Raw genomic sequence first — 72,089 nt, 5'->3', positions numbered from 1 at the left:
CAAGCTTCATTCAGAGCAGAGTAAACCTCTGGTTGATGCCATGTTTCTGTGAGGCACATGAAGTCAACCTGTTTGTCAATTATGCCATCTTGAATGAAAGAGGATTTGTTATTGAGAGATTGTGCATTCAAAAGTTCAATTTTGACTTTTGTTGAGGCGCCGCGACTGATGCACACATCTGTTTATCATTTCACCTGTCTAGTGTGAAGGTGCACTGGGATAGGCTCCAGTAGATTTATGCTGCTTTAACATCTGCTGACTGAAGCCTTGCTTTTAAAGAATCCTCCATCAAGTCTTTTATTGGGCGCCAAACAATCATCCACTTCAAGTCCACTACTATCATTCTGCAGGGGCCGGAGCAGGCTGTAATCCACTCCACATTTTCTGTCCTGCTTGGTGTGTGGAGGTCTTGCGGCGCTCCCCGTGCTGTCATGCAGTGGTCTTGTGACGTTTCCAGTGCTACTAATGACAGGAGTGACAGCGCTCTGATGACGTGTCAGATGTGCGACAGGGGTCCAGATGGATGGAATACACTGATCAAGCTGTTGGTGGTAGACAAACTTTTTCCAACAACTTCTGTTGATGTATCGGGGCCGACGCAGAAGTCCCAGTTCATTGATGATGGGGATTTTATATCCAGGAGTGATTGTGGAGTTGAGTCGGAGGAGTTTGGAGATGGAATATCTGAACGTCATGCTGTCCAAGGGAGGATATTGCCTAGCCCAGCTAGCCGCTAGCCAAACAGCGTTAGCCAAAAAGTTCAATGAGAAGGCAGCGGTCCCAGCAGCAAGGGCTAACCGCAAAATACCTCTCAGGGCAATGTCTATGTCCAAAATCAGTGAGGATCGGCTTGCAGCGGTGGAAGGGGAATAGTTCTCCGTCAACGGTGGTTTGATGGACAAACAGGATCCCCGGAGAGGCGAAGTTGACAGCTGGAGGTAGCGGGTAGCAGGTAAGTGCCGATATAAAAAGTGGCTGATCGCAAGATCAGAAAAATTAAAAGTTAGTGCTGTTTGAATGAGTATGAAAAAGTAGCGCAGAAAAAACTATAAATCGTGAGTGGAGAAGCGGCGAACAAACAGCGCCAGCGTCCTCTCCCAAGCGCAGCTAAACAATATTAGCCGGGTTAGAACCGGGTTGCAATGATTTTAATCGGTTGACAACTTCGAAAGTACAGTAGATATTACAAAGTAAGAACGAGAAAAGCTCTTGGAGAACGCAAACCTCCGCTGGGCTCTATTTGCAAATTGCAATAGCAATATAACGTATTTTCCAGACCATAGGGCGCACAGGATTATAAGGTGCACTGCCAATGAGCGGGTCTAGTCAGGTCTATTTTTATACAAAAGGCGCACTAGATTACAGGGCGCATTAAAGGGGTCAAATATTTATTTAATTTTCTACATTTTAAACACTTCCTTGTGGTTTACATAATGTGTAATGGTGGTACTTTGGTCAAAATGTTGCATGGATTATGTTTTACAGATTATCTTCAAGCCACTTTCTGACAGTCGCTTCAGGACGCGCCGTTTTGTAGGCGATCTTATTCACGTGGCTCACCTTCGGCAGCGTCTTCTCCCCGTCATCTTTGTTGTAGCGGTGTAGCGTGCAAGGACGGGAATTGAAGAAGTGTCAAAAGATGGAGCTAACTGTTTTAATGACATTCAGACTTTACTTCAATCAATAACAGAGCAGCATCTCTTCATCTGTGGCTCACTAGTGCAACAACAACGCCGGAAATGTGTCCCGTGAAAAACCGTCCGACCGGAACTCTCTAATAACTAAAGTTCCTTGGGTGAATAAACTCACTACACCGGTATGTTTTAGCGCTTTCATGGCGAGTTTACTGACAGATGTAAGTAAGATCTTTACACTACTTTAAATTAGAAATAGCAACAGTGGAGGATGAATGTCCCGTAGGATAGAGGAAAAAGAAGAAGCTTATCGACTACAGTGTCAGCACCTACCAAAGTCGTACTAAAAGATTTTGATAGATTTTTTAGTGGTGTGTGTAATGTTCTATATTTTTAATGGAACATATAACATTTTGGTGTTGTTTACTTGAGTCATATTGCAGTCTACACGTATCTCTTATGTGTGACTGCCATCTACTAGTCACACTTATCATTTCACCATGGACCAAATAAAATAGCTTTGAGGTCGGTGAGCACCGCCAAAATTCTTATGTACATAAGGCGCACTTTGAGTTTTGAGAAAATAAAAGGATTTTAAGTGTGCCTTATAGTCCAAAAAATCCGGTATGTTGCTAACAGGTTGCAAACAAACCTCGATTAAATTGTCTAGTTCCCGTGCGTTTGTTTTGTTCGTCTGCCACTTCCAAACAGGTTGCATGAGCATTCACTTTTTGCACCTGGGCATGTTTGTTCTACAACAATAGGAAATACATCTATTTTCTCTCTGTGTGAAGGCCGGGCCACTACCGCACACACACAAACACACACACACACACTCACACACACACACACACACACACACACAGCTTAAATGTAAGGTAGTGTCATAGAAATGAAGTGAATCACAAGCAAAATCAAACCACTTACCAAAGTTTCATCAAAATACATCCATAACTTTTGAAGTGATGTTGCTCATAAACTAACAGACAAACAAACCCACGCCTAAGAAAACATAACTTTCTGGCAGAGGTAATTACTATAAATACAGTAGAATAATTGTTGGTGCAGCATTCACACAAGTGGAGGTAGACTCACACATGGCACACCTGACATCAGATAATAAATGCACAAATGCTTTGATTCTACAATTAAATTCTGTCTTTGTGTCTCTCACTTTCTCCCCATGTGGAGTTTGTCTCCTCTTCTTTTCTGAGGTCGATATTTAGCAGGTGACAGATGGCAACACCCACTTCTTTGTAAACATCCAATCAAAAAGCTGATGACTCCCAGCATACCTCTGACCCTTCTATCCTGAACAATATAATACGTATGTTTGTGCCTCTCTAGGTGTAATTACGATGTCAATATGTGTGATGGCGGAGCGGACCAGATTTGAAAAGGTGCTTTGAAGCATTTTGTTGCGAGGCGGCGGAGTAACAAAAGCTGTCATCAGATCGTTGTCTGAGGTACAATACAGTCTAAATAATCACAAGGTAAAAAGCCCAAAACACACATTCAATAAAACCAACAAGAGAGATGACGGTCCTGCCAATGATGACATATACAGGCAGTATAAACATTATTGCAGTGTGTTTTATCATGTATAATAGTACCTCCATTTACAATATTAGTTAGTTCTCAAAACACTTGTATCTTAAATCAATGTCTCCTGTTGAAATGAACCTAAATCACTTTCATTGGTGCCACCACAAGGCAAAATGACAATAACCTGGCCAAAGGAACAAACTATTTGTCTCACAAAAGAGACATTAATGGGGAATTGCACTTTTTTGGAATTATGAAAGACATGACGACTATTTTTTTTTATGCATTCTAACTTGTAAATAAACATAAAAAAAAGTCAGTTTACAGCGGAGCCAATGGGAGGTCCTTTATTCCGCCCAGAAAACCCAATAAATAACCATTCAAAAAGCGTTAACAATACTCTATTTACATTTGGTGACTTGAATATTAACCAAGTATTAGTGATATTGTTATTATAAGTGCTAATTATAACGCACACAAACTATTTATAGCGGCAACGTGATCACCAGTTTATGCTGCTATGTTTACATCATGGAGTGGTCTGCTGTTTCCTCCCTTCCCTGCTCCTTGGAACTTTATTGTAGATTATAAATCATGCATTTCACCTGTATAGAAGAAGGCTGAGGCAAATTCCAACTAGTTGGTTCATTTAGACCCGGTAATGCCAAGAACGACACAGAACACACTTACCTCCACTTTCCTTTTCCTTGTGTGGATTAGGAGTCATTCTTTATCTAAACAGCAATATAACAAGTTTCTATCAGTCGGCATCCTAATGACAAAAGACCTGGTACAGTAAATTATGTTTTATTATGTTTGTTGGTTCTCATGAAGTCTGCAGTAAGCAGCAATCAATTAAGCTGTTGGAAAAGAAAAAAAAAATAATAGCTAATTTCATGAGGAGTTTTTGAAATTAATGCACTGCGTATGCTTAAAATGATCAAAATATGTAAATATTACATCATATTATACATGTGCCTGTTACATATATACTTACATCATGTGTATAGAACTTCAATGGAGGTGTTTTGATGTTCTTTAAGGGCTTTATAGGCAGAATAGAGCGGCTGCCTTGAGCTCCTTTGTAAGTGGACTTTTGATCGCATTTTTTTAAGAATACATTAAAAAAAATACATCCGTTGTCATAATGATTGTGAACGATAGGTAAAGTTCCAAAAAAAGTGCACTTCCCCTTTAACAAACTCCATCTTTACATGAATGGAAATAAATAAAACTGAACATATTTAAAGTAAACATATTTTCCTGAGTCAAACGAGATTAAATTATTCCCCAACTTTTACATTTGAAGTTGTTAAATAGGTAATAATGTTAATGTAACTGAGAGTGTACTTATGGAACCAAATGGCCCCAATAAGGGTCCATTACTATTAACGGTCATTTAGCACACCTTACAACTCCCTCTGGGGGGTCCTCAAACCCCACTCTATGTATTTATTTAAGTGTGCCTTTTCTGAGGCCCAATCCTATAATGTTAATAATGTTCTCTACCTACAGTAAATAAAAACAGCGTATATCTATAGCTTGACATCAAAAACAATGACTTGTGTGTTGTTTGGGAACAGTTGATAATAGTTATGTGCAGTAAAACTTTGAAGTCAACTCACCTTAACGTGTGTTCTTAAATGTGTGTTCCACGTCTTCCATGTCCACAGCAGTTTTGGTAAACAACTCAAATGAATGTTTTGGGCATTGTTTTATCCAAATGCATACATTTGTCCAAATGTGGCCAAGTAGACACATTGTGGGCTTCCTGGACGTCGTCTACATCGCTAAAAGAAAAATCTAAAGAAGAGAATCACTCTGCCATCTTCCACTCCGTTTTTTTCCTTTAAATCGGCCATTTAAATCATTTCAAAAGTAGCGAAGCTACTGGGAAACGTACCGTATTTTGCACTTAAAATCCTTTCATTTTCTCAAAACTCGACAGGTTTTGGTGAAAATGAAAAAGTGGTTTTGCTTAGCGACCTCAAAGCAATTTCATTTGGTACATAGTGAAATGATAAGTGTGACCAGTAGATGGCAATCACACACACGAGATACGTGTAGACTGCAATATGACTCAAGTAAACAACACCAACATTGTATATGTTCCATTGAAAATATACAACATTACACCAGGTGCTCAAAAAACTATCAAAATGTTTTAGTATGACTTTGGAAAGCTATGAAGTTGCACCGTTTGAGAAACATACAAGTATTATTATGGTGTGTGTATAAGGTAAAACATATTATCTGGCGTTTTGTTTCGTAATATTATGCAAAAGATACTTTTCTTAGCTTTTGGTACCTGCTGATCTGTATTTGGGATCTGCATAAATCTTGAAAAATTGCACCTTTGTTGTCCGTGCCGTAGTTGATAAGCTATCAGTTCCCTTCCGTTGTCGTCACCCTTAGTCTGGGCACAACTTAAAGTAGTTCTGCAGGCGCAGCTATACCCTGCTCGAATGACGACGCCACTGCTTGCCATTTTGGGCAAGTCACATCCTGTCACATGACTGTCACATCTTGTCACATGACTGTCATGTCTTTCCTACAGTCACTTCAGGGACCTCATGAGTTAAAGCCAAGCATTTCATGACATTTAAATTATGGATCCCAGGTGCCATGGATATGAATTTAGGGAAACTACTTGGCTGCCATCGTGTGGCTTTTGATGTTACTGCACCAAAGACAATCCAGGGCCTATTTAGAATTGCAGACGGGGAGATGAAATGTCTTGTGCGCATATAAACATGGAGCAGGTCTAGAATGACTTAATTACGCTATTTATGCTAATCAAACTTTTAGACCAGGGGTCCCCAAACTACGGCCCGTGGGCCAGATACAGCGCGCCAGCATCCAGAAGACGGCCCGCGGGTAGTCCCAAGTTAAAATATATATATATATATATATATATTTATATTTATTTGATTTTTTTTATTTTTTTTAATCTGTCCTTTCTAGCCCATCCATCAATCCATTTTCTACTGCTTGTTACTTTCGGGATCTCCTAGCTGCTCAGGCAAATCATATTGTCTAAAAATGCGTTTTTCCACCCTTCAGAGTGTAGAGTTTTTAAACATAAGTGGACATATGACTTTTTTTGTTCAGTGTAAGGAAAAGGCAATTAGTCTAATCTGCAATGAGACAGATTATATACATATATAATGTGTGCTATATGATATCTGCTCAGTGGCCTTGAGGTTAGAGTGTCCGCCCTGAGATCGACATTCATTGTATTACTAGACTGCTGATGTAGCTTAAGTTGTCCTACCTTTTGCAAGTGCTTTGGTAAATTGAACAGTGAGGGGATTACTCCAGTTTGCAACCTATTTATCTTTCCTGTGGTGTCAAAATCTGCAGGCAAAAAATGCTCACTGCAGACCCCATCTCATGACTTGGGTAGCAATCTTTCATGGCGATGCATGAGAACTACCCACTGCCTGTTCAAGTCGTCTTTACCAGCTCCTTTGGGAAATATTTGGAAAGAAAAGTAAATATGATTTCAATAATTATACTGCAAACTGCAAAGCCAGACAAATGAACCCCACCTTAATTAGGTTCTACAGTACATCAATTCTACATAATTGATCATATGTTACAAAAATATAATTTTACCATATTAATTAACTGGTTATTTATTTATGTTGGTCTAATTATGAACAGAAAGATCGTTTTTATCCACATCCTGTTATAATCTTGTTGTACGCCAAGATACATTGTATGGGCAATTAACCGTTGAGTTCAATTATACCGTATACAATGTTCTTATATGACTGGAAGTAGCATGTGTTTGTATTTGGTCACAGAATCTTTTCCATGATTATTCTACTAAGGTCAAAAGTGCACATGTCCATCACAAGCGCTCCAGAGAGTGGTGGCTTTTGCCCCCAGGAAATTGGGATCCTACAGGAATGCAAGTTTGGAGTTTAGGAGGAAGTGTAGAGACATTAGCAACATCTAGTAGGAAACCCCCACACATAGAAGTAGAGGATAGCAGTCGCAGGTCACCCGACTCAAACCGATCTCAGGAAATAGGTTAACTGGCCAAACAACAAGCTGGGCTTTTATCCAGACTGACCAGCTCCAAGGCTAGAGTTACGAAGAGTGGGGGTCTTTGGTTAAAAGGTGTTTAAGGACATTTGTCTGAGAGGATATCAGAAGAGAGTAATCAGGCCCACTCTTTCTCCTGGAAGCTGAAGTTCCTGTCTGAGGCTCGCTGAAACAAATAAAGCTTTTTGTTCGATGATGCCTTGTTCGCGTGTTCTTTGCTCATCACGCATCACACAGTCACTCTTCCTGGGAGAGTGACACGACCATCAAGTATACAACACCGTTAAATTACTCATTTCAACCTTTTTAAAATCTATTCATCTCACTCATGGAAGGTCAGTCCGTTGCCCTTAACCTGTTTATTTCTACAGGTGGCATTTGCACACTGCTTTGGCCTCTTTTTTTGGGGATTCACTTTCAAAACGAACTGACGTGTTTGCTGTGTGTTCGTGAGAAAAGTCTCAGGTAACATGGCCGCCGAAAATTGCTGTCAAGTGACCTAATTCCGGTCAAGGTTACTTATGATGTTAATGATCTGTACCGGAAGATACGATCGGACCACGCATGTGCGAAGATAACGTTAGTTCCTGGACTGGCTTTTTTTTTTAAGACAGAGCCTTGTGGCGTCATGTTCTGTGATATTTGAATGTTTAATAATCTGTTTACTTAGGAGTAAAAGGGAACAAGAATACAAACATGAACAAGAATTAAAAACAGGAAGTATTATCGCCACATTTTCAACAACTTTCACTCTTCTGTCATTGCAATTAATGACGCACGGGGACATCACTGACTCTGATCGTTAAAGGTTTGTCTGATGTACTTTGAATTTATTTTTTTAAATGTTCTTTTTTTAAAACAAGGCACTCACTGTAACTTAAATCTATATATGTGGCCTGACAAAAAGTAGACTTTTAAATGATCAGCATAGCTGGGTTGCATCTGACGTCATATCCGTTTTTCTTCTTCACGGCTTAATTCACTCAATGGTCAAGCAGCTTGAGCGTAGCATTAAAACAAGTTAAAGCAAGTGTAGATTTTGAGCAGGAAATTACGTATTTCTGTTCTGTTCTTGAGTGTTCCAATTGTTCAAATAGAGAGATAAGAAATACCTTTCATAAAGTCCCGAAAGGAGTGGTTAATAAAGGTAGTGATGGTCAGATGAAGCCTCATGAGGCATTGAACCACTTGAGCCAATGGTTCAAGAATTTCTCAAAGCTTCAATACATGTTCAGGCACCAGATACTACATGCTGGCTTACTTGCCAACCCTCCCGTTTTTAGCGGGAGAATCCCGGTATTCAGCGCCTCTCCCGACAACCTCCCGGCAGAGATTTTCTCCCGACAAACTCCCGGTATTCAGCCGGAGCTGGAGGCCACGCCCCCTCCAGCTCAATGCGGACTGAGTGGGGACAGCCGTTCTCACGTCCGCTTTCCCAGCAGCTTGCCTGCCCAATGACGTCATAACATCTACGGCTTTTAGAGAGTAGAGTTCTTGGTTTCTTATGTGGGTTTATTGTTAGGCAGTTTCATTAACGTCCTCCCAGCGCGGTAACAACACACAACAACAGCAGTCACGTTTAGTCTACCGTAAAGCAGTTCGTCTGCTGTAAACAGCAATGTTGTGACACTCTTAAACAGGACAATACTGCCACCTACTGGATATCCTGCAGAACACTGAAATTCAAGTATGTCTTTTATTTATATGTATAATAAAATAAAAAATAAAATAAATATATATATATAGCTAGAATTCACTGAAATTCAAGTATTTCATACATATATATATATATATATATATATATATATATATATATATATATATATATATATATATATATATATATATATATGAAATATTTATGAAATACTCGAGTTGGTGAATTCTAGCTGTAAATATACTCCTCCCCTCTTAACCACACCCCCAACGCCCCCATATATATATATATATATATATATATATATATATATATATATATATATATATATATATATATATATATATATATATATATATATACCAGTGGCGTGCAGTCACTAGAGGCAGGGGAGGCACGGCCTCACCTGCCATCATGGAAAGAAAAAAAAAAGTAAAAAGAAAAAATAATTAATTAAATTGTTATATGTATCCAGTGTTTATACTAAAGTTATTTTCCATTTAACTTCACCAGTTTTAGATTATTTTTATTTTTATTTTCACATTTGCCGTTCAAATAGTGAGAAGAGACGGTGCGGTGATCAGCAGCCAGTTGAGGCACGTCACTGCGTTGTGCCTCAACATGGATTGTGGGCAATGACTCGGCTAACTGCTGGCCTGCTGTGCAGTGAGACCGTATTGCTATATGAATTATATTATACATTTCCATAGTTTAGTTAGCTGAGGTATATAATGTACAGTGTATTTTGTTAACAACTTTATGTGTGTAACGTATTTCTTGTGCTGAGCGATCATAAAACTGCTGCGAAGACGCACTGTGAGAGGCTTGTCTCATAACCCCGCCTCCTGGTGCCAAGCACTTCCACCGCAGAATGCACCGCCCGACGGGAGCGCCACACCAACTAAAGCCCACACCCAAACCCTCCACGTGCAAGACCGAATCCACCCAAAATAAGTCACTTAACAAGAAGCCAAAAAGTGCAAAAACAACAATGCTCGCGAGTCGCGCTGGAGGAGCCGCGAACGACCGCAGGGACACAACATTAGGTACACCTGCAGACTGCAGCACGGATTTAATATTTCATTCATTCACAACTCTTCCAACACGAACACCACTGCTCCCGCACTTATAAGTAAAAGTAAGACCATAATAACGTTTTTTTTATTAAATGTGCTTTTTTGTGTGCTACAGTTTGTAAGTGTAAAGTTAAAGTTAAGTTAAAGTACCAATGATTGTCACACACACACTAGGTGTGGTGAAATTTGTCCTCTGCATTTGACCCATCCCCTTGTTCACCCCCTGGGAGGTGAGGGGAGCAGTGGGCAGCAGCGGCGCCGTGCCTGGGAATAATTTTTGGTGATTTAACCCCCAATTCCAACCCTTGATGCTGAGTGCCAAGCAGGGAAGAATGCTGGTATGAGCTTTTAAACATAACCCGTTAACTGCTGCCAATCAAATGGTGAATAAGATACTCTTTTGGGTTCATATGTTTGTAAATCTGACTGTGATGAAGTCAGTGCCTCACCTGACATGAACCTCATTGCATGCCACTGATTATATATATATAATATATATATATAGCTAAAATTCACTGAAAGTCAAGTATTTCTTATATATATATATATATATATATATATATATATATATATATATATATATATATATATATATATATATATATATATATATATATATATATATATATATATATATATATATATATATATATATATATATATATATATTAGGGGTGTGGGGAAAAATCGATTCGAATTCGAATCGCTATTCTCACGTGCGATTCAGAATCGATTCTCATTTTTAAAAAATCGATTTTTTTTAATTATTTTTTTTATTAATCAATCCAACAGAACAATACACAGCAATACCATAACAATGCAATCCAATTCCAAAACCAAACCCGACCCAGCAACACTCAGAAGTGCAATAAACAGAGCAATTGAGAGGAGACACAAACACGACACAGAACAAACCAAAAGTAGTAAAACAAAAATGAATATTATCAACAACAGTATCAATATTAGTTACAATTTCAACATAGCAGTGATTAAAAATCCCTCATTGACATTATGATTAGACATTTGTAATAAAAAATAAAAAAGAACAATAGTGTCACAGTGGCTTACACTTGCATCACATCTCATAAGCTTGACAACACACTGCCCACACAGCAAAAACACTCCGCGGCGGATCCCCCGCGCAGGTATCGCGCTTTCCGGAACGGAACCGCGAAACGGACAAGCATCGGCTTCCATTTGCACTCAGGAACGTATCCGCCACGGCGGCAGGTAGCGGATCCGCCGTGACGGCGCGCTGAATGCGCTCCGCACCCAAGATCATAGCCTTATTTCCACGGCGCGCTGCATCCACTCCGCACCCAAGATCAAAGCCTAACCTCCCGCCGCGGACCAGCAAGGGACTCATAAAAACCCTGGCTCATCTGGCCGTTTTGGACCCCTTTATCTTATTTTCAAAATCCCTTCTGTTCTTGCTGTAGGATAAAATAGGAAACTAAAAACTTCACTAGGCCCTACTACAGCAATATAGGCCATTGCCTTGTATTTTTAAACTAACAATATTGTCAATAGGCAGAAACAGAAAATGGTCAATTCACTCTATAAAGTAAATATATATAATATATATTTAAAAAGTAAATATACATATTTAATCTATTAGGCTACAACTTCAAGGAAACGCTGCTCCATGCACAGCTAACATCAGAAAATGAATAACTGGTGAATGACAAGAAGTCCAATAAAAGGTTGTTTATTTATACATATACATCTCTATTCCTCCTGAGGAGGTGGAAGCGGGACTCGTCTCCTCGTTGCCCGATCCCCCGCCAAGTTGAACCACGTGTTTGGTGACCTCAGCGTCCGTGGCTGACCTTGTCAACACATTTTTACTCACAGCACCTGTAATCAAACAAGATTACAAGACAGATACGTTTATGTTTATGGTATGTAGCATCCAAAGCCAAGTATGCTTACACAATACAAAATATGTGATAGGTATTAAGGAGATTACATTTGAAAAAAAAACATGACTTAAAGTTACTGGAGGTGGTTAAAATAAGGTGCGTAAACTATGAATTTGTGATCAGGGTATAGGTGTGCAAGACATCCAAAATGTTCGTTATTTGGTTCCTTGATCACAGTACTTGTTTGGCTCTGTTGGATGACGGCGGCGGGGGGTTGGGGGTGGGGGGCATAAATAAATATCCATAACCCAACTTTGGGAGGTTGACATTGTTTTCTTATTATATTTGTACTACCATTCTATGTTTGTATTGGTGTAGGCCAGGGGTGTCCAAAGTGCGGCCCGGGGGCCATTTGCGGCCTGCAGGTCATTTTTTAACGGCCCCAGGGCACATTTTTTAAAAATAGGATCGAAATAAATAAAAAACATTAAAAGTGGTATTTAAAGAGCAAACAGGTGAAATGTAACAAGAAAATGTAGCAATGTTTACTCTAATCACACAAAGCTGCCATGTAGGCTTTTCTTTCTTTAAAAAATAATAATGAATCAAAATCAATGTCATTATGAAATATTGACCTATTCAAGGCTTAAGAAGTTTACCTTCGCAATCAGCTGGTCTTGGTTGTGCTTAATAGTTTCCAGCAGGCTAAGGATGTGGATGACCTCAGGCGCTGTTGACAAACAGCAGTATAAAATGAACATCTTTCAGTGTTTATCCTCATTACTCATAATCCTGACATTAGCTATTGACTTTAGTTAATGACAAAAGTTATTGACAAAGTTTGAAGAAAATATGTGATTGCTTGTGAATTTGAATTTTTTCCAAAATTTGTGGCACAGAATGACCATCCGGTATTTGTCAGTTATTGCTCACCAGAGCAGGAAATGTTGTCGGCCATTCTTCCCCCTCGCCATGTTGGCCTGTAGGCCAGGCTGGATCCAGGCTCCTCTGTCCCCCTCGCCATGTTGGCCTGTAGGCCAGGCTGGATCCAGGCTCCTCTGTCTGCCACATGTTGAGGGCTGCTGGTGAGGGAGTCGAGGAGGGACTGCCGTTCCTAGTGAGGTGGGCATTGTGAGAGAGCCATCAGTTAACCATGACTGGTAATACCCAAGGGGCCTATCTATACACTAATATTTCAGAGATCAGTCCCTACCTTGGGTAACTCTCTGCATGTTTAATGCAGGTGCTGGTGAAGGCATATGAATACATCCTTCCCCATGGTGAGGTGCTAAGGGAGATAAATTGGTATTAAATGGTTGTGATCTGTTAACCATGGTTACTGGATGCTGAGATATTATTTCAGAGATCAATCTTTACCTAGAAAGTTATTTCCAGTTGAGGAGTCGAGTTGACAAGTACTCATGACTCTTGCTGGCACTCGGTGAGACGGTGGAGCTGGGAGAAGGGATACAAGGAGAGGGGAATATCTTTAGCACTAAGAATGTTAACCATATCTTTTGGTGGTTTTGTTGTTTTCGATGTTAAGTTAAAGTTAAAGTACCAATGATTGTCACACACACTAGGTGTGGTGAAATTTGTCCTCTGCATTTGACCCATCCCCTTGTTCACCCCTTGGTAGGTGAGGGGAGCAGTGGGGAGCAGTGGGCAGCAGCGGTGCCGCGCCCGGGAATCATTTTGGTGATTTAACCCCCAATTCCAACCCTTGATGCTGAGTGCCAAGCAGGGAGGTAAGAGATTATTCTTTACTCTGCCTGTGCAATTGGCTTGCCAACCCCAGAGATGTGAGGTCACTATTTCCCGGGTCTTCTTCGCTATCATCTGAGTCCCCGAGACGATGGCTGTTGGGTAACCATATCATTAGGATTATTGCAATACCAAAATTGCCAAATATACATATAGTACAAGCATCTCTGGTCTATATTTGAATGCTACCGGAAATAACCTTCCTATTACTGTAGAAACATGACAAAAACAAGACGGAACACACTTACACTGGCTTCCTGTTCCTTTTTTCTGGCAGCTCCTCGTTCTCTGCCTCAGATTGCAGGTCTGAGGTGTCGCAGCCCTTTCCATATTGTTGCATTATTTTTAATGCGTCTTTGTAGTTGTCTAAAATTGAATATGTTAAAATGAACATGAGTTTCAAATTAGCTGTAGAGCTGAGCAGAATATTATTATTATTGATGATGATAAATCAGGTCTCTCTCTTACAAGAGACCTGGTCAGAACATAGACACAATAGGTTATTCCAAGCATAAAGAGAAGCAACTATGACGTTATTTTTAAACAAGATGATTATGAATTTGCATACCACAAGTTCGGACAACAGAAACGTCAAATCTTGGCCAGTTTGGCTCATGCTGCTCCTCATTTAAAGCTGCCCTTTCAATTCTGTCGGTGTTTCTATAGCTGGGCCAGAAAACCATCCTATCATCATACCATCCACTTGGGACAACCGCAATGTCCCTGTTCATTATAAATTTAATCAGATGAAAAGGCACCCTTAATGTAGAAAGAAATAAAAGGGGTATTTATTCATCGTCAAAGGAACAACGTGGACAAAAGCATGCACAGGTGTTAGTGTATACAAATAAGCAAGTAAGATGAGCTGAGATTTTACCTGAATGGTGCCCCAATGTGGTAAGAACTATAAGAAAGGTAAAAGTACGGGTCATAATAGTCAGAACTTCAGCTCAATCGTAAAGTAGGGTTTGAAATTATGGGTGTAGTGTATACAGAGATCAGTCCCTACCTTGTGTAACTCTGTGCATGTTTAATGCAGGTGCTGGTGAAGGCATATGAATACATCCTTCCCCATGGTGAGGTGCTAAGGGAGATAAATTGGTATTAAATGGTTGTGATCTGTTAACCATGGTTACTGGATGCTGAGATATTATTTTGGAGATCAGTCTTTACCTAGAAAGTTATCTCCAGTTGAGGAGTCGAGTTGACAAGTACTCATGACTCTTGCTGGCACTCGGCGAGACGGTGGAGCTGGGAGAAGGGATACAAGGAGAGGGGAATATCTTTAGCACTAAGAATGTTAACCATATCTTTAATATTAATGTGGTGGTTTCGTCTACAACGCTAAATATATCCTGTGGTGTACCTCAGGGATCAATATAGGACCTAAATTATTCAATGTCTAGATAAATGACATTTGTAAAGTTAAAAAAGATTTAAAGTTAGTATTATTTGCGGATGATACAACAGTGTTTTGTTCAGGAGAGAACACACAGAAGATAATACAAATAATAACAGAAGAAATTAACAAATTAAAAAGATGGTTCAACAAAAACAGACTATCTTTGAATCTCAGTAAAACTAAAAAAAATGCTATTTGGTAACAGTAGAAGAGAAAGTCAAACACAAATACAAATAGACGGAATAGAAATTGAAAGAGTAAATGAAACCAAATTTCAAGGTATAATGATTGATGATAAATTGAACTGGAAATCTCAAGTAAAAAATATACAACATAAAGTAGCAAGAAACACATCAATAATGAATAAAGCAAAACATGTTCTAGACCAAAAATCACTTCATATTCTCTACTGCTCACTAGTGTTACATATCTGAGTTATTGTGTAGAAATATGGGGAAATAATTACAAAAGTACACTTCATTCATTAACGGTGTTACAAAAAAGATCAGTTAGAATAATATATAATGTTGGATATAGAGAACACACAAATCCTTTATTTATTGTATCAAAGATACTGAAATTCCACGACATAGTGAATTTGCAAACAGCTAAAATTATAAACAAAGCAAACTATAACCTGCTACCCAAGAATATACAACAATTCTTCTCAAAAAAAGAGGAGAAAAATCATCTTAGAGAGAAATGTAATTTAAAACATTTGTACGCACGTACAACACTTAAGACCTTCAGTATATCAGTATGTGGAATTAAATTATGGAATGCATTAAGCAAAGCAATCAAACAATGTACTAGTATGATCAATTATTTATGCTTACATGTGGAAATAATAATAATAATAATAGTAAATAAAATAATAATAAAAAAAAAGGTAAATAAAGCATAAAATAGTCTCTAATAAATTAATTAAATAAAAAACAGCATATAAAATATATACATCAGCAAATAACAAAAATATAGATCAAGAAAAAGGATCCTTAATATGTGCAGCAATTTTTCCCACTCACATCACCTCATTTTATATTTTTTTCTACAATTAACTATGCCAAAAAACACAGACGTACCTTTTTTTTTGTAATGGAAACAAAAACAACATGGCGTCACACACAGCTAGTCCACAGTAAACAGGATCTCGAGCTCCACTAAAGAACAAAGAAAGAAATAATACACACTCATATTAATAGCAAAGAACGGCTGTTTCCACTCTGTTAACGTTACGCTGTTATAACGAAGTAATAGCGACCTGGGCCTAAACAACACTGACAATAAAGTAATACGCTTTCGTTTCAACCAGTTGGAAATATGTGGAATATCGTAGCATGTAACCTACACACATTCACAGCGTCTAAAAAAAGATAGCCTAAGTTAACTGTATTGAACGTTACTCACCGGCTTCACAAAACACAATTTTACAATAGCACGGCAAAAAATGACCGTCGTTGTGTGGGTTTTTTGACGAATAACACTCTTTTCCACTTTTCTTCGCTCGGGCCTCACCTCCCGCGTGCAGCCATTTCGAATTTTCTGAATACGTGACGTCAGACGCACGTCCCCATGCAAAGCATTCTGGGAGGCGGCGCTGGAAATAAAAGCCTTTTTTACAGAATATAAAGTTTTACTGCTAGTCCTAATATCAAACAACGTCATTACAATCATACATAAATGATGATGGAAACACAAAGGCCGATCTTTACTGCGAATGTAGCAATAAATCAATAAATCTATACTTACGTTCGTGTTCCAGCAAAGAAAGTCCAGAGATCTTGGCTCATGTGCGTACACGCTAGTAGGCGCGTCCACGTCTGCGGGTGCAGACATAGGTCGGCTCTGCGCGCGTAGGCGGAGCCTATAACTCTAGGCGGCGCGCGCCGGTTTAGTTTGTCGCGTCCGCGTATGCGAATCAGACACGAGTCCGCTCAGGATCAGCTGTCTGACCGTACAATTTTCAGAGGCGGAGCTGTATCCTCTAGGCGGAGCCAAAACGAATGTGACAGTAACGCGGGTTGGGCGACTTGAAGGCGGATCCGTATAGCAGTCTTCTGCTGTGTGGGTGTGTCCAATATTTTCACAAAGATAAAATAAGTCATATTTTTGGTTCATTTAATAGTTAAAACAAATGTACATTATTGCAATCAGTTGATAAAACATTGTCCTTTACAATTATAAAAGCTTTTTACAAAAAATCTACTACTCTGCTTGCATGTCAGCAGACTGGGGTAGATCCTGCTGAAGTCTATGTATTGAATGACTAGAGAATCCTTTTGAATTGGGAAAAAATCTTAGCCACACGATTATCAAATGTAATAGGAAAATTAATTCATACTGACCAAACTGGCTGCATGGAAGGTCGACAATCTTCAGACAATACAAGGAAATTGTTTAATGTTATTTACTATGCTAGAAGTCTCCCTTATCCCACAGCAGTATGTACTGTTGATGCGGAGAAGGCATTCGACCGCATAAACTGGTCATTTATGTTTTGCACATTACGTAAATTTGGATTTGGAGATAATTTTATTCAATGGATTAAGATGCTTTATACTATGCCCATGGCATCAGTCAAAACCAATAATCATATTTCAGAACCTTTTTCGTTAAAAAGAGGAGTAAAACAGGGATGTCCTTCATCTGGATTATTATTTAATGTGGTTATTGAACCCTTAGCTGCAAAAATAAGAAGTGAAAATAATATTCATGGTATAAAAACTGGCTCTCAGTATAATAAGCTATCGATGTATTGTGACGACATAATTCTCTACCTGTCACATGTTAACTCCTCTCTACACTATATCAATAATGTCATCACTGAATATGGCTGTTTATCAGGGTATAAAGCCAATTGGGACAAATGTGAAATATTACCACTTAATAAACACTGCAAGAAATCACAAGTTCAGAACTCCAAAATTAAATGCAAAGAGGCAGAAATCATATATCTAGGACTACACATTACACCAAACCTTTATACAAGCAGAGATGTAAATCTTAAACATTTGAAAAATAAGATAGAATCCAAAATGGAACGCTGGTCACGTCTCCAAATATCACTTTGGGGTCGGGTGAACATAGTAAAAATTAGTATACTGCTAGCAGATAATTATATACTGAAAATGATGCCTGTCCTAATGAATAAAAGTTGGTTTAAGAAAATACATACAATGATATCACATTTTATATGGTGTGGAAAGAAGGCCAGATGTCCATACCTAAGGTTGTCTTGTACACAAGATAAAGGAGGACTACAATTACCAAACTTCTTACATTATTATATCTCCTTCGGTTGTGAACAAGCAAGCCACTTATTTCATTCTTCTGCAGATAAGGACTGGATTAACATAGAAAAAAATATGTTAATGAATTTGGACACTGATGTGGGGAGTTTATATTATGTTAAAAAAATACCTAATTAATTGAGACAGAGCCCAATAGAAGCCACCTTTAACATTCTAAAACTGTGCCAGAAAATACTATGAATCAACCCAATGACATCTCCATGAACTGGAAGATGCACTTTTTAATCAAGATACATTTAAGAAATTAATTAAACTATTTTATGGAATAATAAATGAACACCACACTAGAAATGCAAATAATGCATGTGTTCGGAAATGGATGATGGACTTAAACATTTTAGATGAAAGAGACATATCATGGAATGATATTTGGCAAAATGCCAATAAGCCCTTTAGAAGCATTAAAGATAAACTGACTCAATTTAAGATATTGAATAGATTGTATTTTATATCTTCTCAGCTGTTTAAAATTGGTGTAGTAGATAGCAAGTTATGTATGAAGTGTCGGGCAGCTGAGGCAACTCTTGTTCATTTATTGTGGGAATGTCAGAGAATAAAAGAGTTATGGTTGAAAACAACAAAAGAAGCATTCACAGTCCTTAATATAAATATCCCAATGACACTGCAAACTTGTATTCTTGGGGATCTCCATAAATTTAGTAACATGTCATCAAAGAATAAAAATGCATTTCTTTCAATATGCATAATAACAAAAAGGGTAATATTAAAAAAATGGATAGCTGTTGATAGTCAAACTCATACTGACTGGTACACACAAGCTATGGAGATGATATCAGTAGAACAAACTGCATTTAGTTTAGATAATAATGAGTCATATATTGGAATATGGGATCCATTATTTAAATTTGTTTTAACTATTAAATGAACCAAAATATGACTTATTATATCATTGTGGAAAATATTGGACAAAGTGTGTTGTCAAGTTTATGAGATGTGATACAAGTGTAAGCCACTGTGACACTATTGTTCTTTTTTTTTTTTTTTTTTTTCATTAATGTTTGTAATGATAATATCAATGAGGGATTTTTAATCACTGCTATGTTGAAATTGTTACTAATACTGATACTGTTGTTGATAATATTCATTTTTGTCCCACTACTTTTAGATTGTTCCGTGTCATGTTTGTGTGTCCTCAATTGCTCTCAATTGCTCTGTTTATTGCTATTCTGAATGTTGCTGGGTCTGGTTTGGTTTTGAAATTGTATTGCATTATTATGGTATTGTTGTGTATTGTTTTCATTAAAAATAAAAAAAATTAAAATTAAAAAATTAAAAATCGTTTTTGAATCGAGAATCGTGTTGAATTGAAAAAAAATCGATTTTGAATCGAATCGTGGGACAGCCAAAGATTCACAGCCCTAATGTACACCAGTCCGGCATCTTTGTTTTCTACCTGTCAACTGTCAGTTTAGGCTGCTCGCCGGCTCCTCATCACCACTTCAAGTTGGCGGCCGAATTTCTCGCGTCACAGCAGCCAATGCTGCTGCGTCTACTTATAAGATGTCTATGGTTATTATGTCATTGCAAACACGGCAATCTGTTGCGTCCACTACAGTTCGCTACCTTATTCATACTTTTTGTCAAGTGATTTTTTTTAAGCAGGGTTGCATGAGGTACCTATACATAACGTTGCGTTAGTCAATGTATCACACACAGTAACATAACGTTAAACGGCGGTCAGCAGCACCGCGTATTTTAGCCACCTACAAAAAAAAAAACATAGTCAAATAAAGGTCAGTTAAAATGTATATTATATTAAGAATATGTGTACATATTGCATAGGACCCTGACATCTAAAAAGTACAACTCTGTTCATTGTTATGTTCATGTATTTGTTATGTTTTTCATGTGTACACACACATCAACACACATACAGTATGAGATGAGATCGATGAGATAGGGACGGCGTGGCGAAGTTGGTAGAGTGGCTGTGCCAGCAATCGGAGGGTTGCTGGTTACTGGGGTTCAATCCCCACCTTCTACCATCATAGTCACGTCCGTTGTGTCCTTGGGCAAGACACTTCACCCTTGCTCCTGATGGCTGCTGGTTAGCGCCTTGCATGGCAGCTCCCGCTATCAGTGTGTGAATGTGTGTGTGAATGGGTGAATGTGGAAATACTGTCAAAGCGCTTTGAGTCCCTTGAAGGTAGAAAAGCGCTATACAAGTATAACCCATTTATTATTTATTTATAAGGTAAGAACAGGATAGAAACAGTTGTGGAACTAGTTACAATGCAATATGCCATGGAAATGCAATGTTAACACTTTTGTACAAATAAGTACAGTTGCACTTGTTTTTTCAAATGTGTTTATTCTGTAAAGGAATGAGTTAAATGTTTAAAATGACTGATTAATAGTGCTATTATGAAGTGCAATGTCAGCACTATTTTCTTTCCTGCAATTTCAAATGCAGTTGTTTTAATAAATAAATACAGCATTTTAAAAGCATACACAATCTGTGTAAATATATTAGTCTGTGGTTAAAAGGACTTGAAAGGACTCGAAACTCAAAATGCAGGACTTGTGACTTGACTTGAGACTTTCCAGTCTTGACTTTGGACTTGACCCGAAACTTGCCTGTCTTGACTCGGGACTTGACTCGGGACTTGAGGGCAAAGACTTGCAAAACAATGACTGTTGCTGAAAAACAGGGACATCTATAACTAATTAATGAGACAAAATATGAACTTCACTGCATAAAAACAACTGCAAACATGAATTGTAGATGACTAATATTTATAGCAGGAAATCAACTGAAAACAAACTTATCCTTTTACTCATTAGCGTCACGATCACAGCAGCACGGCACTCGTTAGGTCAATCAAGTACGGTACTTAGTCCAACTTTGTCTTTTATGCTTAATTTGTTGACTCCTCCAGGTGTACAAAAAATGATGAGGTCTTAACCAGCAGTAACTTTTTGGTGATGATAAATGGTTTAAAACTTTAAAAAAAAAAAAAAATTCTTAAGAGTGTAAAAATGCAATCCATTCCATTTAAATATTTTTTTCATGATCGCTTTTATATTTGCCTCTAAACCTTTCAAAATACGCCCAAATCTTCAACAGGTAAATAAACAGTAGCCTAATGGGGCTCTGTCTAGACTCGTGGGCCGCATTCGGTTAAAACAATTTGGCCGGCAGCCGGGCTATATATATATATATATATATATATATATATATATATATATATATATATATATATATATATATATATATATGTATTCCTCGCGCACTAATTGACTGAAAGAGCGCGCACTTTGCCGATGATGTCACGTTATCGATGGGAAAATGCATTTTTAGACAATATGATTTGCCTGAGCGGCTAGGAGACACCGATAGTAACAAGTGGTAGAAAATGGATTAGAAAGGGCAGATTTTTAAAAATAATAATAAAAAAATAAATAATAAAAAAATTAAAATGTTTTTTTTTTTATACTTGAGACTTCCCGTCGGGCGGATTTTGAAAGCTGGCGGGCTGGATTCGGCCCCTGGTCTAGACCATCGCCTGAAACCCAGAAGTGCCCGGATGTGCCATTAGGTAAAGTGATTGCAACCCAGATATTGTAAATTAATGCATTTGATGTATATCAAATGTTTAAAAAAAGATACCGGTAGATTTCTCTCCCGTTCAAGGCTGCTGAGCACATTGTTCAGGTTTCTGTTCCCTTTCAGAATAAATACTATATTTTTAAGCAACATTTGTTTTGTTTTGCATGTAATCTTTTATATGATGTTGTTATTCAAATAAAGATTTCAAACAAGAAAACAATTGTAATAGTGACGGAGTGCACAAAAATAACTGCCGTAAAACAGTTGACGGAAGTGACGCAGTTTTCGCACATGCGTGGACCGATTGCGTCTTGCGTTCCCGATTGAGTAGTCACAGGGCCACTTTCCCCATTCAGGGCAGTGCAATGCGTTTGTTTATTGAAAATCATAACTTGCTTATTTCTTAATGTATTTTTATGCAGTTTATCATAATAACAACGTAAACAACAGTAGTGTTATTATTATTACTATTATATGTCTATATAGTACTGCGTAACCTGCCGTTTTACACAAGTGCCCCTGGCTGCAGCCCGCAGATCGAGGAGGGGCTTATTTTCCCTCAATGTGGGCGGGTCTCAACGTTGAGCCCGCGGGCTCCATCTGGTGGCGGAGATCCGGCAGCACACATTCTCAAACGTCAATAAAGCTACTTTTAACTTGTCAAATGTATTTTTTTTACCATGAAAAAACAATAAAAAAAATATATATATATAAACCATAGTATGAAAAAAGGTTCATGTATTTGATAGACTTAGACATTCCTACTTTTAACTTGTCAAATGTATCTGCCATCTTTTTTGTAGTTTTATTCCTTTTTTATTATCTTCATTATTTTCTGTATTGATCCTACACTATTATTGTGTTTTTTTGTTACTTCTGATATGGCCTTGCCACGGTTTACTTGCTTATTTATTTATTTATTTTTTGTGTCTTTTTATTTTGTATTGTTTTACATCTGATCAACTTCTGTGACTTTCCTTTTCTTTTTTAAGTGTGAACGGTGGAGAGGTCCTCGAGAGGTGATCTTGGGATCACTTCCTGAGGATCCTTGATGCCGAGGAATGTTCATCCACTATGGTCTGGATAGCCTGTAGCTGATCCTGAGCCAGAGCGGGATGGATATATATATATATACAAAATCTGGGTATCTTTTCTAATACTGTTTATACTGTAAACCTTGAATTGTTAAAGTTTAAGTGCACCTCTCTCCTCAAGTGTGCATGTGAGTGGGTATGAGTGGATGTGCGATTGTATGAAGGTTTTGCGTGACCAAAGTATGACTGTTAAATGTGATTTTAATTGTAAAATTCAATACAAATATTTGCAAAAAAAAACAAAAAAAAAACTTGTCAAATGTATTTTTTTTACCATGAAAAAACAATTTTAAAAAAAATATGTATAAACCATAGTATGGAAAAAGGTTCATGTATTTGATAGACTTAGACATTCCTACTTTTAACTTGTCAAATGTATTTTTTTTACCATGAAAAATCAATTTAAAAAAAAATATATATATAAACCATAGCATTTCCATAAGAGTATAGACACATATTATTTTGCACACTCAATTATATTAGCTAAGTCAAATAAACCAAAGACAGAAGACTTTGCATCATTGATTTTATTTTTCACCCCAGGTTAAAAATGTTTGATCTGTAAAAAAAAAAAAAATGTTGTAGCCTAGCCAAATACATTCCTTAAGCTCCCATAAATGTTTAACAATGGCAAGTATCAAGGTATTTTTCTGGCCCATAACAAGCAACCCTGTTCCCTGTTTCCAGTTCTGTTCATTTTCCACTGTCTAGAAAGGAAACAGATTGCGGTTCTTATAGGCACAATAACAATGCAAGATGTAAAACTAAGGTCATTGAAATAAGTGGAGGAATTACGCTTTAGTCTAGCAATAGTTGACTACAAGACTAATTAATCACATGACCTCTCACCTGTAGCCCTCCTTGCTCTCGTCGCCGTTTTCTGTCCTGCAATCGGTCTTCTTCAGACCTTAGTGATTTAATGACAACATACATTCACTATGAAAACATTCATGTTGGTCTGTTGACCGTGAGTAAAACATTTTTTTTGTGATTTGTGATATTCAAAGCACTTACGGCATGGGGAAGTTCTGCAGGAGAGCGAGACACCACCATCTCCTCATTTGCAGCATGTTTTCCTTTGAAGAAGGAAATGCAGGAAGATGTTAATATCCATCCATCCATCCATTTTATACCGCTTATTCCTTTCGGGGTCGCGAGGGGCGCTGGAGTCTATCTCAGCTACAATCGGGCGGAAGGCGGGGTACACCCTGGACAAGTCGCCACCTCATCGCAGAGATGTTAATATGTTGTAAAAAAAAATAACACCTTGTACACTAAGCATAATATGTCACGATGTACACATACCTCTCTGAAATCACAATTGGCCCCCGTTACAATGTACAGAGTGTACTGTAAGTCAAGAGGTACTGCTTAATATAATGTCAGGCGTAGTCCCAAGGATACATTTTTTTCAATACAAATGAATGTGGTTTTAATGTAGCAAGCAAACATTTTGACAGACAACAGCAATGCTATAACATGCTGATTTGGTCTTAGCATCAAAACAAACACGCCACAGTTGTTGGAGCACCCTTGCTTTGTTAGGCCCTGAGGTGTGAACAATGTATTTTAATAAAAGTATGGCAAGAAAATAGTAAAAAGTTAGCAAATGCTATTATGTAATGTCTCACCTGGACATCATTCACACCAAGTTCTCTCCAGGGGCCAGAAGAGAGGCTGTGAGCAACGTGTCTGTACAAATAATAAGCCAAATAAAAGTCACTCAACTTCAATCAACTTTTGATTGAAAAGCACGCATAAACGCTTGGAACAAAGCCTGAACTGAATAAGGAAGAGGTTGGAACTTCAAATCAAAAAGTTTTCATAACAGGCTTAAACAGAACTGCCCGTCTCAAAAAAGATAAATAGTTCTGTTTCCATCTGTTTAAGGAATCAAAATAGTTGGAATATGGAATGGAATATTTTACATCAAATAAAAACAGAACCATTAATTAAAACAAACAAAGGACAAGTGGTTTAAAACAGAACTACCACTGTCCAGGAGGTGCCCTAAAAACCTGAATAGACTGGTTCTACTCTCATCTCTCCAAGACATGAGACAGCTAGTGGAAGAAAACAAAGTCTTAATACGTGTATGATTATATGAGTGACATTCATAGATAACCACAGTGGCACAATAGTTAACTTTACCAGTTGTTCCTGGCTGTCTTGGAGTTTCTGTCCCCAGTATGCTCTGTTTGCTGAAAACTTGTGGAGACTAGGGAAGTCTCCATGAGGTCTCTGCTCACTGTCATCATTTACTAGTGTAGAAAGCAACAACCGAAAAATAAAATCAAGTGTGAAATGTCACATTTCTCATTTGAATGATGTGCAAAATAGAGCCAAAACTTTTTGATTTGAAGTTCCAACCTCTTCCTTATTCAGTTCAAGCTTTGTTCCAAGCGTTTATGCGTGCTTTTCAATCAAAAGTTGATTGAAGTTGAGTGACTTTTATTTGGCTTATTATTTGTACAGACACGTTGCTCACAGCCTCTCTTCTGGCCCCTGGAGAGAACTTGGTGTGAATGATGTCCAGGTGAGACATGACATAATAGCATTTGCTAACTTTTTACTATTTTCTTGCCATACTTTTATTAAAATACATTGTTCACACCTCAGGGCCTAACAAAGCAAGGGTGCTCCAACAACTGTGGCGTGTTTGTTTTGATGCTAAGACCAAATCAGCATGTTATAGCATTGCTGTTGTCTGTCAAAATGTTTGCTTGCTACATTAAAACCACATTCATTTGTATTGAAAAAAATGTATCCTTGGGACTACGCCTGACATTATATTAAGCAGTACCTCTTGACTTACAGTACACTCTGTACATTGTAACGGGGGCCAATTGTGATTTCAGAGAGGTATGTGTACATCGTGACATATTATGCTTAGTGTACAAGGTGTTATTTTTTTTACAACATATTAACATCTCTGCGATGAGGTGGCGACTTGTCCAGGGTGTACCCCGCCTTCCGCCCGATTGTAGCTGAGATAGACTCCAGCGCCCCTCGCGACCCCGAAGGGAATAAACGGTAGAAAATGGATGGATGGATGGATATTAACATCTTCCTGCATTTCCTTCTTCAAAGGAAAACATGCTGCAAATGAGGAGATGGTGGTGTCTCGCTCTCCTGCAGAACTTCCCCATGCTGTAAGTGCTTTGAATATCACAAATCACAAAAAAAATGTTTTACTCACGGTCAACAGACCAACATGAATGTTTTCATAGTGAATGTATGTTGTCATTAAATCACTAAGGTCTGAAGAAGACCGATTGCAGGACAGAAAACGGCGACGAGAGCAAGGAGGGCTACAGGTGAGAGGTCATGTGATTAATTAGTCTTGTAGTCAACTATTGCTAGACTAAAGCGTAATTCCTCCACTTATTTCAATGACCTTAGTTTTACATCTTGCATTGTTATTGTGCCTATAAGAACCGCAATCTGTTTCCTTTCTAGAGAGTGGAAAATGAACAGAACTGGAAACAGGGAACAGGGTTGCTTGTTATGGGCCAGAAAAATACCTTGATACTTGCCATTGTTAAACATTTATGGGAGCTTAAGGAATGTATTTGGCTAGGCTACAACATTTATTTATTTTTTACAGATCAAACATTTTTAACCTGGGGTGAAAAATAAAATCAATGATGCAAAGTCTTCTGTCTTTGGTTTATTTGACTTAGCTAATATAATTGAGTGTGCAAAATAATATGTGTCTATACTCTTATGGAAATGCTATGGTTTATATATAATTATTTTTATTTTTTTTTCATGGTAAATGCTATGGTTATATATATATATATATATATATATATATATATATATATATATATATATATATATATATATATATATATATATATATATATATATATATATATATATATATATATATATATATATATATATATATATATATATATATATATATATATATATATATATATATATATATATATATATATATATATATATATATATATATATATATATATATATATATATATATATATATATATATATATATATATATATATATTCATGGTAAAAAAAACACATTTGACAAGTTAAAAGTAGGAATGTCTAAGTCTATCAAATACATGAACCTTTTTCCATATTAAGTCATTGTGCTGTGCCGGATCTCCGCCACCAGATGGAGCCCGCGGGCTCAACGTTGAGACCCGCCCACATTGAGGGAAAATAAGCCCCTCCTCGATCTGCGGGCTGCAGCCAGGGGTTACTCGTTTTACACCCTCGTCCAGCTGGTGGCGGTAATGCACCAAATAGCGAGGTTGCCAGCCAATTACTAAGAGGACGAATAAGAAAAAGAAGACGAAGAAGAACTTAAACCGGGAGAATCCGATTTGAACGACGCAGCAGAAAACTTAACTTGAAGTAAGGACGTTGAACTGTTTTATTTTTGCTTTATACCCGACCAAAACTTTTAAGGTCCATTTGATCCATTCCACAGTCGGGTACTGTTTTTTTTCATGACGACGTAAGTAACTTTTGCCAATGTTGTCACACTGAACATTCACTTTTAGGACGTTTTGTTGAATTCACACAATTACGGAATACATTACGAACAATGTGCTACCTTTTCGCTACGAAATAGTGCAAACATCAACTTTCAGTTCAGTAAACATCGTTATTTCTATTTTGTTAGAAAAATGAGTGAAATGGAGAGTATCAACCACCACATTAACGGCAGGATTTCGTCCATCCAACGCGTGTTGGATCTGTCAGTTGCAGGTAAGAATGTCAGTTGCAGGTACTGTCAGTTGCAGGTAAGAATGTATTTGCTATCAGTATTGTACAGTAGAGCTGAAAATCTATAGACTACGATATGCCATAAATGGCTCACTGTCATAATATCTCGATACGGCAGGGGTGTAAAACTCATTTTCGATCGGGGGCCATATGGAGAAAAATCTACTCCCAAGTGGGCCGGACTGGTAAAATCACGGCACGATAACTTAAAAATAAAGACAACTTCAGATTGTTTTCTTTGTTTTAAAATAGAACAAGCACGTTCTGAAAATGTACAAATTATGTTTTGTTTTTTGTTTTTTACACTTACATGTGGTTGCGGTTAATAGTATTCTATCTTTTATTTGTAGTTATTTATACTTACTAAATAAATTATGTGATAATGTTTATCTATCTGTCAAGATAAAAAAATAATATCAAAATCAAATTACAGGATGTTATTTATGTAGTTTGCTCATTTTCCTCAACTGGTGCACTAACATCATGTGGTTGTTGTTGTTTTTTACATATGTTGCATAATATACAAAAAAATAAATAAATGCTATTGCGAAATATAGTGGACACATTTAGAACATCAGTTTCTTTCATTCAAAAATTTCGGCTAATTTTTATACTTAGCAAACTCATCCCGCGGGCCGGATAAAACCTGTTTGAGGGCCTGATCCGGCCCACGGGCCGTACACTTGACACCCCTGCTGTATGACAATGATCACTATATTGCTCTTAATAAGGTATCTATATAGAGGTGAAACAAAAACAAAATATACATTTCATAGTCTATACTTTGCAGCATAACTTAAACAGTACAAACAGCAGTCTTGCAAAAACTATGACACAGTTTTAGTAACAACTGTAAATAGGATTTTTTTATGTGTCTGACAGACACTGACATCATTTTAAACATATCTCTTAAGTTGATCAAATCTGAAGCATTGTATATGCCTTTAGCCAGGTTTAGGTGGCCTTTAAAATAAAATTGTTATTAATAACATGCACATCAATGATCTTAAGACTTCGTGGCCCTCGAAATCCAATGCATAGCCCCTTTTTCTTTGGATTTGGGTGCACTGCACTCTCCAGTGGTTTATACGTTTAATGTATACAGGCTATATTTACATAATGATACCAAAAAACAACACTGAAAAAGCGAATTGATAATTCAACGTAAGGTCAATTACTGCGATATTTTGCCATATCAATATTTTGTCGCACTCCCATTTTTCAGTAAAGATATACAATATAAATACTTATTTACAGTACTTGTCTAGTAAGTTGTTTTTAATATATTTTACATAACTATTTATTTTAGTGCCCACAAACAGTTTCGACTACATGTCTTTCAAAACCATTGATTTAGTTATTTTTTTCAATGAGCTTAATCGACTAAATTAATTCCAAACATGTTTTGTTCCAAACAGGCTTAAAGGGGAACTGCAGTTTTTTTTTTTAGAATTTTACTTATCGTTCACAATCATGAGAGACAAGAAGACAAAAGTTATTTTTTGTTGCTTTCTAACATAAAAATCGGCTCGTTCTAGGTTGCTAACAATGCAGCTAATGGGAGCAATCCCTTCTGCCTCTAAATCACTTTAAAATGCATTTAAAAACAGTCAACAATACTTAATTTATGTTTGGTAACCTGTTTAATAACCAAGCTGTAGCAACTGAACTCTTTTTCTATCGTAAGAACACATCGGCGTGCTACGGAATAAGGCGCAGAAGCTAACTAAGACAAGAGATAAGATAGCTTTACAACAATACTAAACGCGTTTGAGTTTGTAATACACAGTCTGTACTTACTGAAATACATGAACAATCATATTACAGTATTTGCCCACATTTTATGTTTTGTTTGTACACAGCTAGCCAGACAGCGTGTGTACTGTAGTTGTACTAACACGCATGGCGTGCTGTGTGTATCGTGATCTATATTAAAGTGACTCACTCGATGGATAAGTTGTCAGTCTAGTCCAGTGTTTCTCAAAGTGTGGGGCACGCCCCACTGGTGGGGAATAGAGACATGCCAGATGGGGCGCGAGCAGGGGTCACCAACCTTTTTGAAACCAAGGGCTACTTCTTGGGTACTGATTAATGCGAAGGGCTACCAGTTAGATACACACTTAAATAAATTGCCAGAAGTAGCCAATTTGCTCAATTTACCTTTAACTCTGTTATTATTAATAATTAATGATATTTATCTTTGTGGAAACACTGATCATCTTAATGATTTCTCACAATATATATATATATATAGAAACAGATAAATATCAATATGCAACACTTTATTTTTATATTTTCTCTAAGTGCACATTTTTCAAATTGAACATTTTCAAATGATCACTTCTAAGACAGTCTTGTGAAATCACAATATCCCATTTTAACTAGCTAGCCACTAACATTTTTTTTTAACAAATCATGAATTACTTTGCACCATGTTTGTACAAATAATAACTCATGTAAAATACAAAAGTAAACTCTCAATTTTTTAAATCATGTCACACTTTGAACTGGACACCAAATCTGTTATCTGTTTCTTTGTCAGTTAGTGGGAAGCCTGGCATTGCATGCTGTTAACTAGTGTGTTGTACTCTGGTGTGTAACTTGACACTACAACTCTGAGTGAGTCTTGCAGATGTGCATCAGTGAGGCATGTTCTGTGTTTGTTCTTGATGAAGTTCATGTCAGAAAAGGCTGATTCACAAAGATGAGATTTTTCCTCATTGTTTGCGGAACCTTCTTAATCTTTTGGACATATTTTCACAGCAATCTGGCCTTAAGCTTAATTATGATAAATGTAAAATGTTAAGGATCGGAAATCTAAAGGGAACGTCCTTTCGAATGGAATGCAAAGTGCCTGTTTTGTGGACAGATGGACCAGTTAACATACTTGGTGTTGTTGTCCCAGAAAATCTGGAAGATCTAGGCTCAGTAAATTATGATAATCGACTAAGAAAGCTGGACAAAATTATGCAATTATGGAAAGGGAAATCCCTAACCTTGTATGGTAAAATGTCTATTGCCAACTCGTTAATTATTCCTCAATTTATTTATTTGTTTTTGTCATTACCAGCTCCATCACAAAACTTTAAGATTTATGAGCGGAGGGTCTTCGATTTTGTCTGGAACGGCAAACCAGAAAAGATTAAAAGAAAGGTTTTGTACAAAGAGTATGAATATGGGGGCCTGAAACTTCTCAACCTTGAAGCTATGAGTCTGTCTTTAAAAGCATCAATTGTTCCAAAGATGTATTTAAACATTGAGTGGTACACAAATGTCCTGTTGGACAAAAAACATGTACTGTATCAAAAGAAATGGTATCCTTTTTTACAAGTGATCCCCTCCCAGAGAGTCTGCTGGGAAACATGGCGGGGTTCATAAAGGAAACAATCCACTCATAGTGGTGTTTTCAATTTTATGTGCCAGAAAAAAGAGACGGTATTTTGCAGCAGTTAATGTGGATGAACTCTAATATTGTAATAGATGGAAAGCCTTTCTTTTGGAAAAATATGTTTGAAAGAGGAATCATTTTTGTCAATGATATTATCAATGAGAATGGTAAAATGATGAAGTATGATGAATTTAGAGCTATGTATGGTGATGCTTGCTCAAGCTTTTCATTTTATCAACTAACTGGAGTAATTGGGAAAAGATGGAAACAAATAATTAATTATGGAACTACTAAATTATTAGTTTGTAAACCTCTAATAAGAAATTCTAGTTGGCAAAAAGGAACTAAAATAAATAGAAAAATATATAATTTTTATTTAATAAAGAAATCTTTGAAGGCTGCCTCATACAACACAAATGGAAAATGGGAGGACTTTTTTGACTGCCCGTTGCCATGGGATGCCATATTCAAACTAATCTATAAAACCACTATCGATGTGCAAAATCGTTATTTTCAAATTAAAATTATTTATAACTTCTTACCCACAGGGAAAATGTTAAAATTATGGAATACGACAGAGTCAGATGATTGCCGATTTTGTTGTCAGGAGCCTGAATCCACCCTGCATTTGTTTTGGTATTGTCATATTGTGTCTTTGTTTTGGGTGGAAGTTGAAAAAAATGTGTTTAAGGATTGGTTTGTTTATGAAGCTTAATGTGGTTTCTGTTGTTTTAGGAGAGTTTATTGACAATCATGATTTAGTCAATTTAATTATAGTACTCGGTAAAATGTTTATTTTTAAGGCCAACAACAGATATTCACTTAGTATTACTTTCTTTAAAACATTTATTCAGTATTTTCTAACTTTAGAAAGTTACATGGTTGAAAACGATAATGATGCCAAAAAACATTAAAAAAAAAAGATGAGAAGTCCTCAAAGGCTTATTTTGAAAGTATAATTATGTTTATAGATTATATGATATCTGTTGTTGTGTTCCCTAATTTGAGTGACCTGGACATAATCTGGACTGTACATAAATGCTTATTTTGAAAATGTAATTTTGTTTATAAATTATATGCAATCTGTTGTGTTCCCTAATTTTTTTCTGTGTACATGAATGAAGGTGTGTGTTGCTGAGTCCGACTTGGACATTATCTGGACTGGGCCTGGTTTAAAAAACCCTCTAAACAAATCTAATTTCATTGACAACCTGGTCTGTTGAAGATAAGGCCCTTTTTAAAAAAATAAAATAAAATAAGATAAATAAATAAAAAACATTTTCTTGGATAAAAAAGAAAGTAAAACAATATAAAAATAATTACATAAAAAATAGTAATTAATGAAAATGTTAGTGGACCAGCAGCCTATACAATCATGTGTGCTTCAGGGACTGTGTCCCTTGCAGATGTATTGTCTATGTTGTGGGAACCAGAATATTGGTAGCAGAAAGAAATAACCCCTTTTGTGTGAGTGGGTGTGGATGAGTGTGCATGGGGGAGGTTGTTTGGGTTGATGCACTGATTGAAAGTGTATCTTGTGTTTTTTCTATGTAGATTTAATTTTAAAAAAAAAAAAAAAAAAAAAAATTTTTTTTTATTTTTTTAAATTTTTTAAATTTTTTTTTTTTTTTAGAACAGGCCCGCGGGCGACTCATCTGGTCCTTACGGGCGACCTGGTGCCCGCGGGCACCGCGTTGGTGACCCCTGGGCGCGAGGAACGGGAGGAAATTTCACTTTAAAAAATTTTTTTAAATTATATGCTTAGATTTTTTTTTTTACTATGCTTTCATTTTCTATACACACTGTAAATCACTTTGTGATTCTGTCTGTGAAATCCGCTATATAAATAAATGTAAATTACTTATTTTTCCTGTAGGCTTTAAATTTCTAGGTAGGAGCAAAAGTTTGACAGACATAGCAACAGTAACTAATGGAGGTGGGGCTAAGCGGAACAAACTTTCGCGCGAATGGGTAGCAGGCTAATGTGTGGACCACAATTACACAAAATGGATACATTTGTGACTCGCACCTCAAAGGTCGTCGAGCCAGAGCCAGCGCCTGCAGAGAAACAAAAATCTGACGGGCCTAATCAACCAAAAAGCCAACGAAAAAGAAAATATGATGAAGGGTATCTTGCTCTTGGATTCACGGCAGCGGTGGTGGGGGCAGAGGAGAGACCCCTGTGTGTTCTGTGTCTAAAACCGCTAGCAGCAGACAGCATGAGACCCAACAAATTAAAGAGACACCTCGAGACCACACACCCCAATCACGTCAATAAGCCACTTGATTTCTTTCAAAGAAAACTGGCAGAGTACCGTCAACAGGAGAAGCGCATGGTAAAAGCTGCATCAGTAAACAGTTCATATAGAGTTGCATACAGAATTGCACAATGCAAAAAACCACACAATTGCTGAGCAGCTCATTCTCCCCGCTGCAATAGACATGGTGTCAGTCATGCTTGACGAGACAAGCGCAGCAAAATTAAAAGCTGTCCCACTATCAAACGACACAGTTGCGAGACGTATATGCGACATTGCAAGTGATCTTGAGGAACTGTGCAGTGCAAAACAGGCTCATTGCAGCCACTAATGCTGGAATACTGTAAAACTCATGTTCACTTGCCCTGTCTTGCCAAATGCATAGCTCCTCCTTTTTTTTTTGCAAAAATTGCAAAGTGGCACTTTTATTTTATTTATTATTGAACTTGATGCAGGTTATTTGATTTATTATTGAACTTGATGCAAGTTATAACACTTTTATTTGATTTATTATTGAACTTGGTGCAAGTTATAACACTTTTGTTTTATTTATTATTGAACTTGATGCAAGTTATTTTATTTATTATTGAACTTGATGCAAGTTATACCACAGCTGCACAGTTATTTTATTTATTATTGAACTTGATGTTATTTTATGTTATTGAGTTTGAATGTATACAACTTGATTTTACTTGATGTTCAATAAATTTGAAAATGTTAAGCTTGGCATTAGCGTTCTGTTGGGGCGATGGGGGCAGGTGGGGCTTGAAAACTCCCCCTTGTCCAAAGTGTGGGATGACAAAAAAAGTTTGAGAACCATTGGTCTAGTCAAGCTGGCCGGGTAACTTTCCTGTTGATTTGGAGGAAGCAATACATTTATGTCGAAATAGCTTTGCTCCAAGTTCTATATTTATAGTGTCAATTGCTTTCATCCCCCTTTCCCAGCTTCCGTCTGCTCCAATGTCTCACTCTTCCTTCGTGCTCGCTTCTGTAAGCAGCAGTATATTTAGCTTCTAAAAGTACAAGGTTGTAAATTTGTCCAAAAATAGTTGTTTTCGTTGTCTGTTACTAAGTCTGCCATAATTAGAACACACACTCGTGTTTGATTCCGGAAGTAGGGACACACATGTTGCAAAAAGTCAGACATGTGCTGCTATGAAAACAAAAATCAATGCGTGAATGAAATCAGTCCAGGAAATTTTAAAATTATCAAAATACGGTAAATATTGAACATATGAAATATTGGTATAAACATGTCTGTTACTACATTATATATAGACTTGCATTTGTACAAACCCCGTTTCCATATGAGTTGGGAAATTGTGTTAGATGTAAATATAAACGAAATACAATGATTTTCAAATCATTTTCAACCCATATTCAGTTGAATATGCTACAAAGACAACATATTTGATGTTCAAACTGATAAACATTTATTTTTTTGCAAATAATCATTAACATTAGAATTTGATGCCAGCAACACGTGACAAAGAAGTTGGGAAAGGTGGCAATAAATACTGATAAAGTTGAGGAATGCTCATCAAACACTTATTTGGAACATCCCACAGGTGAACAGGCAGATTGGGAACAGGTGGGTGCCATGATTGGGTATAAAAGTAGATTCCATGAAATGCTCAGTCATTCACAAACAAGGATGGGGCGAGGGTCACCACTTTGTCAACAAATGCGTGAGCAAATTGTTGAACAGTTTAAGAAAAACCTTTCTCAAACAGCTATTGCAAGGAATTTAGGGATTTCACATCTACGGTCTGTAATATCATCAAAGGGTTCAGAGAATCTGGAGAAATCACTGCACGTAAGCAGCTAAGCCCGTAACCTTCGATCCCTCAGGCTGTACTGCATCAACAAGCGACATCAGTGTGTAAAGGATATCACTACATGGGCTCAGGAACACTTCAGAAACCCACTGTCAGTAACTACAATTGGTCGCTACATCTGCAAGTGCAAGTTAAAACTCTCCTATGCAAGGCGAAAACCGTTTATCAACAACACCCAGAAACGCCGTCTGCTTCGCTGGGCCTGAGCTCATCTAAGATGGACTGATACAAAGTGGAAAAGAGTTCTGTGGTCTGACGAGTCTACATTTCAAATTGTTTTTGGAAACTGTGGACGTCGTGTCCTCCGGACCAAAGAGGAAAAGAACCATCCGGATTGTTATAGGCGCAAAGTTGAAAAGCCAGCATCTGTGATGGTATGGGGGTGTATTAGTGCCCAAGACATGAGTAACTTACACATCTGTGGAGGCGCCATTAATGCTGAAAGGTACAAACAGGTTTTGGAGCAACATATGTTGCCATCCAAGCAACGTTACCTTCGACGCCCCTGCTTATTTCAGCAAGACAATGCCAAGCCACGTGTTACATCAACGTGGCTTCATAGTAAAAGCGTGCGGGTACTAGACTGGCCTGCCTGTAGTCCAGACCTGTCTCCCATTGAAAATGTGTGGCGCATTATGAAGCCTAAAATATCACAACGGAGTCCCCCGGACTGTTGAACAACTTAAAGGCCTACTGAAATGAATTTTTTTTATTTAAACGGGGATAGCAGATCCATTCTATGTGTCATACTTGATCATTTCGCGATATTGCCATATTTTTTAGTAGAGAACATGGACGATAAAGTTCGCAACTTTTGGTCGCTGATAAAAAAAAGCCTTGCCTGTACCGGAAGTAGCGTGACGTCACAGGTTGTGGAGCTCCTCACATTTCCCCATTGTTTACACCAGCAGCAAGAGCGATTCGGACCGAGAAAGCGACGATTACCCCATTAATTTGAGCCAGGATGAAAGATTCGTGGATGAGGAACGTAAGAGTGAAGGACTATAGTGCAGTGCAGGAGGTATCTTTTTTCGCTCTGACCGTAACTTGACCTTTTTCTATTGTGGATCACGGATTTGTATTTTAAACCACCTCGGATACTATATCCTCTTGAAAATGAGAGTCGAGAACGCGAAATGGACATTCACAGTGACTTTTATCTCCACGACAATACATCGGCAAAGCACTTTAGCTACGGAGCTAACGTGATAGCATCGGGCTTAACTGCAGATAGAAACAAAATAGATAAACCCCTGACTAGAAGGATAGACAGAAAATCAACAATACTATTAAACCATGGACCTGTAAATACACGGTTAATGCTTTCCAGCCTGGCGAAGCTTAACAATGCTGTTGCTAACGACGCCATTGAAGCTAACTTAGCTACGGGACCTCACAGAGCTATGCTAAAAACATTGGCTATCCACCTACGCCAGCCATCCCTCATCTGCTCATCAATACCCGTGCTCACCTGAGTTCCAGCGATCGACGGAGCGACGAAGGACTTCACCCGATCATCGGTCGGCGGCTAGCGTCGGATAGCGCGTCTGCTATCCAAGTCAAAGTCCTCCTGGTTGTGTTGCTGCAGCCAGCCGCTAATACACTGATCCCACCTACAGCTTTCTTCTTCGCAGTCTTCATTGTTCATTAAACAAATTACAAAAGATTCACCAACACAGTTGTCCTGAATACTGTGGAATTTTGAGATGAAAACAGAGCTTTTTGTATTGGATACAATGGTGTCCGAATACTTCCGTTTCAACCATTGACGTCACGCGCATACGTCATCATACATAGACGTTTTCAACCGGAAGTTTCGCCGGAAATTTAAAATTGCACTTTATAAGTTAACCCGGCCGTATTGGCATGTGTTGCAATGTTAAGATTTCATCATTGATATATAAACTATCAGACTGCGTGGTCGGTAGTAGTGGCTTTCAGTAGGCCTTTAAGCTGTACATCAAGCAAGAATGGGAAAGAATTCCACCTGAGAAGCTTAAAAAATGTGTCTCCTCAGTTCCCAAACGTTTACTGAGTGTTGTTAAAAGGAAAGGCCATGTAACACAGTGGTGAACATGCCCTTTCCCAACTACTTTGGCACGTGTTGCAGCCATGAAATTCTAAGTTAATTATTATTTGCAAAAAAAAAATAAAGTTTATGAGTTTGAACATCAAATATCTTGTCTTTGTTGTGCATTCAATTGAATATGGGTTGAAAAGGATTTGCAAATCATTGTATTCCATTTATATTTACATCTAACACAATTTCCCAACTCACATAGAAACGGTGTTTGTATATAAAACGTTGCTGGAGAATTTTGAAGTTTTTTGTAAGAGGGCTTTGGAGTCTCCAACGGTGACTCCCATTAGCCGCGTGTTTCAAGCGTTTTTTTATCATCTTTAAAATATATATTTTTTTAAAAGCTGTGTGTTCTTGTCTCTCACAATGATTGTGAAAAATAGGAAAAATTACCCCAAAAAAGTGCAATTCCCCTTTAACAAAGCTTTGCAAAATTCTACTTAACTGCTCTTTAACCTTAAATACAATTTTGCCTTCATTTTGGCAGTTCTAATCTCAATTATTCCTAAAGGTTTTGGGTACTTTATACAAGACTGGGATTTACATATTTGCATATTCTTTATCTTTGGAGTATTAATTGTTTTTCCTCTCTCCACATCTAGAGGTGCCTCAAACTAAAATGAAAAAACTTGGACAAGAACTTTTTGCGCTGGAGAGTCTTCTGGAAGAATTTGAGAAACATGTTGGCCGTCAGAAAGACGAACTAAATTCCTTGAAGGTAAACTGTTGCTTCAGCTATATCATAGACTTTATTTTTGTCACTTTGCTTATATCTAACACACTCTGCATGGTTCAACACAAATAGGGATGTCACTGTATGAACATTTTTTTATCACAGTTATTATGACCAAAATTATCACAGTTATCATTATTATCGTGGTATTTTTAAATATGCTCAAAATTTTCAAAAAGTACTTATACTGAAGTCTTTTAACCAAGTTTTATTTAAAAAAAAAACACAAACAACACATTTTAAATTATTTACTTTGAAGAAGAACCATTACTGTAGTTAAGAACATTGTACTTGGACCTCAAGTAGAAATTGAATGTGCATATGAAAGCAACACAAGTATTATAAACAATATAGCATATAAAATATAAATATAAAATGCGGCTGCTAGACTTTTGACAAAAACAAGAAAGTTTGATCATATTACGCCTATACTGGCTCACCTGCACTGGCTTCCTGTGCACTTAAGATGCGACTTTAAGGTTTTACTACTTACGTATAAAATACTACACGATCAAGCTCCTGCCTATCTTGACGATTGTATTGTACAATATGTCCCGGCAAGAAATCTGCGTTCAAAGAACTCCGGCTTATTAGTGATTCCCAGAGCCCAAAAAAAGTCTGCGGGCTATAGAGCGTTTTCTATTCGGGCTCCAATACTATGGAATGCCCTCCCGGTAAAAGTTAGAGATGCTACCTCAGTAGAAGCATTTAAGTCTCATCTTAAAACTCATTTGTATACTCTAGCCTTTAAATAGACTCCCTTTTTAGACCAGTTGATCTGCCGTTTTCTTTTCTTTTCTTTTCTACTCTGCTCCCAACCCGAGGTGGACCGCTAGCCTGTCCATCAGATGGGGACATCTCTACGCTGCTGACCCGTCTCCACTCGGGATGGTTCCTGCTGGCCCACTATGGACTGGACTTTCGCTGATGTGTTGGACTTTCACAATATTATGTCAGACCCACTCCACATCCATTGCTTTCGGTCTCCCCTAGAGGGGGGGGGGTTACCCACATATGCGGTCCTTTCCAAGGTTTCTCATAGTCATTCACATTGATGTCCCACTGGGGTGAGTTTTCCTTGCCCGTATGTGGGCTCTGTACCGAGGATGTCGTTGTGGCTTGTACAGCCCTTTGAGACACTTGTGATTTAGGGCTGTGTAAATAAACATTTATTCATTGATTGATTGATATGGCAAATATGGCATACAAAAAATAATAACAGAATTAAGTAAAAATTAATTAGCGCTTAATTCACAAAATGTGAATTAAGCGCCTCTTCCTAATAACCCTATGTCCAAATAGCCGCCCATGGGCTGTTATTTGCATAATTTAGATTAAAATCATATTGATTTAATTATGCCCAATTTATAAGCTAAAAGGAAAAGCAAAGGTACAGTAATTCTGGTAATTACGGTAACAGCAGACGCGTGGAGTCCAGAGAGTTACATGGCCATCAAAGGCTTAACGAAATCTGTGCCGTGATGGCTTACGTTACGTGGGGATTCTGGGTAATCAACATATTGCAATGGGTCACCGCGTATAGCGTAACACACTCAACGACAACAACAAACCCACGAGAAAAAGTTTCAACATGGCAAGCAACAGTAGCAGTGAGTTGAATGAACAGGATACCGGTACACCACAACTGATGGACGGGAATACTTTAAGGGGGATGAAGAACAGAAAGTTTGACTTAAAGTTCAAGCTAGCGGTTGTGAAGTATGCAGAGCAGAATTCTGGTTTGGCAGCGGCCAGGCAGTTTAACGTTGACCCAAAATGTGTACGAGAATGGAAACAAAAAAAGAGAGAACTACTATCTCAGTCGGCAATCGATGGAAAACGGGCTCGCTTATCTGGTGGAGGTAGGACGAAAGTGAGCGACGAGCTTGATGCTAATTTGTGTCAGTGGATACATCACGTTCGTGGACTGAACCACCGTGTGTCCCGCAAAATGATCCGCATTAAGGCCAAGGAGTTGTATGCCACCGCGAGTGACACGAGAGACACCGGGGTGGTGTTTGGTGCTACGAGTGGCTGGCTTAATCGATTCCTCATGTTGATCTCTTGTTTTTTTGTTTGTGTGTTTACAATAGCTTATACATTTAAAGTTTTTTGTACGAAAAAAAATACTGGACAGTAATCATTGTAACCAAATAATGGCCTGGTGCAGGCTGGTGCAAAAATAAATAAAAGCCTTGTGCAAATAACCGCCTGCTTCTTTTAAACGCCTGTCTCCAAATCGATTTTGTGAAATAAACGCCCGGGCTACTATTTGGTAATATACGGTATACACGTACATGCTGTATTGGGGATCCATTAAGAGTTTGAGCAGAAATATGTCATATAGGAATTAACTATACACCATAAAACATTAACAAAGCGCATGAATGGTTTTTTAAAGTAACTTTGTGAAATTAAAAAATCCACAACATGTAAAAACATGGTGTACACTTTTTGATATCGATATAAAACCCAAGGCAGTTTGGCTAATGAAGATACAGTCTAATAAATAAGCTTTGTTCTTCTCTCACATCACCTCCTAGTGGTTTAGTGCAAAAATTTAGCCAACAAAAGTAAAAAGGAGGTGATACCTCTCACATCGAATACACAATCTTCACAGCCTGCGTTCAATTCGATGATATGACAAAACATTTTAGCAAGTATTGATGTTATTGGAACGCTGAAAAAGTTAGCAGCTAAATAAAAGACGATTGAACATCCCGGTAACAAACGGCAAGACTTTATTAACAAGTTGTGGCAAATGTTAAAACATATTTATTGCACTTTCTATTTCAAACAAACAGTATGTAATCTTGGCTTTCATTTAAAAAATAAACTATAAACAAAGTTGATTAATAATAAAATCAAAAGACAAAGGGCTATATGCCATTGCAAAAGCCCTAACATGCCATTGCAGAGTGCGATCATGAAGGGCAAACAAGTGAAACAATTAGATTATGTACAAAAGACGGAGAGGAACTCATTCATTTTACTGCTTGAAATATTAATAGGACATATGTCTTTGGCCAAATAAAACATTATTACATTTGTTATTTTGGCGCACCGATGTAATAGTGCATTTATTTTTCTTAATATTTCCGGGAGCCACCAGCTGTGGCTGATCTACCTTCACCCTCTATTGTCACTCACCCTTACTCCTCTCACAAGAGTTCACAGTCTGGTGGTTGGCTTACTGTTGGGTTGTGCGAGGTTTGAAATGCAGCACAGCCTGTTTTTTAAATGTTAATATCGCAGACGATCACCCTCGTTTAATCGTAGCTGCCCAAATCGTGATCAGGATTAAAATTTGATTAGTTGTGCAGCCCTTTTTGAAGTTGAGTTTTGGTGGTACATCAAATACTCATGTTATCAAATTAATTATTAATCGTGATTACAATATCAATTGAAAAAAATCTTGATAATTTTTTTTGCTATACAACAATAACTTCAGTAATTTCACTTGATCAAACCTTTTCTAACATTTCCCCCTACAAAATGATAAAAGTATGTATGATTTGTGCTGATATTGTATCGGATCAATATCGGTATAGGCCAGGGGTCGGCAACCCAAAATGTTGAAAGAGCCATATTGGACCAAAAATGCTTAAAACAAATCTGTCCGGAGCCGCAAAAATGTAAAAGCCTTTAAAAAGTGTTATAATGAAAGCACATGATGTAAATGTGTTCCGTATTTTTCGGAACATAGGGCGCACCGGATTATGATTTTTTTTGTAAATTTAAAACACCATCTTGTGGTCCACATAACATGTGATGGTGGTTCTTTGGTGAACATAGATTATGTTTTACAGATCATTTTCAAGTAGCTTTCTGAGCGTCTCTTCAGGATGCATGGTTTTGTGGGCGGTCTTACCTACGTGGCTCAACTTCGACAGCGTCTTCTCCCCGTCATCTTTGTTGTAGCCATGTTGCGTGCAAAGACAGGAGTCGAAGAACTGTCAAAAGATGGAGCTAACTGTTTTAATGGCATTCAGACTTTACTTAAATCAATAACGGAGCAGCATCTTCTCATCCGTGGCTTAATAATGCAACATCAACACCGGAAAGGAGTCCCGTGAAAAAACGTTTTACCGGAACCCTCTAATAACTAAAGTTACGTGGGTGAATTATATAAACCCAGTACAGTTTTTAGCACTTTGATAGCTAGTCCACTAACAGATATAAGTAAGAACTTTACACTACTTTGTATTAGAAATGGTAACAGTGGAAGATGAATGCCACATAAGAAGGTAGAGCAAAAGACAAAGCGTATGACTACAATGGCGGACATGTGCACATTTTCAGGACTTATGCAGATCCCAAATACACATCAGCAGGTACTAGAAGGTAAGAAAAGTTGGTTTTGCATAATATTGCGAAACAAAACGGCAGGTAATATGTCTGCTAATAGGTGTCATTTTGCGGTCCTTATACACGCACCATAATAATACTCGTACGTTTAATGCGCCAACAATCCATCAAGCGGTGCGGCTTCATAGCTTACCGAAGTCGTACTAAAAACATTTTGACAAATTTTTGAGCACCGTGTGTAATGTTCTATATTCTCAATGGAACATTTAAAGTTTTGGTGTTGTTTACTGGCGTCATCTTGTAGTTTACACATATCCCTTATGTATGACTGCCATCTTCTGGTCACACTTATCATTACACCATGTACCAAATAAAATTGCTTTGAGGTCGGTTAGCACAACCAGAATTATTCCGTACATTAGGCGCACCGGGTTATAAGGCGAGCTATCGATTTTTGAGAAAATGAAATAACTTTAAGTGCGCCGTCTAGTCCGAAAAATGCGGTATATTAGCCTACTATCAAAAGACAATGGTTCGCAGGCTGACGCAAATCTTCATTGACAGAAATGTTGTAATGTAATATTTATTCTACACATTTTTACAATATTGGAACACTTTTGTGAAAGGAGCCTTCTCAGAGGGTGAGAGAGTTCCTGGAAATTACTGGATTAGAATGGCCAAAGGTATAGATGTGTGTGTCCAAGTTGAAGGAAATGGCAGGCTGTCTTCTTCTAATGGATTTATTACAATCTTTGCAAGCTGGGTAGCATTTGCTGTGGTCTATAACAACATGGCACACAAACAACTATCAGTAATGCAGCCAATATAACATACAGATAATATGTCATTAGACATGCAAATATAAATTAAATACACAGAGGACGAGGCCTAGGCCAATAACAAATTTTGCTTGACGATATATTGACCAATAAATTCTTGCTGATAAACAATATTATTGCCACCATTTTTTATGACACCAAATGAACCATTGATTTAATGAAAATACATATTAATAATAATGCATATATATACTTTCAAATGCAATAAACTTGTATTTCTCGTGTATTTTAACATTGTTATTGAAATGAAAATGTTTAAAACTTCAAGTTGAATAAAACAAATAATACAATATACTTTCTGCTAGTGAAACTTTGCACCTTTATAATATAATTAATTAATTAATAAAATATCTAAAGGAGGGGATGGGGGGCTCAAATATACACGACCCTAACAATAAGTAAAATAGCTAAATAAAATATTGACAAACAAGGCAGGCAGAAGTCGAGTTGTACATTACTTAACTGACAATCAAGTTAGGACCTTCTTAAACAAAAGTTCAAAGTAACAATATAAACACTACAGTTTAAACAGATGTATTACAGGTCATATGCAAAACAAAATTAAGTTTGGCAGATTCCAAATGATAAACACCAACATGACATGTCAACATGACAGCACTTTTAAAAAATGCTAGTTTTATAACAGTATTAAATGGCAGCATGTCTTTGGCAAAGTGAGTGTTTTGTTTACACTGACCTGTCACATGGTTTCTTCACCAAACTCCAAGTGAGTTTGGACTGTCGAGTCGTTGTATTCAAGTAAGCATTGCAACACAATGAACAATCCACTTTTTAAAATTACTTTGCTGAAGGTAGGGTGTTTGGCATATTAAACAAGTTTAACATCATTAAATCATAAGTTTCAAAACTTTACTTCACCTCCGACATGGATTTGAACTCACGACCTTCCGCTTTAAAGTGAATTGTCCCAGTCACGTGCACCATGAGGGCCACAGGAAGTAACGGGATACATTTCTGTTATATTCTAATCAGTGCCAAAACATGACATGTCCGGGAATACATTTGGGTTAAAATGTTATATGAAGCGCCTTGTCATTCAGTAATTTACATTTGACATGCATTTCTTCGCTGTTGTCTGGAGTTGTAGTGGGTTCAGGACATGACCTTGTCCTCAATGGTAGTTACGACCATGGGTGTACCCCAAGGCTATTCAACTGGCAGAGTTCATTTCAAAACTAAACTAGACTAACGATGTTGCAGCAAATTCCTAAAAACAATGTGCTCCTGTTGTATAGAGGTACTTGTAGAACTGTAAGCACATTGGCAGATCCCTGCATTTACATTTGAACCTTGCTCGTAAACACAACACTAGGCCCAAGCATGTGATTTATATAACTGAGGCAGTCTTTATTGCACTCCTTTAAGTCTTCTCCTTTTTGGCAGTTCCATTTTTTTTTCCCCGTAATGTGATTTATGTAATTAAGGTTTTGCTGTAGCTTGTTTACTTCAGAAGCAGTCAGTAGTTATTTGTTCAACTTCTTTGGTTATGCTAGTAGTGTACCACAAGGTTCTATTTTAGGTATTTTCTTTTTCACCATTTTGGGCTATTTAACTGGTGGCCCGCTAGTTCAGTTCTAAAAACTTGTATGAGACTCACATTTTTGCAACAGATTCTTAAAAACACTACATCTACATCTTTGACTAGCTTTTTTGTAGAAGGTCCTTTAAAACAACAGAGCGTTCCTGTAACTTTGACAAGATAAACAGCCCAAAATCAAATGTCTACTGTAAAGGACGTTGGTTCTCCGGACTATAGAAAATAAGACTAATAGTGAAGGGAGAAGTCCTGTCCCCCGGTCCTTAACTTTCTGAAAATGTGGCCCACAAAACAATTTAGTTCACTATCCCTGAAGTACCCTGATGATCCATCTCACCTGTGACCCAAATGAGGAAACCGGGTTTTGAAATTGTGTCGATGGCATAATAGCAATTTTCATAGCTGTATGTTCAAATGGTGCATTTTCATGATTTCAGGAACTTGAAGAGTTATTCCAAAATGACTTGGAGGGTCTCCAGCACCTTAAGGACAACATACCTGCACATATCGTCAAGAACAAATGTCCTGAAATGTAAGGGAACTATTTGCTACTTTAGATTTTTTTAACACAATACTGTGCATCAAAAGTGTTATACTCAAGTCCTACTGCCCACCATGTCCTTTTTATGGCCCCTGTGAAAGCTTGGAAATGAAGTTTCTGCAACTTTGCCATTCATTACAGTGCTTCTGTATTACTGACTTGAATCATGTGATTTTATTACATTTATCATCTCGTTCTAGAGAAAAAGAGCCTTCCACCAACCAGGGCCAGGCAGCAGATTTGGAACTTATCAAGCACGAAGTTGTCAAAAACAACACCAAGTGTTACGTCAAAGAGATGGACTTCATCACTGTGGATGAGTTTGAACGCATACCCCAGTAAGTGGAATTCCAATCTTTAAATGCGAAATAAGTGGTGTCATCTCACACGTGTGTGCGTGTGCGCGTGCGTGTGCGTGTGCGTGTGCGTGTGTGCGTGTGTGTGTGTGTGTGTGTGTGTGTGTGTGTGTGTGTGTGTGTGTGTGTGTGTGTGTGTGTGTGTGTGTGTGTGTGTGTGTGTGTGTGTGTGTGTGTGTGTGTGTATATAGTAAGGCTGTGAATCTTTGGGTGCCCCACGATTCAATTCAATATCGATTCTTGGGGTCACGATTCGATTCAAAATCAAATTTTTTTTTTCAATTCAACACGATTCTCGATTCAAAAACGTTTTTATTCTCGATTCAAAAGGATTCTCTATTCATTCAATACATAGATTTCAGCAGGATCTACCCCAGTCTGCTGACATGCAAGCAGAGTAGTAGATTTTTGTTAAAAGCTTTTATAATTGTAAAGAACAATGTTTTATCAACTGATTGCAATAATGCAAATTTGTTTTAACTATTAAATGAACCAAAAATATGACTTATTTTATCTTTGTGAAAATATTGGACACAGTGTGTTGTCAAACTTATGAGATGCGATGCAAATGTAAGCCACTTTGACACTATTGTTAATTTTTTTTATTTTTATAAATGTCTAATGATAATGTCATTGAAGGATTTTTAATCACTGCTATGTTGAAATTGTAACTAATATTGATACTGTTGTTGATAATCATTTTTGTTTCACTACTTTTGGTTTGTTCTGTGTCGTGTTTGTGTCTCCTCTCAATTGCTCTGTTTATTGCAGTTCTGAGTGTTGCTGGGTCGGGTTTGGTTTTGGAATTGGATTGTATTGTTATGGTATTGCTGTGTATTGTTTTGTTGGATTGATTAATTTAAAACAACATATACTGTGTATGTATGTATGTATGTATGTATATATATATATATATATATGTATGTGTGGGAAAAAATCACAAGACTATTTCATCTCTACAGGCCTGTTTCATGAGGGGTTACCTCAATCCTCAGGAGATTTCAATCTCCTGAGGATTGAGGTAACCCCTCATGAAACAGGCCTGTAGAGATGAAATAGTCTTGTGATTTTTTCCCACACATACATATTACGCTCTACCACGGTATCGAGCACTATTTTTTGGATAATCTAATTAAGACATATATATATATATATATATATATATATTTCTTTTTCTTTTTTTAAATAAAAAAAAATAGATTTTTTAGAAATGAGAATCGATTCTAAATCGCACAACGTGAGAATCGCGATTGGAATTCGAATCGATTTTTTCCCACACCCCTAATATATAGTGACCAAAATCATCGCAGTACTTATTCTGAAATATATTAGCTCATTTTAATTAAAAAAAACAAAAAACATTCAAAATGATGTACTTTGTAGAAGAAACATTATTGTAGATAATTGTTTCAAGTACCTCAAGTACAAATTAAATGTACATATGAAAGCAACATAAACATAATAAACAAAGTAATATGGCAGAAACTAAATAACATAAATATATACAAATAAATGTGAAACATTTGCAATATGGCACATGATGGCCATAAGGTGTAATGTAACTGCCTGTTTTGTCGTAGTATACAAAAATGGTGTTGATATTTAAGAGGTCTAGTCTTACAGAGAACACCTCTCAAATACTTGAAAGTTTGTCAATGAAATATGACAGCGCTGCAGTCTTTTGCCATTTTTGATGAGGGAGCATAAGCAGCTGCTTCTGGAAGGCATCAGGTATTGTATGTGTGATGTTGGTAGATGATGGTGTACTGTAACTGTGGCATCCAACTTGCCTGCTGCACGACCACTCTGCAAATAATGGAAAAGCAAATGTATTATTATATTTATCAGATGCTGATTATTATTATACTCATCTGACTGACACACACAGTGACACACCAACTCTAATGTTCCTCTTCTAAAAACAAAACACTAGGATTTGTTTTTAACACTAAGTTTTAATGGTAACGCAAAGTAGCAGCAGTCATTAACAGCAAAAAAGTTATATTTTAAAGATGCCTCTTGCTGAAGAAGCTGCGCCAAAGCCATCATCAAAAAAAGACCAGTACCACTTCTTAATTTCGTTGCGGCATTTCAAAAGTATATACATAATTAAACATTATACATAATTAGACCTGTTAGGCGCAAAGATGCAAACATTTTTTGCTAATTATTATTTGTACATTTGATATAGTTTGGGTGGAGAAAAGTGGGATAAAAAGCATGTGCAGTTCATCAAGTGCCACTGGTTTGACCATTTAAGAGACATTATTTCTGTCTTTTCTTCCTACTTCAGGTACATGAAAGGACGGGTGTCATACGAGCAAATCAATGCAGCAGTGCAGAACATTAATACAGCTGTTGAGGCCAAGTATACAATCGTCCACCAACCTGTGAAAACTCTAAAAAACAACGCACGCAAGCTGCGCCAGCGCTTCAAGAATCAGGAGACTAAAGAAACCAAAGGTACAGAAAATGATAAAGAATGCGGTCCACAATGTAATTCTGTATGTTCTGTATAACGTGTTTAGTAGTATTTTCCTTTGTTTTTATTTTGGCTTTCCAAAAAGCCTCATTTGGCAGGAGGAGACAATTAGGGGTGCAACCATTTGTCGACATTGTTGGCAAATTTCAACATTAACATTTGTTGACAATAGTTGTGACGTCATTGCTCGTGTTTTTTGCAGGAACGCGAGTCCGCTCAAGGGCTGCTACTAACGACTATTTTGAGAGTCTACTAGTCATCGAATAGCTTAACTATTAGTTAACAAATCGGATTATAAAGCGTACACCTTTAGTGGCTCTGATTTAGCCATCGAATTTAAATTCAGCTTGAGATATTCTTAGGCATGTGTTACCTAACAACAAAGATGACCAATTAATTGATAAATATTTATTTATACTGTAATCATGCTGCTCATTCCGCTGTTACAAAATATAAATAACTATTCATTTTTGTCTATTTAAAAGCATGGACAGGCAAATTGCTACAAAAAATAAATGGACAGTTAAAATAGCAGCAATAACAACCATCGATAAAACACCAAAACTAACTTGCTAAAAAATACAAATATTTTGTGATAAAGCTGCACACTGGCATATTATTGTTGAACTCCTGGAGTTTTCAGCAATTTAATAGACTCAATTTATAGAATGTGGTGTGTGTGCGTTAATATTTGAAATGCTCCTGTATCACAAATGTAGTGTCATAATATCAATATCTGCATTGCAAAATGAGCAAAGTATTCATGTTTTAACAAAAATAAGAGAAAATGTTTCCACACTTTTCCTGTTTTCACCAGCAATGTTGTTCACGTGGCCACGATGACTTGCATTCCTCTGGAAAACACCAGTGATGACGTCACAACTTTTGTCGAGGACACATTTTTGGGGCGATATTTGTCAACAGTATCGACAAATCGTTGCACCCTGAGTCAGCACTGCCACTCTAACAACATTGCAGGTGAAAATATGTAAAGTGTGGGAACATTTCCTCCCATTCTTGTTAAAAAAATGAATACCTTGCTCATTTTGCAAAGCGGATCTTGTTTTTCTGACACTGTATAGATTTAACAATCGTTTTCAGATCAAGCAGAGTGAAACAATTATGGAATCACTCAATTCTGAGGCACAATTAGGAAATAACTCTATAAATTGTAATTTTCAAAGCTAACACCTGGTCAGATTAAATCTGTTCATTTGTCTGCAGTTAAAACAAAGTGCTCCCACATCGGGGAGCTCTTGCACCAGGTGGATTGACATTAATCATGGCTCCAACACGAGAGATGTCAATTGAAACAAAGAAGAGGATTATCAAACTTCTTTAAGAAGGAAAATCATCATGCAGTGTTGCAAAAGATGTTGATTGTTCACAGTCAGCTGTGTCTAAAGTCCGGACAAGGTACAGACAACATAGAAAGGTTATAAAGGCAAGCATACTGGTAGACCAAGTAAACATAAAAGCATCATGACAGAAAATGTAAAGCATTATGTCTTGAAAACAGAAAATGCAAAGCAAAACAAATGAAGAACAAATGGGCAGAAACTCTAGTCACTGTCTGTGAGCAAACTGTAAGAATCTGCCTGAAGGAAATGGGATTTTAATTCAGAAGAGCTAAACAAAAGCCGTCAATACCAACTAAACAGAAAACAACAAGATAACAACGGGGTAGGAAAAAGTGCCATTCAATCACTATATTTCTATGCACTAAATTAGTTTTTCACACCTACATGTGAAGTCACAGTGTACATGCACACTCTTTTCTGTATGTTCACACCCAAATGTGAAGTCTGTACATGCACACTCTCTAATGCAACTATTGGTCATACAATATGTGCCTCCCGTAGACAAGGGGGCGTTCTTTTCCTTTTAGTGCAGATAAAACTGTCTCTAATTAAATAGCAGACACCATCAATGAATGATCTTACAAAACCCAAAACCAGTGAAGTTGGTACGTTGTGTAAATCATAAATACAAACAGAATACAATGATTTGCAAATCCTTTTCAACTTATATTCAATTGAATAGACTGCAAAGACAAGATATTTAATGTTCGAACTGAGAAACGTAATTTTCTTTTGCAAGTAATCATTCCCTCCAGGTACTCCGGCTTCCTCCCACCTCCAAAAACATGCACATGGGGATAGGTTGATTGGCAACACTAAATTGGCCCTAGTGTGTGAATGTGAGTGTGAATGTCGTCCGTCTATCAGTGTTGGCCCTGTGATGAGGTGGCGACTTGTCCAGGGTGTAAAGCCTTCCGCCCGTGTGCAGCTGGGATAGCCTCCAGCACTCCCCTGTAAAGGGACAAGCGGTAGAAAAGGGATGGGATGGATGGGGCATTAACTTAGAATTTAATGGAAGCAACACGTTGCAAAAAAAATTGCACAGAGGAATTTTTACCCATGTGTTACATTGCCTTTACTTTTAACAGCACTCAGTAAACGTTTGGGAACTGAGGAGACCAATTTTTTAAGCTTTTCAGGTGGAATTATTTCCCATTCTTGCTTGATGTACAGTTTAAGTTGTTCAACAGTCCGGGGTCTTCGTTGTCGTATTTTACGCTTCATAATGCGCCACACATTTTCAATAGGGGACAGGTCTGGACTACAGGCACGCCAGTAAAGTACCCGCACTCTTTTACCACGAAGCCACACTGTTGTAACACGTGCAGAATGTGGTTTGGCATTGTCTTGCTGAAATAAGCAGGGGCGGCCATAAAAAAAGACAATGCTTGGATGGCAACATATGTTGCTCCAAAACCTGTATGTACCTTTCAGAATTAATGGTGCCTTCACAGACGTGTAGGTTACCCATGCATTGGGCACTAATACACCCCATACCATCACAGATGCCGGCTTTTGAACTTTGCGCCCAGAACAGTCCGGATGGTTCTTTTCCTCTTTGGTCTGGAGGACACAACATCTACAGTTTCCAAAAACTATGAAATGTGGACTTGTCAGACCACGGAATACTTTTCCACTTTGCATCAGTCCATCTTAGATGAGCTCAGGCCCAGTGAAGCCAGCGGTGTTTCTGGGTGTTGTTGACAAATGGCTTTCACTTTGCATAGTAGAGTTTCAACTTGTACTTACAGATGTAGCACGAACTGTAGTTACTGACAGTGGTTTTCTGAAGTGTTCCTAAGCCAATTTGGTGATATCCTTTACACACTGATGTCATTTTTTTTTGATGCAGTACCGCCTGAGGGACTTAAGGTAACGGGCATTCAATGTTGGTTTTCAGCCTTGCCACTTACGTGCAGTGATTTCTCCAGATTCTCTGAACCTTTTGATGATATTACGGAAATCCCTAAATTCCTTGCAATAAAACTGTTTCAAAATTTGCTCACGCATTTGTTCACAAAGTGGTGACCCTCGCCTCATCCTTGTTTGTGAATGACTGAGCATTTCCTGGAAACTGCTTTTATACCCAATCATGGCACCCACCTGTTCCCAATTATCCTGTTAACCTGTGGGATGTTCCAAATAAGTGTTTCCTCAACGTTCTCAGTCTTTTTGCCACTTGTGCCAGCTTTTTTGAAACGTGTTGCCGGCATCAAATTCCCAATGAGCTAATATTTGCAAAAAATAACAAAGTTTACCGTTTCGAACGTTAAGTATCTTGTCTTTGCAGTGTATTCAATAGGTTGAAAAGGATTTGCAAATCATTTTATTCTGTTTTTATTTACGATTTACCCAACATGCCAACTTCACTTGTTTTGGGTTTTGTAGTTCTGTAATGTTCTAGGGCTTTTAATTTGGTAATTAAATGAATTTCCCCCTTTGTGCGCGTCTTTGTCAGACTATCTTATGCAATCAATGGTGGCCAGCCAGCCCTGTGTGCGTTCTATTATGTACATACTGCATTTCAACTGAATGTCTTGCCTTGTTACTTCTGCACGTTTGGTGCATCGTATGCTAAGTTCAGGTGTTTTTGGATCAATTGACTTGTTGACGTTCCCCCTCACGCATTGCTTATTTCAATCATTGCAACTGTGATGGTGTGCTTCGGCCTCAAGAAGGCGACATAGACCACAAAAACGCCATTTATGGCTCTCAAGTTTAGAAACTTGCAGTTCCTGCATAGTTAAATGTAGTATATTATTATTATGCATACCTTTTATATCATATTATATTATGTATGTCAATGCATATATTGCTGCATATTAAGGAGTATATAATTGTATATGTTTTTTCCTCTTTTCTCTATTTGTTTAGACCACACACACTTACCCACAAATGCCACCCACACCTTCAAGTGATAAAGATGATTAAAGGATTCTCTGGCTGCAATCTGTCCATCGTATCCCAACTCTAAAAGAACCACTATCCCTTTCTTACAGGGTAGATCATTTAGTGATGGTTTAAATTAAAAAGTATTGGTATCAGTATTCGTATGGCTAATTTTGCCCCTGTAACTACATAGTATTGGATCGACACCCACTAGTTCACTTCGCAAAAAGGAAGGTGATTTTGTCTTTCCTTTGTCAAAACATATCAATAGCAGTCACAATAAATAATCCTACAATTTACAGTTAATACATCTGTTGGAATCTGTAGATCTCACTTATGGAGGATCTTGATCGGAATTGGCAGCATAAAACCCTGATCAGAACACCTTTACATGCAACTGTAGAAAACCAACCATTTGAGGGTATAAAAGGTCATATAGTTCAGTGTAATATTCTTAGTAAAAACACTAATATGGTGCTCTGTAAACTGTGCAAATTGGAAATAACTTTTCACAGCAGCACAGTGTAATGCACTAGTATCAAGTGCAATTCTCCAGGATGGTGGAGAAAGTGACTCACACCCCTCATGAGAGTACCTGGTTAAGAGTTATTATACACAACTTAAGTTGCACTTTTCCTGCAAAACAAAAATAAGGGTTAAATTAAAGGCCTACTGAAAGCCACTACTACCGAACACGCAGTCTGATAGTTTATACATCAATGATGAAATCTTAACATTGCAACACATGCCAATACGGCCGGGTTAACTTATAAAGTGACATTTTAAACTTCCCGCGAAACTTCCGGTTGAAAAGGTCTATGTATGATGATGTTTGCGCGTGACGTCGATGGTTGAAGCGGAAGTATTTGGACACATTGTATCACAATACAAACAGCTCTGTTTTCATCGCAAAATTCCACAGTATTCTGGACATCTGTGTTGGTGAATCTTTTGCAATTTGTTTAATGAACAATGAAGACAGCAAAGAAGAAAGCTGTAGGTGGGATCGGTGTATTAGCGGCTGGCTGCAGCAACACAACCAGGAGGACTTTGAGTTGGATAGCAGACGTGCTATCCGACGCTAGCCGCCGACCACATCGATGATCGGGTGAAGTCCTTCGTCGCGCCGTCAATCGCTGGAGTGCAGGTGAGCACGGGTGTTGATGAGCAGATGAGGGCTGGCGTAGATGGAGCGCTAATGTTTTTATCATAGCTCTGACGAGGTCCCGTAGCTAAGTTAGCTTCAATGGCGTCTTTAGCAACAGCATTGCTAGGCTTCGACAGGCGGCACAGCATTAACTGTGTGGTTACAGGTCCCGTGTTTGGTTCGGTGTCTCCTGATAGTAGTATTGTTGATCTTCTGTCTACCCTTCCAGTCAGGGGCTTATTTCTTTTGTTTCTATCTGCATTTAAGCACAATGCTATCATGTTAGCTCCGTAGCTAAAGTGCTTCACCGATGTATTGTCGTGGAGATAAAAGTCACTGTGAATGTCCATTTCGCGTTCTCGACTCTCATTTTCAAGAGGATATAGTATCCCAGGTGGTTTAAAATACAAATTCGTGATCCACAATAGAAAAAGGAGAAAATGTGGAATCCAATGAGCCCCTTTACTTAAGTTACGGTCAGAGCGAAAAAAGATACGTCCTGCACTGCACTCTAGTCCTTCACTCTCACGTTCCTAATCCACAAATCTTTCATCCTGGCTCAAATTAATGGGGTAATCGTCGCTTTCTCGGTCCGAATCGCTCTCCCTGCTGGTGTAAACAATGGAGAAATGTGAGGAGCCTTTCAACCTGTGACGTCACGCTACTTCCGCTACAGGCAAGGCTTTTTTTATCAGCGACCAAAAGTTGCGAACTTTATCGGCGATGTTCTCTACTAAATCCTTTCATCAAAAATATGGCAATATCGCGAAATGATCAAGTATGACACATAGAATGGATCTGCTATCCCCGTTTATAAATAAATGATAAATGGGTTATACTTGTATAGCGCTTTTCTACCTTCAAGGTACTCATAGCGCTTTGACACTATTTCCACATTCACACACACATTCACACACACATTCACACACTGATGGAGGGAGCTGCCATGCAAGGCGCTAACCAGCAGCCATCAGAGGCAAAGGGTGAAGTGTCTTGCCCAAGGACACGACGGACGTGACTAGGAAGGTAGAAGGTGGGAATTGAACCCCAGTAACCAGCAACACTCCAATTGCTGGCACAGCCACTCTACCAACTTCGCCACGCCGTCCACATCGTTTTTAAATCAATACAAATCATTTCAGTAGGCCTTTAGGGGATGTATGCTTCCAGCCAACAAGCTGTGTAGAACTAAGTCATTTACTCTTGTATACTTGAACAAAAAACTTTCATTTAAATTTTCTACAAAAGAAAATGGTGGTGTACATTTTGGCAAATCATTCATAAAATGTGTTGTACCACCACACTAAAAAACACTTTGATAAAAAATAAATGACATATATTTATTAATCAATAATAAAAAAAACTCAATAGATTCATTGATTGAATAAATAATAGTTTGGTGCAGAATGTTAGCCTGGTAAAATGTAAGTGTAACTTAAATTGCAACGGCCTTTTTTGGAATTCTGTCTATCATTCACAATCCTTATGTACCACAAACACATGTTTTTATTTTTTTAATGCAATCTGACTAGTAAATAAATGCGAGCAAGAGTCTTACAATGGAGTCTAAGGGAGTCGCTCTATTTGACCTATAAAGCGCTTCAAAAGCATCAATGCTGTATATACACACTGTAGATATATCTGTATGTAATGCAGTAACAGGCACAGTAACAGTAACAGGCACAGTAACAGGCACTTCAAAAGCATCCAGACACTTCCATCAATGCTGTATATACACACTGTAGATATATCTGTATGTAATGCAGTAACAGGCACATTCTTAATAACATGTCATATTTACGTATTTGTCTCATTTGAAGCATACAGCGGCACATTAATTTTACAAACGCATCACAACGTTCTTTTTTTCTTCCACTTTACTGATTACTACTCACTGCAGACTTCCTGAGAGCCAACAAACATAATACATATTTACTTACTGTACAATGTCTGCTGTCACTAGGATGCCGACTGTTAGGATGTTCATATAAGTTAAAGTTAAAGTACCAATGATTGTCACACACACACACTAGTGTGGCGAAATTATTCTCTGCATTTGACCCATCACCCTTGATCACCCCCTGGGAGGTGAGAGGAGCAGTGAGCAGCAGCGGTGGCTGCGCCCGGAAATCATTTTTGGTGATTTAACCCCCAATTTCAACCTTTGATGCTGAGTGCCAAGCAGGGAGGTAATGGGTCCCATTTTTATAGTCTTTGGTATGACTCGGTCGGGTATATTCCCTTTTAGATGAAAAATGACTCCTAATCCTCACAAAAAAAGGGGGTGGAACGAAGCGTCTTTGTGTCTTTTTTTGCCATCTCTGGGTCTATGCTGGCTGTCAAAGTGTACCAACTTCTCAGTTTATGTCCACATCATTTTCCTCTTGAGGTGAGAGGAATTATTTATAATCTAGAAGGAATATCCATGAGCTCCGAGGCGAGAAAGCAGCTGACCAGCACGTTGTCAACATAGCAGCATACCTCTCTGTGACAATGCGCCACTGAAAATAGGTCCTTAGCGTTATGAAATCATTTATTTTTATACTTTGTTAATATTCAGGTCATGAAATGTAAATGGAGTATTGTTGCCGCATTTTGGATGGTTATTTATTGGGTTTGAAGGTCGGAATAGAGGCAATGACGTCTTGGCTCCATTGTAAGCGGACCTTTATGTGTTTATTTACATGTATAAAAAAAAGACATGTGTTCTTATCTCTCAAGATTGTGAATTATAGACAAAATTCCCCCTAAAAAGTGCAGTTTGCCTTTAAGCTAACATGTATGTTCTTAATGTGACATTGTTGTGTGTAATATTATATGGCATCTGTTCCATGAAATTCACAATAGCACTTCTTGAAGCTTCAGATATTACATTTTAAGAAATATATTTTCAAATTGTATTAGAAAAACAATAGTCAATATATTGTTTGTTGAACAACCAATTTTAAGAACCTGTTAATATTTGTTTCAGGTCAGTACTTTGTGGTGGAAGAGGATTTACGTGAATTCACACAGATGAAGTTTGACAAGCGACTTCAGAGCATTTTTAGCATGTTGCGACACTGCCAGCGCATACGGGAGCTGCGAGGAGGAGGCACCACTCGTTACATGCTGGTATGAACAACTCAAGCCCTGACACAGGTCTCTGCTTTAAAATACTGTCACATTTTTTACCCCATTCTGGACTGATCACCAATCAACCACAGGGCTGACACAGACCAAAAACAATTTAACCCACAAAAATATTAAACCTTACATACTGTCAAGTTTTTTTTCTGGATATACCAACTTTACAGAGAACAAAATAAATAATTTACCAAAGCTATTTTATTGTAAACTCTTGAAGGTGTGTGCTACACTGAACTAAATGTTTACTGAAGGTGAAATTAGGATAACATTTTAGAGACGTGGAAAATTGTTAGCCTGACTTTTTGTGCTGCTGGAATTTTTGAATTTTCAGCAAATGTTTTGGTACGTTGAAAATGGATAGTCTGAATAGTTTAAATCTGTTCAGCAATATGAGTTGCAATAATTATTGGTTTTGAGAAGGAATTTGTGTTATGGGAAATGGACAACAATGAGACGTCGAATACTGAATGTTTTCAATTGATTTTTGTAAATATGTCTCACAATTTTATTCTTAATTAAAGCTAAATGGCATACACTTATGTTGATAAAAATGTGGAAAACCTTTTTAAAGTAGAACAAAAAATGTATACTGTTGTGTTTTTCTAATTCTACATGCATTTAATAAATCTAATAGGAAGGATGGATAGCAAGCATATAAAGCATTTCAAATTCCTTTGATTTACCTGAAAGTAATTTTAGGTGGGCTTGCAAGTAAACAAAATAAATTCAGTGTTGCGGGGCCCTTTTTTCTTTATTTGAAGGGTTAGAAAAATATGCATTTTTAAAATATCCGTGTGTATGTGCACATGACCACAATATCCAGTGAACCTCCTAATGGAACAAGACATTATTTATGTTGCTCTGCTATTTCCTTATGAAGACATGCAAATAAACATATTTTTGTGGCCCACTTCAGAGTTTTATGTTTCCTTTTTCAGATATGTATCCATCTTTGTCACTGCCACCTCTGTTATTCTAAACGTACTCATTATATTGTGTGACTAACAAGGCACTTACAGTAGCTACTTGCTGCCATCTCTTGGAATATTATTTACCTGCACTTACAGTAAATGTCAACATAGACTTGTTTGTGGTTACTGTTTTTTCAGGTTATTTTATTTATTTTTTCCAATTAAAATTAATGTTTTTGGAAGCCCGTTTCGGTCACTAAAAAACCAAAAACCGGGTAAGTTAAATATATGACATAAAAAGTCCAACATATGAGATAAGAAGTTGAAATTATGAGATAAAAGGTAGAAATAACATAAGAACGTCAGAATTATTTAAAATTTAAATTTAAAATTTAAAAATCCACATTTTGAGATAGAAAGTCATCATTTAGAGATAGGAAGTCATGATTATAAGATAGAAAGTAATTATTATGAGATAAGAAAATGAAAATTATTAGTCACATTACTATAATATAAAAAGTTGACATTAAAAAATAAAAAGTCAAAATTGTAAGATAATTAAGACAGATAAATCGAAATTATGAGATAGAAAGTAAATATGATTAGATAGTTTACACTCCAGTCACAGAAGCAGTTCTTTGGCATATGTCCTGTTCAGACATGAATTGCAAGTACATTGAGGATTATTTTACAATATATGACATTATAGATTTGCTTGCAATTTCGCATGGATTGATTATTGTTATTATTATTATTAATAATAAGAAAACCAACCTGGAAAGGATTTGAAGCAAGAAGAGTCTTACATGGAAAAAAATAAAAACGGAGACATTGCCACAGTTACAGGTGGATCACCAAAACATTTAAACTGGATTGTGACTTGCAGAGAAAGTGTGAGAATATTACTTCATATACAAACCCCATTTCCATATGAGTTGGGAAATTGTGTTAGATGTAAATATAAACGGAATCCTTTTCAACCCATATTCAATTGAATGCACTACAAAGACAAGATATTGGATGTTCAAACTCATAAACTTTCATGGCTGCATAGTGATTTAGAAGTAGCTAAAACACTGCCGACTGCGGCTGGACTTTAACCGCTAGCTAGCTAGCCATGTCTTAAAGCACCTCTTCCGGTCGGCGTTTTAGTGTTATAACTTCATCTTTATCGTTAGTTTTTAAGCCAAAATGCGTCCGTTCTCCCTTTTCTGTCTACACACTTTGTAAGTACTCCATGATTGTGCGCTACCATTGTGCTCGTAAACCAGCAATGACGTGACGACGACGGGGGCTTTGGCGGACTAGTACTTTTCAGAGGCGGTATAGTACCGATTATGATTCATTAGTATCGCGGTACTATACTAATACCGGTATACCATATAACCCTAGTTTGCGTGTATCTATGAACGTTGTGACTCCGTATGTATCTGAGGCGACAGCAGGCACCAAAAAGTCCTAGAGCTCACTCAATCGCTTCCTTTGTAAATAAAAAGAAGGCCACTAATTTTAAATGTTTGCAAATGAACACAAAATCTGACATTTTGGTTTGGACCAGCAATTTTAGAATGAAAAATGCCGCTGACTTACCATAACTTCTCAGAAGGACTTTGGCAAAACATAAAAATGGAAATTCTGCTGAGAACGCTGAATTTGTTTTTATGTGAAGTTACCTACATCAAGTCCTGTGTCCAACATGGACTTGCGTGGACTTGGAGGCAGCGCAAAGACCTGTCCCACTAAGGAGTACAAAGGTGTTAGTTTGTGCTGATGATTTATATCAGGGCTATTGAACTGGCAGCCCGGGAATTACACATGTTTAGTTCAAAACTTGGAAGACAAACATTTTTTAAGCAAATTCCTAAAAATACTAGAGTGCTCTTGTTGTATCAAGGAACTTGGGCCCCTGTAAACACGTTGGCAGGTCCTTGCATTGACAGTTGAACCTTGCTAGTAAACATAGAACACTGAGGTCCAAACTTGGGATTTACAACACTTAGTCGTTCCTCAAAGCACCCTTTTAAGGCCTCCTCTTTTTGGCGGTTACATTTTTTTGTAATGTGATTTATGTAACTAAAGTGTTGCTGTAGCTTTGTTTATGTCAAAAGCAGTCAGTAGTCATTGGTCCTACTCCTTTTGTTATACTAGTAGTGTTCCTCTTGATCATCTTCATCATTTTGGCTTTTCAACTTGTGACCCGCAAGTTCAGTTCAAAAAACTTGTTCCCATTGAGTTGAGTTATTTCTTGGCCGGATGTGGGATCAGAGCCAAGGATGTTGTGGTGGTTTGTGAAGCCCTTTGAGGCATTTATGATTAAGGACTATACTAATAAACTTTGATTGCTTGATTGATGATCAACATTTTTGCAGCAGATGGTTTGTACAACAGTGGTCCCCAACCACCGGGCCGCGGCCCGGTACTGGTCCGTGGATCGATTGGTACCGGGCAGCACAAGAAATGTAAAAAAAAATTTTTTTATTAAATCATCATAAAAAAAACACAAGATACACTTACAATTAGTGCACCAAGCCAAAAAACCTCCCTCCCCCATTTACACTCATTCGCACAAAAGGGTTGTTTCTTTCTGTTATTAATATTTCTGGTTTCTACATTATATATCAATATAGATCAATACAGTCGGCAGGTATACAGTCCGTAAGCACACATGATTGTATTTTTTTATGACCGTGGGACAAATTTTCAAGCGTTGACCGGTCCGCAGTTACAAAAAGGTTGGGGACCACTGCTCTACAATATACTTTTTAAAATTGTATTTAGCCTTTATTTAACCAGGTAAAATCCCATTGAGATCAAATATCTATTTTCCAAGGGAGACCTGGCCAAGAGGGCAGCAGCAAGGTTACATTAAAAACAGTAAACAACACATAAAACATCAAATTTACAAGATTAAAACTTGTTCACATAACACGTGCATACAGACAAGGTAGACTGCAGTCCTTTCACAGAAGCTTTAAACTTACAAAATTCTAGACAAATAGTGAAGGGAGAAGTCTGGCAGTGGGAAATGTGCAGTTTTGCTTTATTGGGGGTCTACCGGGGTCAGAAAAGCAATCGGTATCTGGTGTGACCACCATTTGCTTTAAGCAGTGCAACACATCTCCTTTGCATTGAGTTGGTCAGGTTGTTGATTGTGGCCTGTGGAATGTTGGGCCACTCCTCTTTAATGGTTGTGCGAAGTTGCTGGATATCGGCAGGAACTGGAACACGCTGTCGTGTACGCCGATCCACAGCATCCCAAACATGCTCAATGGGTGACATGTCAGGTGTGTATACTGGCCATGCAAGAACTGAGATGTGTTTAGCTTCCAGGAATTGTGTACAGATCTTTGCAACATGGGGCCGTGCATTGTCATGCTGCAACATGAGGTCCTGGTCTTGGATGAATGGCACAACACTGGGCCTCAGGGTCTTGTCACGGTATCTCAGTGCAATCAAAATGCCATCAATAAAATGGACCTGCGTTTGTTGTCCATAACATACTCCTGCCCATACCATAACGCCACCCCCACCATGGGCCACTCCATTCACAATGTTGACATTAGCACAACGCTCTCCCACATGACGCCACACACACTTTCTGCCATCTAGCCTGAACAGTGAAAACCTGGATTTATCCATCGGATTAATATCGGTGTCAGCCGCCACTCAAGTGTCCAATATCGGCATCGTATCAGAAGTACATAACCCAAAACCAGTGAAGTTGGCACGTTGTGTAAATCGCAAATAAAAACAGAAATTGTCGAACAGTTTAAGAACAACATTTCTCAATGAGCTATTGCAAGGAATTTAGGGATTTCACCATCTACGGTCCTTGATATCATCAAAAGGTTCAGAGAATGTGGAGAAATCACTGCACGTAAGCGATTATATTACGGACCTTCGATCCCTGAGGCGGTACTGCATCAAAAAGCGACATCAATGCGTAAAGGATATCACCACATTGGCTCAGGAACACTTCAGAAAACCACTGTCAGTAACTACAGTTTGTCGCTACATCTGTAAGTGCAAGTTAAAACTCTACTTCACTTCACTCATCCCATGGCCTAGGAGGCCATAGGGGTGTCATGGTGGATGCTTGGGCAGTCAGGGATCTCCAGCGCTCACGATCTTCTGCTGTTCGTAGCAGGGTTTGGAAGCTGCAGCCAGTCCATTCTTTGATGTTGTCCATCCAGGCCTTTCTCTGCCTGCCTCGTCTCCGCTTACCCTCTACTGTTCCCTGCAGGATGGTCTTTGACAGGGAGGTGTGCCTTGTGACATGACCAAACCAGGTCAGCTTGCGACATTTAACTGTTGAGAGTACAGGTTCCTGTTCGCCAGCATGGGTGGTAACTAAATGTCGAACATAATAATTTGTCCGGTGTTCACTGTATGATATATGTAGCATTCTTCTGTAAGACTTGCTTTCAAAGGACTGTATCCTGCGCTCAGTGTCCGCTGTGAGCGTCCAGCTCTCACAACCATCGAGTAGGGTGGAAAGAACACGTGACTTGTAGAGTCTGACCTTCACTTGGAAGCTGATGGTATTGCTTTTCCAGATACTGGTCAGTCTTGTCATGGCTGATGTTGCTATGCCGATTCTTGCTCTGATCTCTTTTGTGGAGCTGCCATCTTCACTCACAAAGGACCCGAGGTACTTAAAGTCCTTTACTTCCTCCAGGGTTTGTCCATTCAATGTGATGTTCGGTGGTGGTAAGTGATTGTGACTGTTGACCAGGATCTTGCTCTTCTCTGCACTTATCTCCATTCCATAAGCTCTCGCAGCCTCCTCCAGTCAAGTGGTCAGTTCCTGGAGTTCCGCCTCACTTTTTCCCATAAGGTCAATGTCATCCGCGAAGCGAATGTTGGAGACGGGTCTCCCTCCGATGGTAACGGAGGTGTGGAATTCTTGGAGTGCTTTTTCCATGATGTTCTCCAGGAAGACATGAATTAGGACAGGGGAGAGGAGACAGCCTTGGCGGACACCAATAGATGTTTTAAAAGGTTCTCCTATGCTGTTGCTGATGAGAACTGCACTGCTTGAGTCTGTATAAAGTGCTTGGATGACCTGTATGAGATTATTGTCGAAATTGTAATTTCTGAGAACCTGCCATAGTCCTTCATGCCAGACACGGTCAAAGGCTTTTTTAAAGTCAATGAAGTTGTGGTATAAGTTGTGCTGGTGCTGAAGGTGCTTCTCAATCAGTAGTCTGACGTTGAAGATCTGTTCGGTGGTGCTCCGTTTTGGTCTGAATCCAGCCTGTTCCTCGGAAAGGAATTCCTCTGCCTTGTTCCTCAGTCTGTTCAGGATTATCCGCAGCATTACTTTGCTAGCATGACAGATGAGGCTGATGGTTCTGTAATTTTGGCACTGCCTTGAATTCCCTTTCTTAGGGAGAGGGATAATCAGAGATTGGGTCCATTTTGGGGGCCACTGCTTGGTTTCCCAAATCTTTTGGCAGATGTGTGTCAGTGCTATTATAATGCTTCGCCCCCCATGCTTCCAAAGCTCTGCTGGGACGTTATCGATGCCTGGTGATTTGCCGATTTTTAGGCTCTTTACTGCCTCCTCTACTTCAGCTTGCAGTATTGGTGCATCCTCGCATTCGCCACTGGGCTTCATAGCATTGGTTAGTATGGTGGGGTCTGGTGATATTGTATAGTTGTATAGTTCCTGGCAATACTCTGTCCACCGTTGGGTTATTTCTGCTTTCTCTGTTAGTAGAGATCCATGCTTGTCTTCTATTACTGTGGCTATAGGTTGTTGTGTCCTTGTCAGTTTCTTCAGCGTTGCGTAGGCTGCTTTACTGTTGCCCTGCCGTATCCCTGCATCTATGCTTTCACATTGTTCTGTGATCCACTTTTCTTTTGCTTCCCTCATCATTTTCCTGATGTTTCTGTTCACAGAGGTATGCTGCTTAGCTGCCTCTGGGTCATCCTTCTTTGTCTTTTTGAGGGCCCTTCTGAGGTCACATTGGTCTAGGATGTCATCAGTGATCCATGGTTTTGTTTTTCTTCCTGTCCTTCCCTAGTACTTCAGTTGCTGATTCTATGATTGCTTTCTCCATGTTATCTGTCAGTGAGTCTATGTCTTGTACTAAGTTAAGTGTTGCAAATTTCCCTCCTGTTTGCCTCAAATATTCCTGCAACTTGTGGGTCTTTAAGTTTGTCTAGACTAAATCTGATGCGTGGGTTAGTGTGTTTTTTTGGAGTCTAAAACTCTACTATGCAAAGCAAAAGCCATTTATCAACAACACCCAGAAACACCGCCGGCTTCGCTGGGCCCCAGCTCATCTAAGATGGACTGATGCAAAGTGGAAAAGTGTTCTGTGGTCTGACGAGTCCACATTTCAAATTGTTTTTGGAAACTGTGGACGTCGTGTCCTCCGGACCAAAGAGGAAAAGTTCAAAAGCCAACATCTGTGATGGTATGGGGGTGAATTGGTGCCCATGGCATGGGTAACTTACCCATCTGTGAAGGCACCATTAATGCTGAAAGGTACGTATAGGTATTAGAGCAACATATGAGTGCCATCCAAGCAACGTCTTTTTCATGGACACCCCTGCTTATTTCAGCAAGACAATGCCAAACCACATTCTGCACGTGTTACAACAGCGTGGTTTCGTAGTAAAAGAGTGCGGGTACTAGACTGGCCTGATTGTAGTCCAGACATGTCTACCATTGAAAATGTATGGCGCATTATGAAGCGTAAAATACAGCAACGGAGTTGAACAACTTAAGCTGTACATCAAACAAGAATGGGAAAGAATTCTACCTGAAAAGCTTCAAAAATGTGTCTCCTCAGTTCCCAAACGTTTACTGAGTGTTGTTAAAAGGAAAGGCCATGTAACACAGTGGTAAAAATGCCCTTGTGCCAACGTTTTTGCAATGTGTTGCCATTAGATTCTAAGTTACTGATTTTTTGCAAAAAAAAATACGTTTCTCAGTTCGAACATTAAATATCTTGTCTTTACAGTCTATTCAATTGAATATAAGTTGAAAAGAATTTACAAATAATTGTATTGTGTTTTTATTTACGATTTACACAACGTGCCAACTTCACTGGTTTTAGGTTGTGTAAAAACATTTTTTTTTAAAAAGTCATCAGGACACCCCTTTCAGAACTGTCCTCCAGAAGGTCTTATCTTTGTCCATGTGATGTCAGATTAAACAAAAATGTAGCTGTTTGGCCACAATACTAGGCTGACAATATTGTGAAACCCCAAAAAGAGGACACATATATGCGTGCCAAGGCGGGCAGCACGCCAAGGCCGGGACTAGGTGAACATTTGCCAATGATACTCGAAATTGCTTCATAAGTAATATATTTATTTAAATAAAGCATTTTTTCTCCTCTGTTGACAGCAGTGTTGGCGCTAGGAATTTTCAAAATGGGGTCCCAGGGACCCCATCAAGTCATAAAAATGGGGTCCCACAGTAAATTTTTGGGGTACCACTTTTTTGTAAGCGTTTTGAAAACAAATGACAAATGTATGCATTATCCTGTTGTATCTCACATTCTATATTGTGTTTTGGAAAAAGGTTGTCATAAACGTTACTTAATTCATTAAAAAAAATAATACAAAAGAAAAATGTGTATACATATGTAAATGTATTCAGTTTTAAACATTCATTCACTTTCTTCTTTCCTTCATAGATTTAAACTTTACCGCTGCTGCTAGTTTTTTCTATGTTTTTATTGAATAAGTTGTAGGTGTATTTATTTCAGTACAAAAGTGTAAAAAGTGTTTTGCTTGGGTCATGAAATGATGATAATGGTGTGCCAGGGCATACATACATTTTATATTTAAATCTCTGGAGTCTACATCAACTTCACATCTATTCCTCATTTCAAAATGTTTTAGTTTTTTTATGTTGTGTTTTTTGTTTGTTTGTTTTCCGCCCTTTTTTGTCAAACAAAACTATGTTTTTTATGGCAAACACACAAAATATGCAAAATCTTCCACCAAAAATATTTTTCTTAGTGGAATATTTGATGTGAAGTAATCGGAACCTTTCATAGGTCAATAATTCATAATAACATTGATTTTGATTATTATTATTATGTTTTGAGCAATGACAGTTTGAAAGAAAAAAAACATTTTTGTTTTATTAGTCAACATTGCAACTGTTTCTAAATGACATTTCACCTGTAAGCTTTTTTATTTCACTTTTGTTATGTTTTTGTTTATTTTAATAGTATTTTTAGAATGTGCTGTGGGCCTTTAAAACATTAGCTGTGGGCCGCAAATGGTAAAATAAAAAAATCTGCGTCCTTTCTGATTTCAATGCGTTAAAAAGACACAAAAAGTGCGTTAACGCCAACACTGGTTGACATGACAGTATAACAAAATAAGTCACACTTATATTCTGTAACATTCACAGTTTTGGAAAAAAAAGTGCAGAGGTAGAAATATTCAAAATAACCTCTTGTATATAATGTAAACATAAATAATGCCTCAAAAGAAGTTAATTACATTTAAACAAAAAACAGCAGACGAGCTCTTGCCCTGCACAGCTGTTTTGTGCTTTGTAGTGTCGATATGGGCTTGTAGATCTTTATTTGCCACAGATATACACGTTCCTGCTTTGCACACAGTGCATTCTGCTTCCCATGTGTCACGGCCAGGACCAAAACACGAATACTTTTTCCGCAAATCATCCGTGATGTTGCATTTACTTTTTGGCATTTCTTGTTTTCATGTCTGTCTCTCCACTCACTAGCTCTCTCTCTAAGTGTCTGCCGCTACCTCACCAATGTTTCTGCGTGCGCACCTTCACAGGTTGTTTTGTTTAACCCCTTCTTAACTTAACCCTGGACGTACATTGAAAATACACGCAACCCTAATTCAAAATGCCCGACATTTGAGGCATTTAAGAAACCCCGCCCGGACACCCCCGCAAAAGAGGACATGTCCGGGTAAAAGAGGACGTATGGTCAGCCTACACAATACCCAGCGATATCTTTGGAGGAGAAAAGGTGAGGCCTTTAATCCCAGGAACACCAGACCTATCATCAAGCATGGTGGTGGTAGTATTATGCTCGGGACCTGTTTTGCTGCCAGTGTAAATGGGACAAGGAAAAAGGAGGATTACCTCCAAATTCTTCAGGGCAACCTAAAATCATCAGCCCGGAGGTTGGGTCTTGAGTGCAGTCGGGTGTTCCAACAGGACAATGACCCCAAACACACGTCAAACGTGGTAAAGGAATTGCTAAATCAGGCTAGAATGAAGGTTTTAGAATGGCCTTCCCAAAGTCCTGACCTAAACCCCATTGAGAACATGTGGACAATGCTGAAGAAACAAATCCATGTCAGAAAACCAACAGATTTAGCTGAACTGCACCAATTTTGTCAAGAGGAGTGGTCAAAAATTCAACCAGAAGCTTGTGGATGGCTACCAAAAGCTCCTTATTGCAGTGAAACTTGCCAAGGAACATGTAAGCAAATATAAACATTGCTGTATGTATACTTTTGACCCAGCAGATTTGTTCACATTTTCAGTAGACCCATAATAAATTCATAAAAGAACCAAACTTCATGAATGTTTTTTGTGAAAAACAAGTACTTGTTTCAATCACTCTATCACAAAAAAATAAGAGTTGTAGAAATGATTGGAAACTCAAGACAGCCATGACATTATGTTCTTTACAAGTGTATGTACACTTTTGACCACAACTGTATGTAGATGTGTATATATTTACTGTATATGTGTATGTGTGTGTCTGTGTATGTATACATATGTGTATGTAATGATACATTTGTGCATGTGTATATATATATATATATATATATATATACTGTATATATATAGGAGTATATGTGTATGTTTGTGAATGTGTGTGTGTCTGTGTGTATACTGTATGTACATGCATGTGTTTATATGGGTATATGTGTGTTTGATGGATAAATATATGAATGTGTATATGTATTTATATGTACGTGTGAATGTATGTATGTATACATATGTGTATGTATATGTATACATATGTGTATGTATATGTATACATATGTGTATGTATGCACGGTACATATACACATACGTATATGTATGTTGTTGTTTTTTTAATTTTCTTTTTTATGTGCTGTATGTATTTGTACTTGTTTATTTATAAATTGTTTCAATGTTGTATTTGTTTAATTTTTTTTATTTTTATGAATTTTTTCAAATTAATTTTTTCCTCTCATGCTTTGTTTGTCTGTTTGTTGCGCGTATGTGTCGCTACCCCGGTGTGAATTGCTGATCGCAGAGCCGGGTCTGCTGAGGTGCCAAGGCATGCCGGCTGTGGGCGCGGGGCTGGGCCTTTGACTGGATGGGATGCCTGGTGGGTGGTGGTGGGTGGTGGGGTGGTGGGGCCTGGATGTGCGCCATGGATTGCAGGGTTTGGTGGCGCAGGGCACTGGTGTTTTTTTGTTTTTTATTGAGAGGGTTTAGTTGAGTGAATGTAGGTAGGATCTACGGACATGATTAGGTGTGATCGGACTGGCTTGGGTGCCTGCTGCTGCGCGCTGAGTTGCAGGTGGTTTCCTCCCTTACACGTGCTGTTCGTCTTTCGGTGGCGGTCCCTGGAGCGTTTTTTTTCCCTTTGATTTGATTGAGTGGTGCTGGTTGTCTGGTGTATTGTTTGTGATGTGGGCGCCTGTGGCTGCATGCTCCGTTGCTGTATGTAGCCGATGTTGTAGCTTGTGGCAAGGTGTGCACGTGGTGGTTGTCGGGGCTGGCGAACTTGCCGGCTTCGTTCTCGTTTGTTGACTTGTCGGGTGTTGGCCCAGACCTGCGTCCTTCACGCCTAGTGTCGTGCTGTCATCTGGGCGCGGGCTTGTCAGGGGGTTGTCCCTAGGGGGGAGGAAGGTGCGCAGTCGAGAGGAGGTGGGGGAGGGTGAAGTGATTGGCTGCTTCTCGGTGGCTGCTTGAGGCCGCTGGTCTCTTGTTCCCTGGGCTCCACACCTGCTGTTTTGGGTTGGGCTCTCTGGGTGGCTAGGGATGTACTTTGGCTCCCGAACACACTGGGAGACAAATATATTGTACATAAAATCTTCACATACATACTAACATACACACAATTATACACACATATACGTATATTCATTCATTAATACATGCATATGCGCACACATTGGTACTTACCCACATACATACTGTAGGTACCTACGCCCCCACATATATACACAAATACAGTACATACATACACACTCATGGTACACACATTCACTGTACAAACATACATATACACATACTGTACATATACAAGAACATATGTATATATAGATACAGTCATGCGTATAATCACGTTTCATCAAACATATTTTAACGTTGATCCCCCTAGGGGAAACTGGGTAAAACATGGCACACTGACAAAGCTTAACCTATTGTTACTATAACAATCTACAAGGTTAATACAGTTCGCTTCTCTGTATTCCCCTTCATGTATCTGCTTTCTTTTGTAATTCAAGTTATCAATACATATTGTTGCATTTGAAACAATTGTATTGTTGATAATAGAGGTCATTATTGTTCTTATTCATTATCAATAGTGCTATTTCTATTGGTATTTTTACTGCTCCATTAATAGTGCAGTAATGTTCATTGTCATTTCTGTGTTAATAATATTTACTTCACTAACTTCTTCTTTGCTATCACTTTTCGTATCATATTTGTACATATTGTATTTGCTGATGCTGTTCTGTTGTTGTTGTGGTTGTTTTTGTTATTGTTGTGTTTGTTGTCCCACTCTCTTATCCCTGCTATTTCCCCTTATGTCTTCCTTTTTTCTCTGTCTTTCTATCTCCTCCTGCTTCGGTCCGGCTGCGCCAAACATGAATATAAATCCATTTAATAAAGTCAAATACAAGTAAGGCAACAAGAGAAGTATCCCACACTTCTCTTTTGTAAAGTCAATATTTGTTCTTCTTGTAGTCCATGCAAAACAAAGATGGCCGCACAAAGGTGGTGGTGAGTCCAAGGAATAATAGTCTTGGTGGCTTTGGCACAACAAGGCCATCAGGAGGTGCCTTAGTGTCACCATGGCTTGATAGGAGGAAGTTGTGTACCTAATTAAAACTAATTATTATATGAATATTTGTTTTGAGTTTACGAGTCTTACAGTCCTGTGCAGTGATTAGGAATAGCCATAACAGTTTCATGATGTTTTTCCAAACAAAAGGGACTTGCTAACCCAGGGGTCGGCAACCCAAAATGTTGAAAGAGCCATATTGGACCAAAAACACACCAAAAAAAAATCTGTCTTGAGTCGCAAAAAATTCAAAGCATTTATAAGTGCTATAATGAACGCAACACATGATGTAAGTGTCTATATTAGCCTACTATCAAAGGCTGACGCAAATCTTTGTTGACAGAAATGTTTTATTTTCATTTTTGTTCTACACATTTTTGCAACATTGGAAATCATTAGTAAAATGGAAGCTTGAGATAACGTCTGGAAATTAATGGCTCAGAGTGGCCAAAGTATAGATGTGTGTGTCATAGTTGAAGGTTGTCTTCTTCTAATGGATGCATTATAATCTTTGCAAGCTGGGTAACGTTTGCTATGGTCTGGAACAACATGGCACACAAACAACTATGAGAAATGCAGCCAATATTACATACGGATAATGTGTCGTGAGACATGCAAATATAAATGAAATACACAGAGGACATAAGTAAAGGAAATTAAATGAGCTCAAATATTCCTACAAACGAGGCATAATGGTGCAATATGTATATACAGCTAGCCTAAATAGCATATGCATCGATTAGCTTGCAGTCATGCATTGACCAAATATGACTGATAAGCACTCGAGCAAATCAATAAAATCAACAAAGCTCACCTTTGTGCATTCACGCACAGCATAAAACGTTTGGTGGACAAAATGAGACAAGGAGTGGCATAAAACACGTCTTTCTGTGGCAGCATCGGAGAAAGTTGTACATGTAAACAAACTACGATGAGTTCAAGGATCGCTGAAATCAGTAGGACAAAACGGCACTTGCCAAATACTCTCATCAGTGAATTATGTTTAATATAAACAGTGGGATTTCTAACAATTATCAAGGTTTGTATCATGTTTGTTCTCCTACAGAAAATATATTCAAACAAACTTTTTTTTTTCATCTTCATCCATTTTTACACATCTCTGAAAGAGGTCCAGGGAGCCACTAGGGCGGCGCTAAAGAGCCACATGCGGGTTGCTGACCCCCGTGCTAACCGGTCAGGAAAGACAGACAGCCAGTCACCAACAGACACACTTTGAGATTAAAACTGTAGAGTGTATTTAAATGTATATTTCAACAGTATTATTACTTGATAATAATAACATGCTTATTGAGGGTGGTGTCCATTATTTCCTGCAGGTCAAATGATTCCAGAAGGAAAAGGACTTGTAAAAGTGTGTGCAGCACTGTTGCATCTTCTTGTGTTGCTGGTATTGTCCTGATGCTACTTTGCAGACAGATGCTCGGCTGCAAGCTCCTACAGGCTCCGGGAGTCGTTCTAATGAGGGACTTCACAGCAAGCAGCAGGAACTGAATGATGTTCAGGTGGGGGGTGAAATTCCCCAGCACCCCCACCCAGCCACACATTCATCCTTTGTTCTTGCAGGTGAGATTACTGACTTTTTTCTCTGGCTTTGTGAGAAGAGTGGTGTGGAATGTGGGGGGAAGGGATTGGTAATATTAACCCATATGAACCCATTTGTGCTTTTAGCAGAATGATGGGGAGTATACAACATATTTCACATGCTTCTCACAAATGATTGTCTAGGGTGTGATGTTTGCACTTTGATTTGCTTTAGTATGTGCTTTGAATTGAGCGTTATTTTGCTATTGTGACAAACATGTCACATAAGGCTTTGTGTAGCAGCTTTAAAGGGAAACTGCATTTTTTAAAATGTTGCTTATGGTTCACAATCACTACGATAGACACGACGACGGATTTTTTTAAATTATTTTTTATTTATGCACTCTAACTCGTAACTAAATGCAAATAAATGTCCGCTTACAACGGAGCCATTGAGAGGTCCTCTATTCCGCCCATAAAAAACAATAAATAACCAACCCGAAGAAATATTTTGTGACTTGAATATTAACCAAGTATCATTGATATTGTTGTTATAAGCGTTAACGCAGATTAACTATTGCCGTGGTCGGGAGCTATGTTGGCATCATCGGCTGGTGATCCGTTTCCTGGCCTTGGTGCTCGTGAAAGTTTATACAAAATAATAAATCATGCCTCTCACCTGGATAGTATAAGGTTGAGGACGTAATCCGACAATTTGGTACACTTTGACAGGTAGGTTACACAAAGGTACGCTTGGTTCCACCCTCAATTTTTAATGGAGGATTATTAGTCATTCTTCATCTAAATGGGACTGTAACAAGATCCTATCAGTTGGCATCCTAGTGATTTTTTAAATTAATGCCAGAAAATTATCAAAATACTTCAAATATAAATGTGCCTGTTACTACATTACATATATACTTCAAGCATATATATAAAACCTTATTTGATGTTCGTTTAAGGGCTTTACGAGCAGAAT

At 38.0% G+C, this 72,089-nt stretch overlaps 1 protein-coding gene across 2 annotated transcripts; it reads left to right on the top strand.

The window, feature by feature from the left end:
* The first annotated feature begins 27,233 nt into the window (after nucleotides 1-27,233).
* Nucleotides 27,234-57,556, top strand: ska1 (spindle and kinetochore associated complex subunit 1). Of its 2 annotated transcripts, none has more exons than XM_062035577.1 (7): nucleotides 27,234-27,364; nucleotides 27,636-27,721; nucleotides 37,906-38,021; nucleotides 45,179-45,273; nucleotides 45,483-45,620; nucleotides 47,932-48,101; nucleotides 56,489-57,556. In XM_062035577.1, exons 2-7 carry the CDS (start codon nucleotides 27,640-27,642, stop codon nucleotides 56,635-56,637), a joined length of 750 nt encoding a protein of 249 aa, XP_061891561.1. In that variant the 5' UTR covers nucleotides 27,234-27,364; nucleotides 27,636-27,639; the 3' UTR covers nucleotides 56,638-57,556. The 2 variants fall into 2 exon arrangements, with proteins under 2 accessions (XP_061891561.1, XP_061891560.1); XM_062035576.1 differs by having other exon boundaries at nucleotides 27,255-27,467.
* The last annotated feature ends 14,533 nt before the right edge of the window (nucleotides 57,557-72,089 follow it).

Source organism: Entelurus aequoreus, linkage group LG24, assembly GCF_033978785.1.
Source record: "Entelurus aequoreus isolate RoL-2023_Sb linkage group LG24, RoL_Eaeq_v1.1, whole genome shotgun sequence".
In the NCBI taxonomy this organism is placed as follows: domain Eukaryota; kingdom Metazoa; phylum Chordata; class Actinopteri; order Syngnathiformes; family Syngnathidae; genus Entelurus; species Entelurus aequoreus.
The sequence above is the reverse complement of the archived record's forward strand: the minus strand, read 5'-3'. Positions and strand labels throughout refer to the sequence as shown.

What these genes read in the sequence shown, in the direction of transcription:
- ska1 (XM_062035576.1), top strand. An exon ending in ACGAACTAAATTCCTTGAAG is followed by an intron (nt 38,022 to 45,178) that starts GTAAACTGTTGC and finishes TCATGATTTCAG; the next exon opens with GAACTTGAAGAGTTATTCCA. An exon ending in GGAGACTAAAGAAACCAAAG is followed by an intron (nt 48,102 to 56,488) that starts GTACAGAAAATG and finishes TATTTGTTTCAG; the next exon opens with GTCAGTACTTTGTGGTGGAA.